This window comes from Phascolarctos cinereus, unplaced genomic scaffold (genome assembly GCF_003287225.1).
Source record: "Phascolarctos cinereus isolate Bilbo 61053 unplaced genomic scaffold, phaCin_HiC Scaffold_4;HRSCAF=312, whole genome shotgun sequence".
In the NCBI taxonomy this organism is placed as follows: domain Eukaryota; kingdom Metazoa; phylum Chordata; class Mammalia; order Diprotodontia; family Phascolarctidae; genus Phascolarctos; species Phascolarctos cinereus.
Window position 1 is genome coordinate 665,688,258 of NW_027555847.1, and position 57,021 is coordinate 665,745,278.

Genomic DNA, 57,021 nt, shown 5'->3' on the forward strand with positions numbered 1-57,021 from the left:
TTCATTTCCTAGGGTAAGAAAGTGAGGACACATGCCAGTCTCTGGAGACAGGAAACAGATACACTAAGAAAGATATTTTTCTAATCAGCAGTAAATAAAAAGATAAATAATAGGGAAGGGCTGTAAAGCAGAACATTCTCAGATGATAAAACATAAGAAAAGAGGTGGAGGGAGCTTTTGTACCTTGAGAAGACAAACTACAAAACTCCCATAAATCTGTAACAAGCCCTTAAAGTGGATAGGGCATTGGACTTGGAGACAGTATGACTTAGGTTCACATATCACCTCAGGTGTTTCCTAGCTGTGTGACCCTGAACAAGTCATTTAACTTGTTCCTTAGTTTCCTCATATGTAGAATAATATGGTTAGACTTGATGACCTCTGGAGTCCCTTCTGGCTCTAAATCTATAATCTTAAAATTAGCCAAACTCCTAAGAAATCCATGTACACTTGCTACTTTCATTTTCTTTCACAGTTTACAACCATTTGCAGTCTGGTTTCTGATTTTGTTATTCAACTGAAATTGTTCTTTCTAAAGTTACCAATGATCTCTTAATTGATAGACTGGATATTTTTTCCTCAATCCTCAACCTCTACTTTATTTAATGATTAACTACTTTCTCTTTCTGGATACTCCTTTCTCTAAGTTGTCATGACACTATTTTCTCTTCTTCCTTCTACTTGCTCCCTCTAGTTTTCTTTGCCCGGTTGCCATCTATATCATGCTCACTAGCTTTGTTTCTCAAGGTTCCGCCCTGAACCTTCTTCTCCGGTGATTTCATCTGTTCCCATGAATTTAATTATATTTATATAGTTTCTTGCCTGAGCTTCAGTCCCATATCACCAACTGCTTATTGAAACATCACAAACAGAATGGCCTCTAGGCATCTCAAACTTAACATGCCCAAAACAGAACTCTATCTCTCCCCTTCAGAACTTTCCTATTTTTGTATTCTTCCAGTCTCCCAGGCTCATAATCTCACTGGCATCCTCAACTCCTCAGTCTCTCTAGACCCATGTTTCCAATCAGTTGCAAATCTTGCCACTTTTGCCTCTGCCTCTCTTCTTTATTTTCCATTCTTGCTACCCACATAGCTACCATTTCAATTAAGACTGAAATCACTTCTCACAATAGCTCTTACTTTGTCTCCTTATTCATTGCTCCTCCTCACAGCTGTCTAAGTGGTTTTCCCTAAGTGTTGGTCCTGACCATGTCACTACCCTACTCAACAAACTCTTTTGCTTCCTTATTGCCTCTAGGGTCATGGCCCCAACTTGTCTTTCCAGCTCCCTTATACATTGTTCCTCTTCCCAAGCCCAGCCAAATTGGCCTTCTTTTCCTCTGTTCTCGGGGGAACTTCCCTTTCTGAGCCTTTGCAGTGGTTATTCCCTCCCATTCCTGGAATTCACTCCCTCCTCATCTCTACCTCATAAAATCCCCCTCTTCCTTCCAGACAAAGCTCAAGGACCACCCCCATCCCAACTGTTCAGTGCCCTCCCTAACTACTTTGTATTTATTTTATATATTTATTCTGTCTATATGTGTAAATATACACACACATATACGTACATATTGTTTTTTCCCACAGAGTATAAGCTCCTAAGAGTAGGAATTACTTCTTTTCGGATTTGTACCCTGTGAGCCTAGCACAGCCCCTGGCATCCAGGGCACTCAAACGTTTTTTAGATGATCATTTGGGCGCTGTGCTCCACAGCCCACAGACTCTAGCCAGGTAGACTTAACCCTACATGGATTCCCTCTTGAGGCACAATTCCTTCCACAGGACTGAAAAGGCATCTTTTGTCCAAGTCCTAGTGATGAGGAGGCAGTGCCATACGGCGCAAAGGACCCTGGACTCCTATAGGATTCAGGAGCCCTGGGGGCTGGACCTGCCCCTCAACAAACGAATGGCTTGGTTCCACCTCTGCTCTATGAAGAATGTCTCATATGCTGGCCAGGATAAATACTAGGGGATGAAGCGACCCCAGGGCAGAGATGGGTTTTCCGACTCCAAGAGGGAATTCCCTTTAGAACTGAGACTAGCTGAGGCACTCGGGTGACTTTCGGGTAAATGAGAGGACTGCACTCCATTGCCTTGGAGGCCTCTTCCAGCGGGCAGCCTCTGACACCAAGGAGCCACCGCCTTCACGGTCCTTCCTTCTTCTCTCCCTCAGCTCCCCCACCCCTCAGTCTTTCTGGGTTCACCCTCAGCGGCCCCAAGTCGTTCCACAAGGGAGCTCAGTGTTGGACTCGGCCTTGCCCTCTCTCTCTCTCCTCGTGGACCCTCAAGCCCTCTCGTCCCCTACACCTCCCTCGCTGCCCAAGCCTAACAGCACCCCCAGCAGCTGCCCGCCTCCTCCAGCCGGGCGCCCCACAGCTGTCCCCGCGAGCTCGCGCAGTGAAGCTGGGCGGAGGAGAGAGGGAGGGAGGAGCGGAGCTCCTTGGCCCCCGGCGCGCAGATCTCGCGAGATTCTGGGGCGGGCTCCTTTCCTCCGCCCCTTCCCTCCGCCTCCTCCCCTCCCCCCCCAGCTGTAGCGTCAGCCTAGCTCGTCCCAGCCCCGGCCCCGGCCCAAGCGCCTTCGAGCGGCGGCTCCGGCTCCAGCTCTGGCGGCGGCTCCAGCTGGTCCTGGCCTCCGGTCCCAGTTTCCCGTGCCGGTCCGGTCTCTGCAGTCTCCGTGCGGCCCCTGCTCCCGCCGGCAGCCGCCCTCCCCGCTCTGTCCCGCAGGCCGCTGCCCCAACGCCGGGCTCGCCTAGGCCGAAGGTCCCCGCGGGGCCGGGGCCGGAGCCGGAGCCGGAGCCGGGCGGGTTCGGGCCGGAGCTGGGGGCGCCTCCTCCCCTATGGGCCCCGGCTAGAGGCGCTGCAGCCGCGCCATCCCTGCCCCCGCCCCCGGCGCTCCGGGAAGCCCCGATGCTGGCCAAGAGGAAGCCGGTGCTGCCGGCGCTCAACATCACCCCGACCATCGCCGAGGGCCCGTCCCCGACCAGCGAGGGCGCGTCCGAGTGAGTGCCCGGGCCGGGCGGGGCCGCGGGGGGGGGGCGGCTGGAGAGCGGGGTCGGCCCATCCCCTCCCTTTCCAGGAGAAGCCGCTGCGGCCCGCGGGAAGCTGCCCGGCCAGATTCGAACCCTGCTCTTGGCCCACTTCAGAGTCGTGCACCCTCCACCTGGAATGGGATGGCGGGGCGGTCCTGGGAAGGGACAGACAGCGAGGAGCGCAGCTGGGAGAGGGAATGTGTGTTAAGTGGTCCTAAGGGGAGTAGGGAGTCAGCTCCACAAGCAAAGTGGCAAGCATTTATTATGTGCTTACTACTTCCTGAGGAGGGTGGCCTGAGAAGGGGGAAAGAATAGAGAGGGAGGGGTCCTGAAGGGGGCTGAAGTGGTTCTGGTGGGAAAAGGGAAGGATAAACCTATAGGGCAACTTGGGGAAGAGGGGAAGGGGAGGTGGTGGTGAGTTTAGAGGTGGAGGACAGACCTCAGGTCATGTGATCCAATCCCCCCCATTTTACAGATGAGGAAACCGAGGTCCAGAAAGGGCCAGTGACTTACTCAAGGTCACCAGGTAGTAGTGACACAGTTGGGATTTGAACCTAAGTACTTCCAGACTTCAAATCAAGACCTCTTTCTCTGGTATCATGTAATCCAAGCACCTTCCTCCCCATTTTTCAGTTTTATAAATGGGGAAACTGAGGCTCAGGGAGGTTATGACTATGGCCAAGGTCACATCACAAGTAGTAAATAGTAGATCTTGGATTTGAACCCAGGTCTTCTGACTCCAAATCAAGGAATCTTTCCAATAGACTACTTTGCATAGAGGGGAAGGTGTACAGGGCTTGGGCAGAGAGGTGAGAAGAATTAAAGGAAAACAGATCTTACCGGAAAAAATGAAAAGAAAGGTAAGGGAGAGGTAGGTTGGGTAAGGAAGAGAGAACTCGAGTGGGAGATCTGAAGATGGAGTAGCACTTTTTGAAGGTAGATGAAATCTGGGGACTCTGAAGGGAGACAAAAACAAAGGAAGATGTTTGAACAGTGAGTGGCAGATAATTATGGAATGTGTGTAGGGAGGGCTGCTCCTCAGACTCCTCATGATGAATTTGCAGCTCCAGGGAAAGTCACCAGGCTGGGCTACCTCCCAGGCAGTGAGCAGTCAAGCCCTTCTAGTTCAGGTAATTTTGGAGCTGGAGGATTCAGGCAGGTTTATGGTTTGGCCTGTGTGAATGAATGGGGTGTAGTGTGCAAAAGAGGAGGCTCGACTGGGGCCACTTTCAAAATGCCTGTCCTTTTTTATAAACCTAGCCACTTTGGACTTAGCAAGGACAAAAGAGAGCATGCAGGGATATCATGAATTATTTGAGTTTTGTTATTATTACTTTATGGCAGAGATCCATTTGCTTCTGGTGTTTAATGTGAATGATATTCTTACCTTGCTATTGGGAATATTGAGAAGAAGGCTTCTCTACACAATTTCTTCCCTGGTCTTGGCCCTCTCTTATATTCTTTCCAAGTTTTAAACTAGAGAGGGGAATTATAGTATAGTAGAAATAACACTAGACTTAAAGCCTGAAGATCTGAATTAAAAACTTGGTCCACCACATATTAGTAGTATGATATTGGCAAGTCACTTACTGCTTTGAGCCCATTTCTTCGTCTGTAAAATGGGAATAATCTTATTTGTACTACCTGTTTTGCAGGGTTGTTCTAAAGGTCAAGTGAGAGAAAATAGTTAAAATGCTTTGCAAACCTTAAAACTGCTAGAGAAATGTCATCTATTATTATTAGTAGTAGTGGTAAGCCCTTGGAATCCCAAGGCTTTTTATAGCCCCTGGTGGCGCCTTTAGACAAGGAATGGAATGATTTACACTTTCAGACGACTGACCAGTCTCTTTTCCTGTCTGCCTTCTTTCCAACATCCTCTGTGTGTAGGGCGAACCTGGCAGATCTGCAGAAAAAATTAGAAGAGCTAGAACTTGATGAGCAGCAGAAGAAGCGGCTGGAAGCTTTCCTCACCCAGAAGGCAAAGGTGGGGGAGCTGAAGGATGATGACTTTGAGAGGATCTCCGAGCTGGGAGCTGGCAATGGCGGGGTGGTCACCAAAGTACAGCATAGACCTTCAGGGCTCATCATGGCCCGAAAGGTAAGCAGGCTGCTAGCCTCTGCAGCTAGGGAGAACCCAGAGCCCAGAGAAGCCTCTCCTGTGTGTGTCCTTTGGAGATACAGTTGCTGTAGTGTGATTTACTGATGTTCAGAGATTTTCTTTTATCCTTTGGTGCCAGGCAGTAGCATCTGATTCCGTTGCTGGAAATGAGCACCTTCTTGGTGATGACAGTTAGAAACTGGCTATACAGACTTCCTTGCTTTGTGTCAATTTCCACATCTTCAGTACTCACCAGTTTTGTGCCCCTTGGTCTCCTTTCTTTGAGCCCAAGTTTTCTCATCTGTAAAATGAGGATAATCATACTTGTACTGTCTACATCATGAGTTTGTTCTAAGGAAAGCATGTTGTAAAAACATAGAACACTATGGACACATACACTGTTACTCTTACCTTCCCTTTGAATCTTGGCCCTTGACTTTGCCTAAGTCTTAGGGCCTAAGATATTAGAGGACCATGGGAAGCCATCAGTTAATCAGTGCACTCTTTTTTGGCTGACTTTTGACCAGACATGGACAACTTGTTGAGAGTGAAATGGTGGGATGGGGTTGCCTTCATAATGATGGACCACTTGTTCCATCACAGTACCTATAAGAGTATAGGAATTATCTGTTCTTCAGCAAAGGAGGAAGGGAATCTGATCAAATTCGTTTTTTTTATAATTAGGTTTTTATTTTTAAATATCTGCTGTATCTCTCTCTTATCTCCCTTTCTCCTCCATTGAGAGGACAAGAAAAACAAAATCCCTATTATAAACATTTATAGTCAAGTAAAACACATTGTCATTGATCATGTGCAAAAAACTAAGTGTTCCACTCTGCCCTCCGTTTCTATTACCTCTCAGAAGGTGGGCAGCATGTTTCATCTCTAATCCTCTAGAATGTGATTGCTCATTGTGTTGATCAGAGTTCCCAAGTCTTTCCGAGTTGTTTGTCTTTCCGTAATGTTTTTATCGTATAAATTGTTCTGATTCTGCTCACCTCACTCTTCATCAGTTCATACGAGTCTTTCCAGATTTCTCTGAAGCCATCCCCTTCATTATTTCTCACAGTACAAGAGTACTCTATCATGTACCATAATTGGTTCAGTTATTCCCAGATTGATGGGCACCCCCTCAGTTTCCAATTCTTTGCTACCACAAAAAGAACTGCTATAAATATTTTTGTCCACGTGGGCTCAAATCCTTTTTTAAAAAGCTATTTAAAAGTTTGGACTTAACATTCATCTCACAGCAGAGGATTGTGTAGGGCCTGTAGACCTGAAACTTTGAGCTCTGCTGGGGGATAGATTAGTTGAGTTTATTGGGCTGCTGGAGCCCAGATACACCAGACCACTTTTCCAGAGCCATTGAACCTTGATGGTAAAATATCTGTCATCTTTTAGAACCTTGCTTAACATTGTTTGATGTCCTTTCCTCCTACTCTATAATGTAACCTCTTCAGAACCTGTTATAAATAATACCTCACGTTTAAATAGTACCTTAAGGCTTACAAGTACTTAGTAGTCTTTGGGAAATTTGGGGGAAATGATTTTTTTTTCAGAGTGACTTTTAATTACATCAATTCTAGTGACTTTATTCTAAGTTGTGCATGGTGTGGAGATTGCCCGAGCTTTGTGGGAAAACTGTACGTTTTTGATCAGAGAAGTCCACCTCCCTAAAATTGTTGCTCTATAAGTATCAAATTGCTTTATTTGAAATCTGATTATTCCCTGCCTAAGTGGATTTTTACTGATCCAAGCATTAGCTTTTCAGAGTCTTGTCCATACTGGAAATAACATGGATTCTTTTGCAGATATTTATCCTTTTCTCCTGAGTTACTGTTCCCTCTCCTGATGGAGCATAGTACTTTTGGCTGCATGCATTCTATTTTTGTTCTCACTGCAGGCAGTCTTCTCAAAGCCAGAAGTAACATTTCAAGCCTTTGGCTTGCTTTAGACTAGAGCACAGACAAGAAAATGGCTAGAATGTGATTGAGGAGGAAAAAGTGAAGGGTTAAAGATAGGGAGCTTGTCTCTTGGGGAAGTTTAAGGATCTTTGACATCGAGGGATCTAAAAAGGCTCTCCAGAATTGTTTTAGGTTATTGAAGGACAGCTCAGGATTCGATTAAACTTGAGAACACTGATTAGAAGAAATTTATCTTCAACTTTATTTGAGCATTGAATCCTCTTACCATGGTAGGTATAATTTACTTCAACCATTTAAAACCGGGAGGAAGACCCTAGAGGAGGTCATATGTTTGGGTCTCTTACTAGAGCTTGAAGCCCAGTTCTCTGCTTGATTTCAGTTTAACTCTTCTCAACCCTTCCTCTCCCTCATCCACAGTTTTTAAGCTTTTATTTAGTATTTTATTTTTCTACAGTTACATGTAAAAACAATTCTTAACATTAGTTTTTAAAACTTTGAGTTCCAAATTCTCTCCCTTCCTCCTTCCCCACCCCACCACCATTGAGAAGGCAAACAGTTCCATATAGGTTATACGTGTATAGTCATGCAAAATATTCATAATAGAGTGAAAGAAAACATAGACAAGGAAAAAAAAACTCGAGAAAAATAAAGTAAGGGAAAAAAGAATGCTTCAATCTGTATTCAGACACCAACCATTCTTTCTCTGGGGATTGGTAACACTTTTCATCATAAGTCCTTCAGAGTTGTCTTGGATCATTGTATTGCTGAGAATAGCTAGGTCATTCACAGCTGATCATCTTACAGGGTTGCTGTTACTTTGTACATAGTACATTTCACTTTGCATCAGCTCATGCAAGTCTTTCCAGGTTTTTCTGAGAGCATCCTGCTCATGATTTCTCATAGTACAATAGTATTCCATCATAATCATATACCACCGTTTGTTCAGCCATTCCCCAATTGATAGGCGTCCCTTCTACTTGTAATTCTTTACCCCCAGAAAAGAGCTGCTATAAATATTTTTGTATGTATAGGTCCTTTTTCTTTTTGTTTTTTATCTTTCTCTCTTTTTTTTTTTGACTAGGCAGTTAGGGTTAAGCAAGTGCCAAGTGTCTGAAACCAGATTTGAATTCATGTCCTCCTGACTCCAAGGCTGGAGCTCTATTCACTGTGCTACCTAGCTGCCCCTTTTATCTCTTTTGGGATACAGACCTAGTAGTGATATTTCGAGGTCAAAGGGTATGCATGGTTTTATAGCCCTTTGGGCATAGTTCCAAATTGCTCTACAGAATGGCTGAATCATTTCACAACTCCACCAACAGTGCATTAAAGTCTCATTTTCCCCATGTACCCTCCAACATTTGTCATTTACCTTTTCTGTACTGTGAGCCAATCTAATAGGTATGAGGTAATACCTCAGAATTATTTTAATTTGCATTTCTCCAATCAATAGTGAGTTAGAACTTTTTTTTTCATATGGCTGTAGATAGCTTTGATTATTTCATCTTAAAACTGATTGTATCTTTTGATCATTTATTGATTGAGGAATGGCTCTTATTTTTATAAATTTGACTCAGTCCTCTATATGTTTGAGAAATGAGGCCTTTGTCAGGGAAACTTGCTTCAAATTTTTTTTCACAGTCATTATTGCTATTTCCCTCTGACCTATTTCCCCCCCATTCTATTCTCTCTCCCTTCACCCTGTGCCTCCTCAAAAGTGTTTTGCTTCTGACTACCCCCTCCCCCAATGTATCACCACCCTGCCCCCCCCTTCTTTTATCCCCTTCTCCTCCTACTTTCCTGTAGGGTAAGGTAGATTTCTATACTCAATTGAGTGTGTATGTTATTCCCTCTTTGAGCCAATTCTGATGAGAGTAAGGTTCACTCACTCCCCCTCACCTCCCCCCTCTTTCCCTCCACTACAAAAGCTTTTCTTGCCTCTTTTATTTGAGATAATTTACTCCATTCTACTTCTCCCTTTCTCTTTCTCCCAGTACATTCCTTTCTCACCCCTTAATTTTACTTTTTAGATGTCATCCCTTCATATTCAACTCACCCTGTGCCCTCTGTCTCTATATATGCTTGCTTTTTTTTTTTTGCTAGGCAGTGGGGTTAAGTGACTTGCTTAGGGTCACGCAGCTAGTAAATGTTATGTGTCTGAGGCCGGATTTGAACTCAGGTCCTCCTGAATCCAGGGCCGGTGCTCTATCCACTGTGCCACCTAGCTGCCCCTATATATGCTCTTTCTAACTACCCTAATAATGAGAAAGGTCTTATGAGTTACAAATATCATCTTCCCATGTAGGCTTCTCTCACCCTGGTGCAACAGACCTTTTCCTGCCAACTTTCCAAGTTGCCTTGGGCTGAGAATTTGTTTCACTCGTCTTTTTGTGGGTTCTGCTGCTCTAGAATTTGTTTAGAGCCATTTCTTTAAAGGTATTTGGAGGATTTAGGAGAGAGCCCAGGCGAGTCCCTGCCTTTACTCCACCATCTTGGCTCTGCCCTCACCCACATTTTAAAGGTGGTAAAAATGAAGCATAAACAAGTGACTTGTCTATGTTCATACAGACGGTTAGTGGCAAGGCCTTGACTTGATCTCGGGCCTCCGGATCGTTGTTTTCCTGTTTTCTTGCTGTCCTGAAGTACCTTGTGGGGAAGCGAATGCAGTGTCTTTAGCACCATTTGGCTTGTGCAGCTTGTTTCCTTGTGTTGTGTTAAAAACTCAGGTTCTGTTGATGAACTGCAGAGTGGCCATGTTTGGATTGAAAAGGATTTGAAGGGGGATGGTGTTGTCTTTCCTACAGTAACTAGGCCTAGATTCCAGGTGGAATGCATGAGGGCTGCTAAAGAAAACTCCATGGGTTTTCTTTCATCTCAGTTTCTGAATTACCTCCGAAGACCTGGTCACAAGTATCTTTAGTCACAAATCTTGTGCAGACCAGCTTCATCCGTTTTCAGCATGTTGTCTCCTTTGCTCTTGGGGCAGAAGCAGGCAATCTGTGCTTGGGAGTGGCATAAAGCTGATGGTCTTCCCCTTTTTTTGTGTCATGGACTCTTTTGGCAGTCCGGCAAGAATGTGGACTCCTCAGAATCTTATGTTTAAATGTATAAAATCCATAGGAATACAGTTATCAAAAAAAAAATTTTTAAAGAAAGTTTGGACCCCAGGTTAAGCATTACTTCTCTAAGGTAGTGGCAAAGAATCTATAAACATATAAGATAACGAATGTCATTACTATCATGAAGTAGTTTACTTTTTAAATGGCTTCTTCGCTTGAGTGTGGTGTCTGGTTTCTTTGTTCTTCCCAGGTCCTTACGTCTTTGAGTTTGGACTTTTTCCTGGTCACATAGTGAGTTAGAACCAGGACGAGAACACAGATCATCAGACTTTTTTTTCCACTGCAGTGTATTGCTTCTTTTGTCCTTGGATAAGTCCCTTAGCCTCTTTGGGTCCAGTCCCTCCTGTGTTGAATGTTTATGGGCATTTTGCATTATACACGGCTTAGATAAATGGAATATTTTAAAATTGGACAAAAAATATTTTTTATCTGAAAGGTATTTTTGAGGCCAGCTTGAGGAAGGCGAGATTAAGCAGCCTTTCTCTGGCCATACTGGGAGTTGGCAGAACCAGGCCGAGAGCCCAGATCGCCAGACTGGGAGTCTGCTGCTGCAGTGTGCTGCCTCTCCTGTCCTCTGTTGTCCTGTTGGTCATTTGGTGAGGATGTGCACTGTTTGATGTCGTGCCCATGTTCTGTGGAAGGAAGCACTGGAATCCTGTCATTCACCCCCTTTTCTCTCCCCAGAATAAAATGTAAAGACTTCTGTTGGCCCTTCATAGCCCTTCACGTTATCTCCCAGATCAGACATTCTACTGGACAATAATTCTGATTGTTAGTTTTTCCTTATATTAAACTTAAATGACCACAACCTACCTTTCCAGCCTTATTCTGTGTATCGTTCCCTCTCCTCTACACAAGCTGTGGAGCCGAGCTGTTTATCCCTTGTGCTTGGAACAACACATTTCCTCCTCATCTTCACCTCTCAGAGTACCTCACTTACAAGCATGAAACCCTTTTGGAGACTCCCTCCCAAGCTGCTTGTACCTTCTCTTGTATTTATTTTGCATATACTTAGATATACCTGTTGTCTTTCCCAAATGAATGTAATAATAATAATAGCTAGCATTTTTATAGCACTTTAAGATTTGTAAAACACTTTACAAAATTAACTCATTTTATTTTCACAACCATCCTGGGAGCTGAGTGCTATTATTATTCCCATTTTTCAGCTGGGGAAACTGAGGCAGGTGGCAGTTAAGTGATTTCTTCATTGTTACACAGCTGGTAAGTATATGAGGCTAGATTTGAACTCAAGTCTTTCAGGCTCTAGGTCCAATGCTCTGTCCATTGCACTCCCGAGCTGCCACAAAATCTCCTTTAAAGCAGGTATATTTCCTTTTTTGATCTTGCTGTCCTGGCACATGGCAACAGAGCTGGTGCTTCCTAAATGCTTGTTTCTTGGGAAATATCATCACACTCTAGGGAATGTTGAATGTGAGATATTCAGAGAAACATGTACTGATGCAGTGCATGATGCAGAGTAGAGTATCCTCAAGCAGAAATAAAACAAAACAATAAACATTGACTACAGTAATGTTCATTAAAGTAATAGGAAATGGCACCCAAACTCCAAGAATAGATAGCAGAGCAAGTCTCCCCCCTCTCAGATTTAGAGGACTCGAGGACAGAATGTTGCATACCCTGTAATGGTCACATTGTCAGTTTGACTTTGCTCAACAGTTTTCCTTTGTTACAAAGAAAGGGTTCGATGGGGCAGGGGTGAGGCATATTAGGAAATGACTGGCGTTTGGGTTTTTTTTTAAGGCATCAGTAAAACAGATGTCTAAAATACTCCTCCCATCCAGGTAACTTGCTTTCTTACCTTCCCCTTGATTCATTCACTGATTCATCTGTGACTTCTGTCTCCTTTGTTCAAACGAGGGTTTGAACCAATCAAATAATTTTCTCTCCCTGGCTCCCACTTTCCTTTTCTGTAAAAATAAGAGAAACGAACTAGATGACATCCAAGGTACCTCCAGTTCTACATCTGTGAGCCTGTGATCTCTAATGCATCTCTAGTGCAAGTGTGAGGACCCCTTTTTAATGCCAAGGAATGGTAGATTTACTATGTATCTGTTGATTAGGAAAATACTGATTACAAAAACCCCTGTGATTTCAGTGACATTTTAAATTAATATATAGTATATTCATCACAATAACATTTACACACATTTGAAAAGCAGTAGCATATGTGAACATGAAACTTTTATGCAGTCCACGGAAGGTGTGTTGTTATATTTACGGATTTGGGAATACTTTACAAAAACTCTGCAATCCACAAATTGGGAACTATTAGTTTAGTGTATACCATCTCTGTTTTGCTGGGCACAGGTGTCACTGGGACTAGACTTGAGTTGGGGTGAGGAAGCTGGTTGAATTTGGCAAAAATTATGGGTCAGGTGGACACAAAGGGTCAGATAAACGAGCAAAAGGTCTGGAAGGGTCAGATGAATAGTGTGGGTGCAAGTAGGCAGATATTAGGCCTTTAACATATAAAAAGCTGGAAGGAGCCTCAGGGGTTATCTAAAGCAGAGATCTTCCATGCCTCCAAAGAATAAAGCCTTCCCACTGCTTGTTCCTGGTTCTGCCATCATTAGCCAAATGGACTAAGTCCAGTCCTTTCCTGACAGTCCTTCAGATACCTGAAGACAAAAGTTATGTACCCCAGGTCTTCTCTGGTCTCCTCAGTTCCCTCTCCTGATCCTCAGATGATGCCTTTCTGAGGGCCCCCCAGGTTCCCTCCCTATTCCCCCATCCCTCCCCTTACTTCCCTCTGTGCCCTAGCTTGATAGTAGCACTGCTAAAGCTTTGTCCAAATTAAGGCCAAAGAGAAGGCCCATAAGGTCACAGAATCTCAGCATTGGGAGGGACCTCAGAGGCTGTCTAGACCAGCATGTATCGAATAAGTATCCTCTCTGCAACATGCCTGGCGTCAGAGACCTCCGGCCCTTGCTTAAAGATGGAAGACAAACCACTAGCTCCCAAGTCAGCCCATTCTAGTTGACAATAATTCCAGTGGTCGGCCTTTCCTTATATCAAACATAAATTTACAATTTTGTGATACCTACCTGTTGCTCCTACTTTTGCCCTTTGGGACCAAGCTGAACAAGTCTAATCCCTCTTCCACAGGGCAGCCTTCAAAGACAACAGCAGCTATGGTATCCCCTCAGAGTCTTTTCTTCTGTGAGACAGACATCCCTAGTTCTTTCAGCAATCTTCATGTGTCCAGATTTCAGGACTTCACTGTTGTGGTTGCCTTCATCCAGATGCTCTGCAGCTTATCAGTGTCTTTCCTAAAATGGAGTGCATACAAGTGAACACAATGGTACGGATGTTGTCTGACCAGGACAGAATTCTGAAGGACCATTGCCTGCCTAGTCCTAGACACTGACTCTTTTAATTCTGCCCCCAAATTGCAAAACCCTAAGATCCAAAATTCATATAGTCAGCAAAAGCAACACCCGTTTGCAACATCCTGAGGCCATAGGTGGTGGTTTTAATAATAATAACTAGCATTTATATAGCGCTTACTTTGTGCCAGACACTTTGCTAAGCTTTTTATGACTGTCATCTTATTTATCCTTACAGCCCTGGAAGGTAGGTGCTTTTATTATCCCCATTTTACAGTTGAGGAAACCGAGGCAAACAAAGATTAAATGATATGTCCAGGGTCACGTGGTGAGTAAGTGTCCGAGACCAAATTTGATTCAGGTTTTCCTGACTCCCTTGGCATTCTGTCTGTGTGAAACCCCCTGTTTGATGAAGGATCAGAGGTGATAGAATTACTGGGACATTCTGATGCCATCACCTTCTCTTCTCTGTCCTTCTAACTTGTCTTTACCTAGCCTGACCCCTGAAAAGGTGTTGGTATTCCATAAGACATGCTGCAAAATAAAGGTAGAGAAGAGCCTGGTAGATAGGAGCAGTAAGTGTGCTAAAGTTGAAGTGGTTCATCAGCATTACTTGGATTCTAGGGTAGGGATTTTGCCTACTTTCTATATGCTTGATGAGTATAATTCACTGAATTAAATTCTTGTCACTTTGCAGTTGATTCACCTAGAGATCAAACCAGCAATCCGGAACCAGATTATCCGTGAACTCCAAGTCCTACATGAATGCAACTCTCCATACATCGTGGGTTTCTATGGTGCCTTTTATAGCGACGGAGAGATCAGCATCTGCATGGAGCACATGGTGAGTCCAGCCCTGGGAAGGCGAGTGGAAATCCTTAATGAGGATGTCAGTGGCTTGTGGAAAAGCCATTGTTTAATGTAAGTTAGGAGAGGTGCTTCTGCCTGCTCTCTGATCTAAGAACTCCTTGGTTAATTTGGAAAATATAAAGTTAGGCAGAGATGTCAAAAGCAGAAGTGGTCAGAACTAAAGCCCTTAGGAGGAAATGCTGAAACACCACTCTCCCTACCACCCCCCACACCCAACAGCCTGTCTTACTCTGCATCTGCCACTAAGGACAGCTGTGGAAGGCCTCTGGGGCTTGACTGGCGTGATGATATTAGCTCACATTTCTTGAGCGCTTTATAATTTATGAAGCTTTTTATTCCCATCAACCTTTGTGGGGGCGGTGGTATTGTAGATAATATGATCCTGGTTTTACAGGGGAAGAGACTGAGGGTCAGAGAGGGTAAATACTTGCTTCATTATCACATAGCTTGTAAGTATTAGAGATGGAACCCAGAGCAGATTTCTGACTCCAAATCCAGCTTTGGTTAAGTTTAAGAGTTATGTACACTAATGTAACATTGTCTTTTTTATGGTATTGGGGTAAGAAAGGCAGCGTGGTATTTCCTAAACTTATTTAGCTGTAAGACGCTTTTGGGCTTGAACTGTGTTGGCAGAACCAATAAATAATTGTCTCACTTCCTCGTCTTCCCAAAGTCTGAATATACGGTGCAGGCCCTGGATGAAGCAGAGGTTGGAAATTTGGGGGCAGAATGGAAAAATTAAGCCTGTCTTCCTATACTGAAAACTTGCTTGAATGTGAGAAGTATTTTTGATAGAAAGTAGTATGGCCTGGTAGAAAGAACAGGGGGTTTGGAGGCAGAGCAGGGCTTGGGTTCCAGTGCCAGGCTTTGCTCTTGATTGCTTTTGGCCCTGGGCAAGTCACTTAACTTCTGCAAAATAAGAAACCTGGGCAAGGTGATGCCAAAGGCCTCTTCCAGGTCTAAAGCAGATAATTTCCCATTTAGAATTTTAAAGGGTTTGAAATCTGTGGCCCCAGATGCCCTCACCCAGTCCTAATCCATGTTGTATGCAAGACCGGTTCTATAGAACCAAGAGAGCAAAACAGATGCAAAACAGGAGTCAGGAGATGGGCTCAGCTCAGCAGTAGCTGTGTCACCTTGGGCAAGTCACTTCCTCCTTCTGGGTCTCAGCTTCCTGCTCTGTGGAAGGTAGGACAGAACTAAATGTTTTTGGGTCTCTTCTAATTACCAAATTCTTTGAAGTAATTTGAATACATGTGTTATAAAGCATTCATGGTATGTCATGCTTGTAATTCTTGTGAATTAGGGCCCCCCCCCTTCTGTTTGTCTTTTTAAGTACTGATAAAGCATTTGCTTTTAAATAGTGCTTAATGCTTTGACAGGTTTGGTTCCTGGTAACGGCCTCCTCTTTCCCAGGCAACATTGTCACACAATGTGGAAGTGACTGTTTTGTGGGAGATAGTTGTTCCAGGGGTGCTCTGACCATTTTGGTGCTTTTTACCTATTGTCATTAGGCTCAAGCTTGCTTAGCCCTAAAAACTCTCATTATTAGCCCCTGAAACATTTGCTCTTCACTACCTTCTTTGCTAATGACAATGTTTACAGTAGAAAATTCCTAGACAACTTACTTACAGGAATCATATTTTTTACCTTTGCATTCTATCACTGATTCCTGCCCCCTTGTTGTCTGCTTTTGGAATATGGTATGGGAGAATTGATCTTCCTTCTCTCCCACTTTTCCCATGGCCCTGCTTAACTGGGCTGGACCGGGAATGAGTCATTTCAGGGCTGGTGTATAGATAAGATCTCCAGAAAAGGTTAGTGGGCAAAGTGACCTCAGTGTCCAGGGCTGCTGCTCACCATTATTAATGGTAATGATAGGAGCTGACACATAGAGCACTTCACTTCCCTATTGACAAAGTGCCTTACCTACTGTACATCATTTAAGACTCAGAACCCTAAGAAATAAGTTTTATTTTTCCCATTGTACAGATGAGAAAACTGAAGCTCATGTACGGGAAGCACTTCACCTGAGGTCACGTGATCAGATTTGTTCCCTACACTAACCTTAAGAACCAAAAACATTTAGTTCTGTCCTGCCTTCCACAGAGCAGGAAGCTGAGACCCAGAAGGAGGAAGTGACTTGCCCAAGGTGACACAGCTACTGCTGAGCTGAGCCCATCTCCTGACTCCTGTTTTGCATCTGTTTTGCTTTCTTGGTTCTATAGAACCGGTCTTGCATACAACATGGATTAGGACTGGGTGAGGGCATCTGGGGCCACAGATTTCAAACCCTTTAAAATTCTAAGTAATGCAAACATTGTTTTCCCCAATTCACAGTTATGGACGTTGAATATTAGAGAAATGGAGCATGGCTAGTAAATGGGGATTCTGGGGCTTGGCCTACTTCTCCTGGCCTCTTTCCACCTCTCATGTCGCCTCCCTTGGGTGTCAGTGGGACCCACCAGCAGTCCTTACTCAAGGACCTAGCTGCCTAGTGTGAGAAGCTAGCCAGGAGTGCAAGTAGAGCCTTTGGATGGGGCCTGGGTGGTTTCACAAGCCTCTTGGTACAGTCTTTTTCACCCTTAGAGGAAATAGGACTTAAAAACAATACATAACTGTCTGCCTTACTCAAACCAGCCTTCCCTGAACACCTCCATACCTCTAGCTCTAGGTTTTGTTCGAGTTGGTTGTATTTCGGTTTTTTCATCCATACCCACGCCTAGATATATTTCCTTGCCATTCTTGACAGCTTTTTTTTTTTAAGGCAGTTGGGGTTAAGTGACTTGCCCAGGGTCACACAGCTAGTAAGTGTCAAGTGTTTGGTCTGAGCCCGGATTTGAACTCAGGTCCTCCTGACTTCAGGGCTGGTGTTCTATCCACTGAGCCACCTAGCTGCCCCCTTGACAGCTTTTAACATCAAAAGAGAGATGTCATTTGTAAGTGTGGAATATAGCTCTTTGAGGGTTTCCGTGATTTTTGCTTAACATAGTGCCCAACACAGAGTAGGCACTAGTTGATAAAGGCCTGTAGTCTGGCTGACTGTTTTCCTGAAGTCTCAAAGTGTGGTTGTTACTATTTTTAGGTGATCCCCTCTCATAGATTTTCCCGTTGTAGATGTCTTAGAGGAGCTTAATACAGGAGACTTAGACATTTTTTTCTGAACCTTTGATTTCATTGATGTGGGAAACTCCCTCTACAGATGCAAATCAGTACATCTGTAACCAAGTTTTAGAGAATTGTATAGGGCATTGAGAATGTTCATTGCGTTGCCTGGGGTTATAAAGTTGGTGTGTGTCAGAAGCAAGACTTGAACCCAGGTTTTTTGAACCCTTAGGTTGGTTTTGTATGGACTATACCATGCTGCCTCTCCAGAGTAAGAAAACCCCTCGTTAATATAACAGTTTATAATTTACAAAGCACTTTCCTCACTACCTAGGGAAGGTAGATACAGAATGAAGTAGGTAATCTGAAGAATTATCTCCCTTTTGTAAGCAAGGAAATTGAGGTTATGAGCAGTGTTAGGTTTCTAACTACTTTGTATTTATTCTATGTATACTTATTTATGTATTTTTTTTGTCACTCTACAAATACTTCCCCCAGACATATATTGAGGTGAACTGACTTGTCCAAGGTCACACATCTGGTAAATATCAGAGGTGAATAATAGAGCCAGGTCTCCCGACTCCAGGTTACTGCTTTTTCTGCTACACTGTGCTGTCTAGCTAAGTCCTGACTTTGCCACTGACCTTGGGCATCTTAGCACTTTTTTGAAGCCTTTGTGAAATGCCAGTATGTTCTCTTTGGCCTTTGGTTTATTTTTTTCCTGCAAAATGAAGGAATTGGACTCAATGATCCCTGTGGTTCCTTCCAGCTTTACCATTTTGTGATTCTATAATGAGGAGAAAATTGCTGTACGGGTGGGAGCTAGAGATCATGGAAGTTGTAAGTTTTTAATAAACAAAATGTCCAGTTCTCTGATGGACATGATGTTGACCTGGATTTCTCGTGGAATGGAAATAGCCCGTGCACTAGGGATGATGGGAAAGTTTCCCATGAAGGTACCTGTGAGGGGAGGCAGTGCAGCAGAGTGCCGAGAACCTGAGCCAAATGACCAGCAGCCTCGGTCCCCATAGGGGCTCATTTATTAGCTTCCTAACCTCGCCAGGCCACTTCGCTGCTACTTCTGAGACGGTTTTCTTTTCTCCCAGTTGGAAATAATACGACTTGCCCTACCCATAGGGGTGGTGAGGATCAGTGGAGATGATACACGTCAGCATAGTTTGGAAAGTATTTCTGTACTGGGCAGATGCAAGGTGGTGGGCACGTGAGACATGCAGTTGCTTTATCATAACAATAGAAACAGTGCTTGGGTTCTCTAGTGTCTGTCTTTGGCAAAGCTCCAAGCAGTTACCCACCAGGCCTCATCTGCCCTTACGCTCCTTAACGATCTGCGATTTTGTTAGTCTTTAAGTTGGAAGGTACTGTGTAGATCATCCGGTTCAGTTCCCAGTTGTGGTTATTCTGTTACTGATAGAGCCATCTCCAGTGACTCAGTAGCTGGTTCTTGTGAAGTGCTGTGATGGAAATCGTTGTCAATTGGCAGCCAGTCCTCTGGTGATGAGCATCCCTTCCCTTTCTCGAGGCTGGTCTAATGTGAAGGCAAGATAGTATGTCCATTTTACAAGGGAGAAAACGAAATACAGAAGGGAATGTGTCTCTGTGCATAGAGCTAGGAAGGTGTCGTCAGGAAGAGATCCTGACCTTTGAGACAGCAGTTTCCTTTGGTGTGCGTTCTGTGAGGCTAAACCTCCTCCAGAAACATTCTCCTTAGTTCCCTTTTCCTCAGACCCCCAGCTTTTATGTGAGGCATTGATTAAAGAGCACTAAATTCAGGGTCATATCTGCGTTAATGGTCCAGCTTTGCCACTGACTGTGTGACAGCGATAATAAATACAGATCACAAGAACTTTAAGGTTTGCAAAGTACTTTACTCCCAACAGCTGAGTGTGGTAGGTACTACAAATATGGTTAACTCCATTTTGCAGATGAAGAAACTGACATTTCAGAAAGATTAAGTAACTTGCAGTCACACTGCTAGTAAGTTCATTGTAGGGATTTCAACCTGGACAGTTAGAGAAAGGATGAGAAGGCCTCTTGGAAATCCTGTGAAGCATGGCTTTCTTCCTCCAAGTCTAGGGCCCTTTCTGCTTTGCAGCATTGCCTCTCCAGTACATTTCATTGGGTTTATGGTCACATCGGCATAGGTGCTCATCATCTATACACACACACACACACACACACACACACACACACACACACACACACACACACACACACACACACTCTCTCTCTCTCTCTCTCTCCTCCCTCTCTTTCTCTCTCCCCTTCTCTCTCCCCCTCTCTCTCTCCCTCTCTCTCTCTCCCTCTCTCCCCCCCTCCCTCTCTCCCCCCCCTCCCTCTCTCCCTCTCTCTCTCTCCTCCCTCTCTCTCTCCCTCTTTCCCTCTCTCTCTCCCCCCCTCCCCCTCCCCTCTCTCTCTCTCTCACTCTCTCTCTTTTCTGTAGTTCCTCCAGAGAGGATCTACCCCTTCAGGTCCTTTTAGTGTTTTGTGTGTACTAGAATCCATATATTTATCCCTTACTTTAGTTCTGTGACTGGATGCCTCCTTTTTTGGTCTTTCATAGGGTAATGATAATACCCACCATTTATATAGCACTAGGTGTCATGCTCTGTGCCAAAACCCTTTATGGTTGTTTTATTTGATCCTCATCACAGCCCTGGCAGGTAGGTGCTATTATTATTCTCATTTTACTGAGACAAACACAGGTTAAGTGATTTGTGCAGGGTCACACAGCTAGTAAGTGTCTAAGGCCACATTTGAATCTCCTTGACTCCAGTGTTCTGTCCACTTGCTGTGCCACTCAGGATGATAGATACAGAACTGAAAGAGACCCCCAAGGCCATTTACTTTAGTCTTCGAGATTTATTGATGAGGAAACTGAGGCCTAATGAGGTCGAGTGACTTAACCAAGGTCATATAGGTAGGGTCTAAAATGGTATTTGAACTCAAGTCCTCTGACTGCAGAGCTTTCTGTGATGTTGTAGTACTTAATATATATTTGTTGAATTGACTTTTAATTCACCATGGGCAAGTCATTCAATTTGTCTAATCTAACATTGTCATCTGTAAAATGATGATAATGACACCTGCATTCCCTGTCTTACAAAAATTCTTTTGGGCAACATGTGTAGAATGGCAAGGAACAGTGAGGAAGTTAGTGCTACTGCCGCCACCGCCGCCACCACCACCACCACCACCACCACCACCACCACCACCACCACCACCACCTCTGCCTCAGTATACAGAAGGCTGTTGGAGCTAGATGCATTCCTCCTACCAACTTTTCCTAAAGATTTGGGGGAGGGGCTGTTGGCCTTCCTCTTGCTATGTTTACACCTGTTCTCATTCCAAGCCTGGCAGTCAGCAGCTAGTTTTCCACATTGCCCATATAGGACAGAGGCCAGTTTTTTCTGTTGCACTACTTGTCTGTCTTAACATCTTCTAGTTGAGCTAACTACAGTGTCAGAGCTCTCCAAATGAGCAGAATTCCCTGCCAGGTGCTAAAGCGCTAGAGGAACATGAACTAAAATAAATGATGCCCAGGCCCAGGGAAGAACAAAGCTTCTCTGCTGGCATTGGTTTCTTCCCTTTCATGGTGCAAACGTGTTTGTGTACATAGAGATCTTACAAGGGTGACAGACTAAAGGGGCCCTTCAGTTTGCTGGTGTGTTTGGCCGTGAGTTGTTCATATTTCCTATAGAGGAAGTGGAATAACACCTTGCAGTGAACCGGGGAAATGCTTAATTTTTATGCTTGCCACCAGGGTGTTCCCTTGGGAAATTAAGGTTCAGTGTTGCCAAGCCAAAAGGGAAAAACACTGTAGCTACTTCGTGGCTGTCTTGACAGGGACTTTTCTCTTTTCTTTTGGGGATTTAGGATGGAGGCTCTCTGGATCAAGTATTGAAAGAGGCCAAGAGAATTCCTGAAGAAATCTTGGGGAAAGTTAGCATTGCGGTAAGTGTTTTCCTTTTCTGGGTTTTTGCAAATGGAATCTGACCTTTTAGGTTTTAGGCATTCCTGATTCCTGGAGGGGTTGTTAGGTGTTTAAACGCTGTGTTTATATTCTTTATGTTCCTCTCCGTTAGTAGCGTTTACTCTTTTTTGTCTTTTTTTTTTTTTAATTAGGCAATTGGGGTTAAGTGACTTGCCCAGGGTCACACAGCTAGTAAGTGTCAAGTGTTTGGTCTGAGCTGGGATTTGAACTCAGGTCCTCCTGACTTCAGGGCTGGTGCTCTATCCACTGTGCCACCTAGCTGCCCCAGTAGCATTCACTCTTAAATAACAATGATTTGCATTGAATACCTATTCTCGATTTCATTCTTTCCATCTGGCAAAAATCAAAAGGCAACTTGAATCTTTCGTATATATTTGTGTGATAGAAGAGTAAGATCGTTCGTCGGATTTGGCATGTGGAGATCTGGATTCTGGCTCTGTCAGTGACTAGGTCTGGGGCAAGTCATTGATCTTTTTGACCCTCGGTGTCCACATCTGCAAAACAAAGGTATTGAAGTAGATTGCTTTTAAGGTCTCTACTAGCTTTCTGATTTGTTGTTTAAAACACTAGATGGTACCTGTAGGAAACCATTGCTGCCGTCCTCTACCATAGCAGGGAGTGCTTGAACTTTTTGTGGTAAAAAGCTACCCTTGACACTCTGTGATTGATGGAACAGGACGCACTATATCAGGGAAGTATTTATGTGGAGACATTGGAGTGTTTGGTGACAGGGAATCCTACAGGGAATCCTACGGGCAAGCCAGAGAAGAAAAGGCATGCTGGCAGCTTGTAGTATTTCAAGTTCAGAGGCTTCTTATTCCTTTTCCCCAGCCTGTCTCTTCCCCACCCCCATCACCAGAAAAGCCTTTTATAGGATCCAACAGAGATGAAAGACAGCTCAGGCTTTATTCCCTTCCATGCAGGATTTTAGAATACATGGTCCTTGTTAGACTAATCTAGTGATTAGGGGGAAAAATTCCACCAAACCTGTTAATCCTTTCAGAACTCAGTAGCATGTTGTACCCTCTCTCATTTTCTGAATACCATCATTTTGCTAAGCATAATGTTAAAGCTAACCCAGTAGGTAATGCTCTTCAGTAATATCACTTTTTTCATCTTGATTGATTTGAATAACAAAGGGACCAGTGAGGATTCTTGGCTGCTTTTATAATGATCCTTCAAGTTCAAGTATTTACTGACTACCTTCTATGTGCACTTTGGGAAAAACAGATAACTGTGACACAGTTACTGCCTTCAAAGAGCTTGAAACTAGCACACTTACATGGTGGGGTAATGGCATTTTCTAATTAGGAAATTGTTGGTTCACAAGGCTCTGTCTGTAGAGCACACCTTAAAGGTAACCTTTGGTTATTCCACCTCTCACCCAATATTATATACTCCATGGGGAGAATTTGGGCAAAGTGCCTGAGGGGGGTGAGAGGAGGTGATAGAGAGGATACAGAATTGAACAGATCATAAAAGGCAGACATAGTCTCAGGGAGAAGACAATCATGCCATCAGGCTTTCCCTGCATGGATGATCTTACTTTGCTGTTATTTTGAGTGGTTTCGGTACCAACGTTTGGCCCGAACTGGCAACTTCCAGGGCTGCTTGGTCCCTGTAGACATGTCATTTTGACCTCATCAGGTCTCTCCTGCACTGTATCACCTGGGTGAAAGGTACTGTTATGGTGAGTGCTGGCTGAAGAGAGTTAGGCTGTTCCTGTTACTGGGCCACCCCATCCCAGAGTCCACCTGGAGAAGATTACTAGCATGTTGGGCCTGGGCAAAGTCCTCCCTAATGGAGACAATGTCCTGCTTCCACAGGCCCAGAGGCCTGTGCGTTCATCTCTGGGGCCTCCTGCACCAGAGGAGAGGCAGGAGGTAACATCATGGAAAGAGCACTGGGGTTAGAGTTAGAAGACCTGGCTTTAGATCCTGGCTCTGCGGCTTACGATTGATTGTGTTACCTCATGCAGAGCACTCCTCATCTGTAAAAGGAGGGGCTGCCCTAGGTTAGCTTGAAGGGCTCTTCCAGCTCTAACTTGAGCGATGGGGTCGGTAGAGATGTGTGACAGAGGAGGGAGAAGTCTGGTTTGGGATTTAGGAAGATTTGGGTTCAGGACCGCCCCAGAGAGCTCTAAGACTGTAAATTGCGGATGAGTTGCCTTTTTGCATAATGGAGAGAGTTTCCACATTAAGACTGCCATACACCAATGAAATCCCAGGTCTGTACCTCTCCCTTTCTCCCTCCTCAAAACAAAAAGGGCAGCAATCTAATTTACCAGGCCTAAGAGCACTAGAGTTGCACAAAGTGAACATGTGGTTTGGATACATCTATCGAGAGGAAAATCCTCTGCTCTTCTTAAGTCTGCCCTTCCCTCTGTGTTTCATAGGTTCTTCGGGGTTTGGCTTATCTAAGAGAGAAACACCAGATTATGCACAGAGGTAAGAAGGAAATGAAGCAGCCCTCTCTGGAACTTATCCTCAGGCTCCATTTGGCAGCTGCTCTCAGATGCTGTTGCTAATATGATATCTTTGTCTTGATTCACTTTTAGATGTGAAACCTTCTAATATTTTGGTCAACACTCGGGGAGAGATCAAGCTCTGTGACTTCGGAGTGAGTGGGCAACTCATCGACTCTATGGCAAATTCCTTTGTAGGAACCCGATCCTACATGTCTGTAAGTTTATTTTGATTGATACTTGCAGCAAATAGTTGTATTAAACACCTGTCTGTGCCAGACCCTGTATTTATTGCTAGAAAAGCTAAAAGATTCAGATAAGCTGTAGTCCATGACCCCACGGAGCTTACAGTCTATTATGAAATAGTCAGACGCAGGGCTATAGATTTAGAGAGATCAGACACAAACACAAATTAACTATGAAACATAAACAAAAGGGTTCAAGGGAGAGAAAGTTGTTACTGATGGAAGATCAGGGATGAGTTAATGGAGGAAATGGCATTTGAATTGGGCTTAATGATAGCTCATGTTTACACAACACTAGGAAATTAATCAGGGCAAGGAGAAGACATTGTAAGCATTAGGAATGTCATGAGCAAAAGTGTGGAAGGAAAAAGTGCAAGTTGTATGTTGGTGACAGTGAGTAGTCTGGCTTGTCTGGAGCATAGATTGAGCCAAACTTGAATGCTAAGCAAAGAAATTTACTCAGTGGGCAGTAAGGGAGCAGTGAAGTAGCTTTACCAGGTAGGAATAAGTATTAATTCAGCCTTAATAGAAATCTTCCTAATTTGATCCTTTCTACCTTCTTTTTTGTTGAATACTTTTGGACAAAACATATTAATTATGTTTCTTCCAGCTTTCTTGTAATTCCTTTTCCTTGAGTTTCTGTTCTTTTCCACTGTAATTCTGAATTTTTTTCTCCTCCTCTAATATTTTCATTCAACTTTAAATGCCTCCTTAGTCTTCTGTTTATAAAGATCAAATTGAGACTGGCAGTTGTGATTGTTGACTTCTCTGTCTTTGCTACAAGGTAAACTAGTTTGGTGATCCGGGCCTTTACAAGTGGATTTCTTGCTAATTTTAGCAATCTTCTTCTTTACCATTTAACATAGAACCACTTTGATGAATTGTTCAAAGACAGTCGAGCTACAAGATCTACTCTATGAGAAATCTGTGAGACAAGCAGCATAACCTCCTTATGCCCTACCCAGGGGGTGTCTTATGTCTTACATAATAAACTTTCAAGACCTCACTACTATTCTTTCATTTCATTTCAATTAAATATGTAGTGTTCAGAGCACTCTACTAGGCATTAGGAAATCCACAGATGAGTAAGACACAATCCCTGTCAACATGGAGATGACTGTCCTGTATGGGTGTATATTCTACATGCACCAATACCTGTCCTGCTGAATGGAACGTGATAGTCCAGTTTGGCCGGAACTGGGATCAGGGGAGGACCAAGGAGGGAACAATCACTTCTGCCCCAGGAGTATCAGGGGCATTTGAGCTGGGTTCTTCTTGAAGGATAGGTAGGATGTCATTTAGTGGTTTGGGTAGCGGGCAAGGAGATGGCATTGTAGGCTTAGGCAAAGTCACAGAGCATCGAGAGGGCAGGATGCGTTTCAGGAATAATGAACAGTACAGTTTGGTTTAAGTGTCATGTACTTAAGGGGAAAGGGCAGAGTTGAACCTGGAAAAGTAAGGAACTCTACCCCCTAAAGTACCCAGCAATCTTTACCCTGTCTTATCCTGTTGTATTTTATACGTAGTGAATTTTCCAGGGTGTATAAGTTCTGGAGGGGGAAGAAGCAGGGAGCATGCTTTTCTTTGAATCTGTCATCCCTGAGAATATAAAGGATTCTAAGCCATAGATGGGGCTCTAATTGACAGGGAATTGAAATTTGTCTATCCCAATGTGCATGAAAGTAACTCTACCCCTGAGAATTAATTAACCCACAGGTAGTGGGGAAATTAAGGAGTTTGGGAGTGAGGGGAGGAAGAATTGCTTTGTTGCCTTCACTTTGGTCTTTAATATTAGAAGATGGGCTTGTGGTTTGGAACAGGGTTGATGCTAATTTTTCTGCTTATGTGATATTAAAGAGATTGAACAATGTTATAAAATACCAGAGTTTTCATCAGGAAAAAAAGAACCTGTCTTGCCACCTGATGGTTTCCAGCTCCATTTTCTCTCCACTGAGGCATTTTGTCTTTTTCTCAACTAACAGCCGGAGCGGTTACAAGGCACCCACTACTCAGTCCAGTCAGATATCTGGAGCATGGGCCTGTCCCTAGTAGAGCTGTCCATTGGACGGTATCCGATTCCCCCACCAGACTCCAAGGAACTAGAAGCGATATTTGGTCGGCCCATGGTCGAAGGGGCAGAGGGAGAACCTCACAGCATCTCGCCACGGCCACGACCCCCAGGACGCCCCATCAGTGGTATGGTCTGGGCCTTTAACCTTGGAAGGGTAGTGGAAAATCTGGGGAATATCTCATTCAGGCAGTCAGCATTCAGTAACTATGATATTAAAAGCAGTCTGCCCACTGAAGGGGTAAAATGAGTGAATTAATGTGGTCCTTGCCCTTGTATCTATTGCAGGGAAAAGACACACAAAGAAGTAACTGTAATTCACCTTATATCAATGCATTACAAAGGTACAAACACAGTCTATCAGGTCCAGTGAGGAAGTGCCTTTATTCATGGGAGTGGGGAGGTGGGGGTCAATAAAGGCTTCATGAAGGAAGTGGTATGAGATGGGCTTTCCAAGATGAATAGCACTTCATCCTCTCCAAGAAGTAGAGGGAGAAATCTCAGGAGCAGTGTGGAGAGCACAGAGCAGTTAGGGGTCAGGTATAGTTACTAGGTCGACTGCAGTGTAGAACATAGGGAGTGCGTGGCTTGATTAGTTCAGGTGGTCCAAGTTTGTGGAAAGACTTGAGGGCCAGGCAGAAGAGTTTGAACTTTATTTGGTAAGCAATAGAACCTGCTTGGAAGAATGAATTGAAAAAAAAAAAAGAATGAATTGAAGCAGGGAGACAGCAGAAATGGGAAGACATAGAATAGGATTATAGGTCTAGTGCTTAAAGGGATCTGAGAAGCCATAGAGTCCCACCTTCTTGTTTTGGAGTAGCAGAGAGGTTAAATAACTTGTCCAGTGCCATGCAGCTCTAAGTGTCTGAGGCAGGGTTTGAACTCAGGTCTTCCTGACTCCAAGAACAGTGCTCTACCCTACTACATGTAGAATCTATACGTGCAGGATCCCAAGGCAGTGGCATTGGGTGGCAGAGTTGTCACAGAGGTGGAATTGGAGTTGATTGACAGGATTTGGTTGATTGAATATGGGAGGGGAGGGGAAAAGTCACAACTTTAAGTCAGAGCATGGAGCCAGTTTAGATATTAAGATTAGTTTGAGGTGCCACTAGTTGGAGGTAGACATTTGAAACTCAATGAAGAGGTCTTGTGTCCTGGACCCCACTGTGGTAGCATTGACAGTTTTCTGTTTCTGCATAGCATTTGGTTTAATAGTTGAGAGATAGATGCAGCAATAGAGATCAGCTTTCAGGACTCTGGGTAGCTTACCCCCTCGTTAGACAGGAAAAGCAGTGGTAGCTTCCCCCAGCAGGAACTTTCGGCTTGAGATGAGATTTCTTGGGAAGTTAAGAGACAGCTGAATCATTCCCAACCCAGTGGTACTTTGTCTGACTGTATCTTTTGGCACCAATTTAGTTACCCTTGCTGGAGGGACCAGAAAGCTGTCTTTTCAGCCAGGTCATTTTTAAATAGCCCCCAAAACGAAAGGTGGCTAGGAGAATGGGTAGCAGTCCATGAGGTGTAGAAACTCATGTTTCTGTAGCATCTTAAGATTTACCAGGCGCTTTCCTCACAATGATCCTATAAGAATAGCAAATTGTGTCAGGCAGGCGGTATGCATGAAAACACTGAGGTGATGATAAAGGCAGACTTGTTCAGGGGCCACACAGCCAGTACATGGAAGATGAGACTGATTTTCTTGTGAGACTTGGGAAGTCATCTTAACCGATTTGTTTTTATGCTGTATTTGAACCAAAAGGGCTTTTGGAAGTAGAATTAAAGTGGTAAGGATGTTTAGTGCTGTAGAGGCCATAGGGAAAGGGCCAGTTGAAAATATACCAAAGCAGACTTGACTTGGGTTTATATCGTGTCTCTACCACTTTTTAGCTATGTGACTTCATTTATGAGCCCACGTTTTAATTTCAGTCATTCATCAAGCAGTTATTAAACACTTTATGTTCCAGGCCCTAGGAACATGAAGAAGTGCAAAAAACCTACAGTCTCTGCACAGTCAACTGTAAAATACTTATAATGTTAATTGTGTTGTTGGTCTCAGTCTTCTTGTGAAAATGGAGTCAGAAAACGTTTCTAAAGCCCATTGTCAACTTTAAAACACTACGGAAATGTGAGCTACTCTGTGGAATAAAGGGGATTAGAACACAGCCCTAGGACATGACTGGAAAGTGTGGTTTTTACATAGGAGTTTGATCACCTAAAGGGATGGGCTTCAAGTCTAGATTTTTCTCAGTGTCAATGTCAGCTTCCTCAGAAAACTCAAGATATTGTTAATCCATTTGGGGCTTTATGTTCCCAACAGTCTTTTCCCTCCAGTTTAACGTTTGCTTCTTCCTCAGTCATTTATCCCAGTCCCCAGTTCCTTTTTTTTTTCTTTCCTTTTTTTGGTGAGGCAATTGGAGTTAAGTGACTTGCCCAGAGTCACACAGCTGGGAAGTATTATGTGTCAGAGGCCGGATTTGAACTCAGGTTCTCCTGACTCCAGGGCCAGTGCTCTATCCACTGCACCACCTAACTGCCCCTCCAGCCCCTAATTCTAAATGGATTTTGTTCATGTTAAGAGTCCCAGCTTTGCTTAGAGGCACCATGTCTGCCACCCACTGACTCCCTGCCTAGGTCCCACTACAAGCCATTGACCCTTAGACTCCAGTGGCCTTCCCCACTGAGCTTCTGTGACCAGTTCAGAGCAGGAGGGAGAAAAGCAAGAGCTGTTCTCCCTGTGGAGTGTCAGGTTTTGTTGGTAGTGTTGAGCATGACAACTTCTGATGAACCCTGCTGGATTTTGGCAACACCAAGGGTCAATTGCCTTGACCACCGAGCAGTTTGTTGCCCCCACTTGCAGTCAGCACCCCTTCCCAGTGTGCTAGAAGGAAAGGGCTTGTCACAAGAATTTTCTTGGTCTGTAGTCAGTAGGACACTTCCTTAAAGTGTGTGTGTGTGTGTGTGTGTGTGTGTGTGTGTGTGTGTGTATACACATTTATACAAATACACAGAGTGTTGAAGTAGAAAGAGCACTAAATTTAGAGACCTAGATTTGAGTCTCAGCTCTACTGTGTAACCTTGGGCAAGTCCCTTCTCTTCTCTGGACTTCACTTTCTTCAACTGTAAAATGAAGAGTCTGGACCAGAATGAAACTGCAGCGGTGTCAGAACCAGCTAAAGAGCCAAAGGATCTTTCCTATTTAGATCAGTTTGAGCTAACAGTGGGTGGAGAGTAAAGCTTGTTATGTGTTTAGCACAGGCCTGTCTTTGGTACCAAAATTGGGTGTGAACAGCTATAACCTTTTCTCTGTTTATAGGGCTTCATTGTTTTGGTCCTTTCTGCCCATCTCACAAGCAACGGTTTATCTCCTCTGCAGGTCATGGGATGGACAGTCGGCCTGCCATGGCCATCTTTGAGCTATTGGACTATATTGTTAACGAGGTTTGTACGCTCGCTGAAATTTCCTTCCTTCATCTGAATCAAATTCGTCTTGCTAGTGTCTAGTCTATTGCCCAAATAAACAGTGAATTAACCTATATTTTAATGCAGTTTTATTGAGACAGAAAATAATTTTGTATTCTTTACTACTAAACTGGCATGAAGCTTTTCAGAGAAGGGCATATTTATAAGCCTCAGGTAAGAATTTCCCTAGTAGTTTATTTTCTGGGTCACATTTCTAGAAATGATGTGCCATCTGATTTTATATCATAGAATTTAGAACTGGAAGGTCCCAATCCAACTGAATCTTAGGAACCCAACCTCCTTTATAGATCATTCCAAAGTAGCAGCTTATCTGAACATCTGGGAATCCAGTGTACGTGAACTTCTCAATAATTGCTTTTTCCCTAGAAGGATGGTCCTCGGGGAAAGAGGGCCTGAAAGTGAAGTGATTCACCTTCAGTAAATCATTGAAAGAGCTAAGAATAGATAGACCCCTCTTCTTTCCTTGACCAGTGGAACACTTCCTGTTCTGTTTTGTGATGGGTGGATCTTTGCTTTGATTAGACGAGAATGGCACGTGATGCTGGTTGTGTCCCAGGACCCTTGTGTCCTTAGGTATCTCTCCTGTGGCCACTTAGGGCCATGGGCAAGAAGAGTCAGTGATAGTACTGGTCTGTAGCACTGGGCTTGGCTTGAGGTTGGTTATACAAAGTGAGAAGCAGGGAGGACAGTTTAAGGAGCAGATGACAACTGAGTTGGGTGGGGCTGCCATGACATATCTTTTCCTGCCTCTGGCAGTGGCACCAAGAGCCAAGAGTGCACCCCTCAGGTCCACTGCCGCCTCCATGGTTCTGGGACCAGTCCTCCCTTTGCTAAACTTGGGAGTCGGAGAGATGTAGGTAAATGAGAGTAGGAGACTAATCTGTAGGTTGAACCATAATGCTGCCTTCTCCATTTGCTTCCCACACCAGATGTTGACCTTATGCTATTGGAGCTTTTACTTGTGCCACTTTTAACCCCAACACTTTGTCCACCTAGCCAGGCATTCTGGGAGTCCCCCATTATTAACATGTATTGGCCCTTTTTTCCATCCAGACACATGGCATTCCTGTGATCAAAAGACTTATGTAATATTCCAAGGAGAGAAATCTTATAAAGCTCTAGTGAGATGGTTTGTGGCCCTTTTAAAACAATTAGAAAATTATAAAGCAATGTACAAATATTGTTATTACTAAACTTTTCACTAAAGGAAGAGACTGGCATAGATTACATGCTCAGTGGGTGCGACCCTCCCTTTGGGAGGCTGTTGCAAGAGGAGAGCAGTTACCTAAACCATGAAGGAAGGATGGTGGCCTCTTTCCTCATAGTGAATGGCTCAAGGGTGGGAACCAAAGGAAGCTGCCTGAAGATTCAAGTTCAAGTGTGGTTCACTGTACATTCTGTGCACCTCAGTGCCACTCATCTCTCCTTTTCCAGAATATTGCTAAAATTTTACTGTGACTGATGCACACTGATCCGTTTTCTTCCCTAGCCTCCACCTAAGTTGCCGAATGGTGTTTTCACACAAGATTTCCAGGAGTTTGTAAATAAATGGTAAGTTCCACAAATCCATTTCATCAGCATGGTTTCCTTGTTAGGGCTAGGTGCCAGTTTGTTAGCCTGTCAGGCAGGCATCCTGTCTGTCCCCTGAGATCTGCCCACGATTCTTACCATTGACCGAGAGAGGGCAGTTGCTTCTGATTCTGGGATGGCTCTTTTACTTCCAGACAGCTCTAAACCTGCTAGCCAAGAGTCCTGTTGGGAGTTAGGGATTTGATAAGATGCCTAGGTCTCTCTTCTCCCAGTTGCTTGAGGTCACAATCATTTAACACTTTAACCAGAGCTTGAAGACCTAGGGAGTTCATGCTTTTAGTCCAGAGCCATCATCTGTACCTTAGAAATAACTGGTTTTATTTCAAAAAGTTAGTGCAGTCTGAAAGACCTAAATGACAATTGAACTTATCCCCAAAGACCTATAATCTAGCATGTGCTAAAGAGGACCCTTCTAAGGTTTCTTAGACAGCAAGATTCTTGGTCCTTTTTCAGTCTTAGAGAATAACTAGCATTATTAAGTCCAGCTTAAAATTGTTGACTTGACCATAGTAATTTGGGGGGGGGGCAGTTTCCTTCTGGGAAAATACCTTTGCGGATCAAGGAGTGATCATAATGATTCACTATTCAGTCAGAAGAAAGGGTTGACTTTATTTTTTAATGCAGCCCTCTAAATATTTAGACTCTTATAAACTTATCCTCACTTTGAGAACTCTGCATAGTTTAACAGCAAAAATCATTACATAATCTGAGCAGTTGGGCCAGTAGCCCTTTGCCAGGCATCTCATAGTTCGAATTTCAGCCACTTTCATTTGTTCTGTTATTCTGAAAAGGTGGGTAAAGACAAATTAATGTGGTTATTTTCAGCTAAGCAAGTTTGAGCATAAAATTTTTACAATTAGGCAAGTTCTTATTTACCATTGTTTTGTCCTTTCTTTGAGCAGCTATTTGGAGTCTGTAGTCAGTTCTGCTTTTAGGGTAGAGCTTTCATTTTGTAACTGTGATACCCCATTTTGAGAAGAGAGTTATCATTAAAAATGTAGCTGAGATTGTTAACTAAAGTTCCTGTCAGGACACAGGGTGGGAATTTCCCTCCCTTTTCCCCTCCCTCTCCCCCGTTCCGGGATCACTTCCTGTTTTCAGACCCTAGCCCTTCCCTGCCTTCAGGGGGTCCTGCCCTCCAAACCCTGGTAACATGCTGGGGCCCCTCACCCAAACGGCAGCTCTGCACGGCTGCTGCAGAACAGGTTTTGTTCTTCGAGGTCAGGTTTCCTGATACACTAAATTCTAGGATAACACAGCTAAGTGAAAGTAGGTTTGGAAAGAATAACTGACCGGTCTTTTTTTTCCCTCTCTCTCAATTTCTCTCCTTTATAAAATACCAGCTTAATTAAAAACCCAGCCGAGAGGGCAGATCTGAAGATGCTGATGGTAGGTATCTGATTCATGTTGGGGAGCAGGAATGGCAACCTTCAGTGCTTTAGGATCATAGTTCTTAATGGGCATAGAGTCTCCCCATTCGGTTCTTCCCACTCTCCTGGGGTGTTTCTTTTCCCTGAGCTGAAGAGATCCAAGAGAAGTCAGGTGTACCCTGTGACAGAGGCTTTTTATTGCGCAGAAGCAGAAGGCCCAGTCAGGCTCTTCACCTTTTTTCTAATCTCCAAACCAGGTATAATTCAGGCCAATTCCTTAGGATGTGAGTCTAAAACCAAGGCCTGGCTTTGAGAGTGTCCTTGTTCTGAAGGATGACTCCTGGATTAGTTGAGGAATTCACTGTATCTGTGTTCTTTTGACCTGGAGTAATCAAACTGTTGGTCAGTGATATGACTTTGATTACTGGCTGGATTTCTGAATGTATGTTTAAATGGACATAGTTTGTGAGCATTTCTCAAGGGAAACAGTTCTCATTAAGAGCCAGCTGAGGGTTGTTCAAGAACAGGTCATGACAAACCAACTTCCAGAAGATCTGCTGATCCAGTCAGCAGTAGATGGGAGCGGTGAAGAGGCAGACTCAGACCCAGTGTTAAGGACGGCGTAAAAAGTTAATAGCTGTCCAAAAGTTGATGCATCTCAGGGGTCGCTGGTTTCCTTGTCACTGGAGAGCTTCAAGGTGAGGCTGAAATTAGAGAGGAGATTCCTCTTCTGGCATGGATTGGACAAGCCGCCCTCTGAGGTGTGACTTAAGATCTCACAGCTAGGAAGGGCCCTGAGCCTGAATTTTCAGACTCTAAGCCATTCATCTTTTCGCTTTACCTCAGTTTCTCCCCTTAAGCATTTTATAAAGTCAGGTTATCACAGGCATGCTTAGGGAGGTAAATATGTTCTTTGCCTTCCTTTTCCCTTTTTGTCTCCCCCTACAGAGGAGTCAGCTGAGGTCCAGTTAGTAGAATCAGCATGCCCAGGCATTGGCATTCTCTGAAGGCCCTGTCCCTTTGATTAACCTTGGTGCTTATGGTCTTGGTAACCATCTTCCCTCGATAGAACCTCTGTAGTATGAAGGTACCTGCTAATCTGGCCCCTCCATGTTTAGCACCCATATTCCCATCAGCCTGGGAAGCTAGTCCTCGTGGTGTTTGTGACACGAGCACCAGGTGGCTCCCCTCTGCACCACCAAGTCCAGCTTCTTTTTATTTCTGTTCTTTGCCAAATCCTGCCCCTTTTATAGCTTAATATAGTGGAAAGAACACAGTTGAGTCAAGGGACGAAGGTGCCAGTCCCACTAAGTTTGGCTGTAGACATTCTGAGGCAAGTCATTGATCCTTAGTGTTTCCATCTATGAAATGAAAGGAAAGATGTAGATTTTTTTTCAGTTTATTTTTTTTCCTCTTTAGACTTCTCTTTGTTGGTGGTATCGAAGATGGAGGGTTAGAGGAGACCCTCAGTGCCCTAGTTGATTTTCTTAAGACTTAAATGACCAATGAATTTTTAATCTGTGTCAGGTGAGGCTGTTTCTACTCCAGGAATTCCTTACGCTGATGAAATAATCAGTCTGACAAAGAAAGAAACAGAGAGACAGTCTTAGTTTGACCCCTTTGGGCCAAAGGCTTGTTAGATTTATTAATGTCTTTCATTTGTTCTTTCAGAATCACACTTTTATCAAGCGGTCAGAAGTGGAAGAAGTGGATTTTGCAGGCTGGTTATGTAAAACTCTGAGGTTAAACCAGCCCAGTACTCCCACACGCACTGCCATGTGAGGGTGAAGCAGGCTGTCCCGTGTCCGTCGTCTGTCTCCCTGTCCATCACTGTTTTCTGCCCTTTGGGCTAAAGACAATCTCCTCCCCAGTTCCTTCTTCCCTCCCCACTCCCACCCCACCCCCATCCTCCATCTCTCCCTTCCCCACTTGGACCCTGACCTGGACAACACCATCGCAGGAAATGTCTGTCGCCCCTTATGAACAAGCCAAAACCAGCTTGCTTTGTTTTGTTAATTCTCCTGCACACCTACTCCAGTCCAGTGCAGCTCTTTCTCTGATATTTGGGAATTGTGGTGCTCCTGTTGTTCACTTAGGGTTCTTTAAAAAGGAAAAAAAGAGGCAGGGGGACCAAACTGTGTACGTCATGCTTGTCCTCCTCCATTGGGTGTTTGTCCTTCCTTTGAATCCCCAGGTTGAGGGGCTTACAGAAGCCCAGCCCTAGAAGTAGTCTACAGATCACTGAGTAGGAGAGCCAAGCTGAAGGAGGAGGGAGGGTGGAACTCAGAGGTCAGTGTAGCTTCTTTGAAAAGGGACAAGTGACATTGTAAATCGCAGGTGTTAGCTTGTTGAGCAGGCCAAAGAAAAGGCATTGCCTGTTGGTTTTTAGTGGTCACCCGGCCCTGTGTTTCTGTACTACCCTATGGTGGTTTTGATCATGTTAGAAGGTATCAGAATCAATGAAAATTATTTGAGTTAGAGATATAGCAAAACCCTGTTTCCTCCTCTCCCCTTAGATCCTCTCTCCTCATTCAGGATGTGGCAGAAAGGTCTTTCCAGAAGATTGCCACCAACTTAAGCAGGTTGATAGTAGAGGGCTGCTTCACTCTGCTTCTGATCCTTTAGGGAAAGAAGATTTGACTTGGTCTCCCCTTGGATGAGTTTATATCCAGCTTCCTAGAGAGGAAATGTCAGAGTGATTTTAAAAACCTAACCTCTATAGTAAATAAAAATGCATCCAGGTTTTTAGCAGGTGTTCAGGAGCAGGTCTGGCTCCTTGACCTTTTCCAGCCCACCCTGACCCTGCTTCTCTTGCACAGCACTCACAAGGACCTCAAATCATTCACATTCAGCCAGATGGAATTTAGATCTGCTGTAACTTGGGACCCAGCATGCCCTTCTTTACCCAGGCAAGACTGGTTTTATCTGGTCGTAGTTAACCCTTTAAAAATCATACTTTGAGTGTCAGAAATGTGATGCCCAGCCTCCCTGATGTAGTGAAAGGCAGAGTACTGAATGAACAAGAGATGCCGCCAGCCTTCCCTCGATGGCAGACCAACTTCTTCAGTGCTAAGTCACCACTGAGGCAGCTTGTTTGGGAGCAGTGGACCGTGAGGGACGTTTTCTGGGTTCTGATTCTTCCCTGAAGGTGCTGAGGTCTGAGAGCTTTGTTCCCTTCATTTTCTTCCTGCCATAAGCCAAGGTTAATCTGCCTGTGTACCAGTTGCATGCAAGTAGCTTTAAAAGAATGATACTTGTCATGACCCAGGTGATCAGCATTTGTGTGAAGAAAGAAAAGTGAAGAATAATATTCCCAAGAATCCCTCTCCCTTTTTTTTAAGTGGTTGGAAATCATTCTGTATGGTAGTTAAAGGAACTTTGGAACTGAAAGAGAAAGACTGGGTAAGGAGGAGATCTCAGTGGAAAAACAGGGAGCTCTAAATGGGTGAATTTTGCAAAGAAACATTGAAATGTGATGTAAGAAAAAACTGTTAAACAGAGCTGGCCAAAAGTAGAATGGACTGCCTCAGGACGTAATGAGTTACTCATCCCTGAAGATCTTCAACCAAAGGCTGCACAGCTCTCTGTTACATATGTTGTGGAGGGGATTCTTTTCAGTTATGAGTTGGACCAGATAACACCGGAGGTCTCCTGCGATCCTGTAATTCTACAGTTTTGGCCCTGTGGGTTAGAGCTCAGTGCTTTACTAGTCCCTCTATGTAACCCCTGATCCTAGAGAGTAGACTCGTGGAGTGATGGCAGGCTTTAAGTCACTAAGCACATTGACTATGCCTATATACTTTTTGGGGTCTCCTCAGAAAACCAGCTTGACATCCCCCTCTGACACATTCCCAAGTTCTCTCCCCTGCCCCCCCCCAGTAAACAAAGGAGAGGCTACTTTTATTCTTAATCTGATTTTGACAAATAACTAGAACATTATTCTGATTTTTGTCCTTCGGGGACTGAAGTATATACAGTGTTTCAGGTTTGAAAAACAAACCTCTCCCATGTTCTCAAGCTGCTGTTGTATAGGTAACCAGGCTCCCTTAGGAACATCCCTCAGAGGGGAGGCCTGATGTGTAGGACTGGTCTATGCATTATTAACACATGCTTGAGTTTCTTAGCCATGTCTTCTTTTAAGGCCATTGAGCTTTTCTCCTGAACAGAAGGGTCAGGAATTAGGGTTAGGAACTAGGTGAGCTTGGGGCCTGAATACTGGCCTGTCTGGGCTTTCGAGGAGAAGCAGTATGATATAGTGGCAAGAGGGCCAAGGGGCAGCTAGGTGGCACAATGAATAAAGCACAGGCCCTGGAGTCAGGAGGACCGGAGTTTAAATCTCTGGACACTTAACTAGTGTGATCTTGGGCAAGTCGCTTAACCCCAATTGCTTCGCCCCCAAATGGAATGGAATTGATAAATCTGAATTCAGGCCCACCATTGTGAACTGAAGTTATTCTAAGTCCTATGAAGTTCTCTGGGAGGGAAGTGAGACTGTGCATTCATTCCGTAGGCTCTGGATGAATAACAGCTCAAGCATCTACATCTGACCCTGTGCTGTTGGTTAGGTCGTCCTGCTTTCCTGCTTGTGCTTAGAATTCGAGTAGCGTAAGTGGCTGAACCTCCCCCACCGTGCGATCTACTGGAGCAAATTTCATTCTGGAGAGGAGGGGGTGGCCTGAGGGCTCAGATTCAGTTTTTTCAGTCAGTTTGGGTCTGATTTAAAACCTGAAGTACTGATTTGGACGGGCAAGAACTGTGAGTTGTCACTAGAGCCTTGGGGGAGAAGGGGCTCAGGGACACCAATTGGATACCAGAGACTTGTAGCGTGCAGTGAGGTGTGTATTTCATGGCAGCAGAATGATTATTACTCTTCTATTCCCTTCCCTTGTGGTGCCTCAGTTTCCTCATCTGTAAAATGGGGATAATAATACTTGCACTACCTACCTCACAGGGTTGTTGTGGGGAAAGTGCTTTGTAAAGCTTAAAGCACTATAGAAATGTGAGTTATTATTCCTGCCCCATCCCCTCAAAAAAAAGATCCCCCAACTTTATTGTCCTGTAGCCTGCAACTCCTAATTCTGTTAGATCTGTCAGAAAGGGAGGGGCTTTTAGTGGGGACTAATTGCTACTGGCACGTGGCTGTCTTGAGGTCCAAGAAGAGGCGTGGACTGTCCATTAAAAGGTTGGCAAAGTGTGTTAACTTAACAAAGGGGTACCCTTTTTTGCCTTCTCATCCGCATCATGCTGCTGATTTTGTGGTTCATATATGCTGGTGTGTGTGGTTTGTTTTTTAAGAAAATTATAATGGATTGTGCTTTTATTTTGTTTATTTAGTTTGCAATGATTCTAGCCCAGAGAACCTTTAACTTTGCCCAGGAATTTTAGGTAGACTGCAGTGCTAACTCAAGTCTTGGTAGAAGCTGGAAGACCTACGGTCTCTCCCACAGATCTGAATTCATTCCGGTTTCTTTTCTGCTCTTGAATGAGCTTACCTTTGCCCTCTCGTGAGAGCTTCTACCTTTCCCAGACCCGAAGGACAGCGTTGTAGCTTTCTCTGAATTAAAGGCCCTGAGGAGATTCCACCCCAGGCACTCCAATCTGATGGACCTTTTAACCAGGAATTGAATGTTAAAACTGGTTAGTTTGGGGGAGGGGAAGAGGAAAGTGAGCTGTTAATCCCCCTAATTTGAGGATTCTTGACTTTAGACTTTTCTGGGCTTAGAGATTGACTATCTTGTACAGACATGGGGTGGGGAGAGGTTTTTCTAAAATATGAATGAATCTGTGCAATTGTGTGATTGAAATGACTACTGGCGTCTAGGGTTGTTATGGGTCTAGACATACCTGGGAATTCTGAAACTCACAACTAGTCGTGAGGATTTTATTTTTAAAATTAGGTCGGGAACTCCAGTTCCATCCCACCCCCTAAATTGTTGGGATTTTTGTGCTGGGTTTTGAAGGGGAAGGAGAAAGTGTATCAAACATTTTGTTGGTGCAAATTTTTTTTTAACTCAATATTTTCATCATGAATAAATGGCACTTTACATGATCAGATGTGGTTTCCTTTGAAGTCCCAAATGGATGGATGGGGTTTGGCAAGTGTCTGCCCTAGTCTCATTTAAAATACAATTTCCTTGGTTTAAACCCTGGCAGAGGCTCAATGTAATGCCCAAACTGAAATGTCCCCATTTCAACTGTTTTTCCTTCCTTATTAATGTTGCTTGTACCCGTGAACTGTGAAAGAATTACATGGTTTAATGAAGACATCACGAACTTCAGCTTTCTCCCAACCAATTAACAGCAGCCTGTCAAGTTAGCTTGAGGGGGTCAGTAACTGGCGAGTTCGATTCCAGAAACGTGAACAAGTGACATCTTGTACTTTGCTGTTACAGGAGGAAGCCCAATATAGTAGAAAACATCTAGACTTGTACTCGGAAAAGCCGCACTTTCAAGTTCTACCTTTTAAAGAAAATCAGAATTACTGTCCTTGGTTGTGGTCCCATCAAGCCTCTCATCCTCAGTTTTTTCGTTTGTAAGAGGGGCGGCTTCCAGCTCTTAACATTTGTATTCCTAGAGCTCAGCTCCTTTTGAATTGAAGTGACAATAGCCCTCTGAAGTTTCCATCCCTGTGAGGGAGGGAGTGTATTCTTATTTTGTATATGAGGTGAAGTGACTCGGCCAGCATCCTGCAATTAGTAAATAGAACAGGGATGGGAGTCCAGGTTGTTTGTTTGTTTTCACTTAAATCCGGGGTTTTTGCACTGTAGTAAATTCCCTGCTTTGGATATTAATATCTAAGATGATCATAGACTTTAGAGCTGGAAGGGATTTGGAAGTCATTTAGTTCAATCTCCTGGCAACAGTTGAGGAAACAGGCCTAGGAGGGGGAGGAAACCCACCGGGTTACACAGGCAGTGAATGAATGGCAGAGACCTAGGTCCTCAGACTCCAAAGTTGCGGCTCTTTACACTTTACTACCTACTTTGCCTGCCTCTCTGGCTGGATTCTCTTTTCTGAGTTGGCTGAACATAAGATTGTCATGAAAACTAGGGTGGGGCCGGGGGAAAAAAAAGGTCAGCAAGAGCGGGGGGATGTTTTGAGGTTTTTAGATAGAAATCTGTTTCGGTGCATTGTCATCACAGCGTGGAAGCTGCTTGAAGCTGCCCTTTCCCCTACAAAGAAAAGGTAGCCAGGGACAGTCAGTGACTGAGGGGTCCCAGCTGGGTAAGTAACTGCCCTTTAGAAGAACAAGGTCCCTGTATCCAGGAGGTAGCCAGTGCCACTGGGGCCACCTAGATGGTGGCACAGGGTGAAGCATGTGAGTGTCAAGAGCATGGGAGAACCTGGACTGGAAATGGAGCTGGAAGGGACCCTAGAAATCTCCACCCCTAACATTTTACAGATGGGGAAATTGAGGCAGGGGGGAACTCATCTGCCCACAGTTATAGTCACTGCTGTTCAGCTACAAGTTCTTATTTGTTTTATTTCCTGACTCCTAGTCCCTTGCACCAAGATGATTTCTGTAGAAAATCCTGACCCAGGGAATAGATAATTCTGTTATTTTCAAAAAGAAAGGTTGGGGAGAAGGCCTGGGGTTGGCGGGGAGGAAAGGGGAGAGTCAAGAAGGAGGGGGGGAGGGGGAGTGGTGGAGAGAGGAAGAGGGGGAGGGAGAGAGCTCAGAGAAAGGAGGAAGAAGAGAGCAGAGACTGGTATCCTGAGGGGGAAAGAGAGCGTTCCTGCCTTTGGGTAAATTGTTAAGGACCTTCAGACAGGTGACTTGCTCAAGGGCTTCAGCCAGAATTCTAAGGAAACTGAGTAGGGTGTGCTCTGTAGACGCCCCACCAAATGCCTGAATTGTAGACGGGGATGTGAGTAGTAGTCATGGGCCCAAGTTTAATCAAGTTCCTGGGAAAGAAGTGGTAGTCTTTCCCAGAAGCCTGGCTAGTGGAGTGGGGAGGGGGAGGGCCCAGGAGGAAGGGAGCTTAACTGCTGCGTGGGTCAAAGTGAAACTAACCCGCCCCACAATCGAGGCCTCAAGGCCCTTCCAGGGAGAGGCCAATTCAGTGTCGTTAGATGTTTGAACATGGGATCAGAAGCTTCAGAACTAGAGAAAACATTACCAGTCGCCTAATCCAGCCTCAGGACTAAGCCAGAGAATGCCAGGGCTGCTAGGGAACTGAGAAATTGGTGTTTTGCCCCTCCTACCGACGAGCTAAGGTTCAGCAGAGAAATGACTTGTTCAAGGACACACGGGCAACCCAGGGCTCATCACTTTTGTTTACATGGCCCAAGGTGGCATTTGTGTTTGGCAACAGCATGCATTCAGCAAAACCCTAGGCCTTTGCTGGCATGACCTTGCAGTAAGCTAAGGCTCCTAGAGGAGGAAACGTCACTGGTTTCTTAGGGGACTAGGAGAGTGACATTGGGGGTGGGCTGTGTTTGATTTAAAGGTTGATGGATACTTAACTGGAGCAGCAGGCCAGGTGGGTGGAAGGTGCTGCTAGGGCAAAGCTTCCAGTTCTGTAACTGTAATCCCCAGGGCAGCAGGGTTGGGCCTAGGGGAAGGAGGGGCTGGGGAAGCAGGGGGCAGAGGGAGGGGCCCTAGGCCCAACAGACCAGAGTCCCCAGGGCGGGGGACTGACTTCCAGATCAAACAAGCAGCAGCCGTGTATTTCTGTAGCATTTTGCAGTTTAGACCTGGAAGAACCTTGGAGATCACCCCCTTCATTTTACATTTTACAACTACAAAAACAGGCCTAGGGAGAAGTGGCTTGTCCAAGGTAACACAGCTAGTAAATAGGGAAGATGGCAGTAGAACCCAGGTTCTTTGACCCCAAGTCCAATGTGCTGTCTCATGGAATGTGAGAGCTGAAAGACACTCAGTGAAACTGAATGTAGAACACCAGAATTAGGAGAGAGTCCTTAGACCACAGAATGTTTGAGGTGGGGAGGACATTATCCTTATTTTACAGATGGAGAAAGTGAGGTCCAGAGAGATAAAGTGATTTGCCTAAGACTACAGGGAAATTATGGAGGCAGCTTGATGGCTCAGTGGTTAGAGCACTGGGCCTGGAGTCAGAAAGACTTGAGTTTAAATCTGGCCGCAGCTATGCAGTAGCTGTATGACCCTGGACAAGTCACTTAACCTTTATTGCCTTAATCCACTGGAGAAAGAAATGGGAAACCACTTCAGTCTCTTTACCAGGAAAACCCCATACAGTTACCAAGAGTCAGACATGACTGAACCAAACAACAGCAACATTGAGAAATGAAGGCATTTCCCTACTGTCCAGAGGCTAGGTGATAAAAAGTCCGGCCTTCTGGGCTGCTGGAGAAGTGCAGACAGTTCAAAATAACAACTGGTTCAGAAGTCATTTCTCCTTGGTTTGGGAGTGTGTTGTCCTTTCTTTGGTCAAATTACCTTCTTAATTGTGTTTTCAGTCTCTCAACAAATAGTAATAATAATAGCTAGCACTTATGTAGCACTTAAAATGTTTTAGATCTCTATGTATTATCTTGTTTTGATATGTACAAATGTTTCTTATACCTGCACTCATTTCTGTTTAACTTCCCTTGACCTGTAACCAGGTACCCTGAAAAAATGAGCTGAGATCCTGGGAAACGGTGGTACTCTGAGGTCATAGAGCAAAGAGATTAATTTAGCATTAAACCAAAACTTTAGAGTGACTCACCGTAAGAGATAGTGGCAGAAAGAAAGAAGTAAATAAGCTTTTATTAAGGACCTATTATCTACCAGCTGTGTGACCCGGGGCAGGTCACTTCACCCTGTTTGCCTCAGTTTCCTCATTTGTAAAATGAGCTGGAGAAGGAACTGGCAAACCACTCCAGTATCTTTGCCAAGAAAACCCTAAATGACGTCACAGAGATTCAGACACAACCAAAAAGACTAAACAACAAAAATGTGCCATTTGCTATGCTAAGTGTTTAATAGTTTTCTCATTTGGTCTTCACAACAACTCTTCAGGGTAGGTGCTATTATAATCCCCATTTCATAGGTAAAGAAACTGAGGCAGAGACAGAGGTGAACACAGCTAGTGTGTTTGAGGGCAGATGTGAACTTAGTTCTTCCTCACTCCAGGCCCAGCACACTATCCAATGTGTCACCTAGCTGCCTCCAGTGGCATCTGGCCTAGGGGGTCAGGAAGTCTGGGAAACCTAATTCTGCTACTTGTTGGCTCTGTGACCTTGGGCAAACGCCATCTGCCTTTTCAGATGTCTTCTGCCACTGTCTCTACATTCATCTCTTTCTCTCCCCCCCATCTCTCTCTCTCTCTCTCTCTCTCTCTCTCTCTCTCTCTCTCTCTCTCTCTCTCTCTCTCTCTCTCTCCCTCTCTCCCTCTCTCTCCCTCCCCCCCGTCTCCATGTCTCTCTCTCCCCTTTCTCTCCATCTCTCTGTCTCTCTCCTCTCTCTCTCCCTCTCCTCTCTCTCTCTTCTCTGTCTCTGTCCCTCTCTCTGTCTCTCCATCTCTCTCTCTCTCCCCCCTCTTTCCCTCCCTCCCTCTCTCCTCTCTCTCTCTCTGATGTAGCCCTCCTCGATGAGGGAAACTCCTTACATGCACAGGTAATGCCACCATTCTACTCACCCAGGCTCTATACTTGGTGCCATCTTTCATTTCTTACTCTCTTACCTGCCCTATCCAATCAGTTGCCAAGGCCTGTCAGTTCTACCTTTGTAACATCTCTTCTACACTCCCCCTTCTCCTCTGGCATCGCCACCACTCTTGTGCAAGCCGTCCCTGCCTCATACCTAGACTACGGCACTAGCCGGCCAGTGTATATTTTCCAGCTTCATTCAGCCACCAAACTGTTTTTCCTAAATCAAAGGTCCAACCATGTCACTCCCCTTCTCAATAAATTCCATGGCTCTCTATGACCTTAGGATCAAATATAAAATTCTCAATTGTCATTTGATGCCCTTTGTAATCTGCTACCTCTTACCTTCCCAGTCTTCTTCCAACTTCCGCCTTCCCTGCCCCCTTCCCACGTACAATGGTAATCTAGTGATACTGGCTCCTTGCTCTTTCTCACACGAGACACTCCATCTCCTGACTCCGGACGTGTTCTCTAACTGTCCATCATGCCTGGCATGCTCTGCCTCCTCATTTCCATCTCTTGGCTTCCCAGTCTTCTTTCAAGTCCCAGATAAAAACCCATCTTCTACAAGGAGCCTTTCCTGATCCTCCTTGATTCAAGTGCCTTTATTCTGTTGATTTTTTCCAATTTATCCTGTACTCATTTGTTTGTGAACTCCTTGAAAATTATTTTTCACCCTTCTTTGTATCCCCAGTGCTTAGCATAGTGCCTGGCACATAGTAGGTGCTTAATACATGCTTATTAAAGACTGACTTCCCCTCTCCTGTCCCAGTTTCCTTATTTTTTATGATGAGGGGGTAGAACTAGACAGAGGGGACCATAAGAAATCATCATCCAAGCCAGTTCTCCAGTGTGCCCATGTTCTGTAAGTATCCTGGAGTCTTTGCGCTGCTATTCTAATTTCATCACCAAGCATCTCTGATAATTAAGGAGGAAAGAGCTGTCATCCCCATCTTATGGAAAGGGAACGAAGGCACAGAAAGAAACACTTCTTTAAGTTCAACACATGTTCAGGGATAAATCTGAGATTAAAATGCTGAAGACATGTTTGTTGATTCAAACTTAATATTTTAGACATGTCAATGAATCAGCAGCCCCATGAATGTGGGTACTCCAGAAATACTTTTCCATCTGATGGAATTCTGGTCAGTAAGCACCTACTATTTGCCAGGCAGTGTGCTAAGGGTTGGGGGTACAAAAAAAGACAAAGAACAGCCCCTGCCCTTTAGGAGCTTACCATCTAATGAGGAAAACAAGATGCAAATAACTGGATACAAAGATGCATGGAAGAGTAGATCAAGGGGTTTTAACCATTTTGTCTTATAGATCCCTCTGTCAGCCTTGTGAAACCTATGCACCCTTTCTCAGTATCATGTTTTTAAATGCACAAAATACATAGGATTACAAAGGAAATCCATTATATTAAAATAGTTACCAAACTTCTTTCTTTTGTTTTGGGAGGGGGGGGGTGTGTGTATGTATGTGTGACAGTGGGGTTAAGTGACTAGCCTGGGGTTACACAGCTAGTAAATGTTAAATGTCTGAGGCTGGATTTGAACTCGGGTCCTCCTGACTCCAGGGCTAGTGCTCTATCCACTAGATACCTATTTGCCCACAGTTACCAAGTTAAAAAATAATAATAAACAAGTTCACAGATTCTAGATTAAGAACTCCTGCAGTAGATGAAGGTCATTTGAAATGTGAAGGAATTAGCTGCTAGGGTCTCTGTAATTCAATAAATCCTTCATAGAGGAGATACCCAACACCCTGCCTCTCAGGCAAGTCAGTATATATATGCTGATAGTCCGAGTCAATAGACTTCCTGCCTCTCCAAATGAAGGTCGCCATTTGGACAATAGTCATTCTTCACCTGCTCTGGTTCAATCATCCACACTAAAAAAAAATGATCTTTTTCTTTTTAAAAATTATTTAATTTTTTAAATGAACAATTTATCTTTTCTCCCTTCTACCACCCCAAATGAAGAACAAAAAGAAACAAAATCCTTTTCAACAAATATCCATGGTCAAGCAAAACAAATTCCCACATTGGCCAAGTCCAAAAGTTTATTTCTTATTCTGTACATAGTCTATAGCCTCTCTGTCCGGAAGTGACATGTTTCCTCATGAGTCCTCTGGAACTGTGATTGGTCATTTTCTTGATCAGAGTTCTTAAATCTTTCAAAGTTGTTTGTCTTTATAATGTTGGTTTTATATAAATTGTTCTCTTGGTTCTGTTCACTTCACTCTGCATCAGTTCATAAAAGTCTTCCAAAGTTTCTCTGAAACTGTCCCCTTCGTTCATTCTTTTCATCCCTTCAGTTTTATTTGGTGTGCATCTTTATTTTTTAAAATGTGTTTCAGGAAGAATAAAACTCAAAAGACCTTAAACATAAGCAGATAAATCAACAGGAAAAATACCAACAACAGAAAAATACTAAGATACAGTCTCCAGATCTAGTAAATGAGTTCAGGTATCTATGATTGTAGGGTTTTATTTTCTTATTCAATCTGTCACACTTTTTATTTGTATTAGATCCTTTAATTCATGTACATTTAAAAGTATGAGTTAGGTTTATATTTTCCTCTGTTTCTAATATTGGGTTTTTTTTCACGTTATGATTTTCCCCCCTCTTCTGCTGTAAATACAGTGTTATGTTCCTTCAATTACTTTAATCCCTTTTTAAGGTGGCCCTGTTCTCACTGGCTTTCTTCCCTTCACCCTTGATCCCCTCTCCTCTCCTCTTATTTGTTACCTTTTCCCTTTAGGGTTTTAATTATGAGTTCCTTTTTTTTCTCTTACTTTTATCTTATTACATAATTCTTTCCCCTCCTTTTTTTTCCACTTAATTGATCAAGTAGATTCTCCCTTTGTCTCCCACCCCTTCAACTAGTCTTGTTCATTAGTTTTTTAAATGTCATTTTTTTACACTTCTTTCCAAAAAAGATTCTTCTCACTTTCATTATCCATACTCTCTGTCTATTCTAGACCCTTATTCATGATCCCTATAATTATCTGGTCTCTTTCTTTTTTCCTCTGTTCCTCACACAATCAAAGCATCCAAGGTTTCTGTTCTAAGTTCTCCCCTCTAGGCAGTTTTTGACACTGCCTTGTAAGAGCTTGACCCATAGATTTTCCTTTTTCCACTATGCATCATACCCAGAACAATTTCAATTACTGCAGGTGTCAGAGAGGATACTGCCCCATGGTAAGACGCTGTCCCCCACCACACCCTTGATTATGCAGCCCACCACTGATTTATGCCTTTTTCTGGTTACTTTTTCCCCCTACATTTCCTCAAAATCTCTGGGTTCATGCTCTACCACTTTCCCAAATGTTAGTTGCCCTCCGGGTTCTAACTGCCCCCCCCCTTCTGAGGTGGAACAAGTAGACTTTTCAAACACCAAATTCCCCAGGTCAGACCCAGCATAAGGTCCCCAGCTCCCTTCACGCACCATTTCTCATCACCCATAGGAACATTCATCAATGCTAACTCCCTCCCAACACCAAAACAAGGCCTTCTTCCTTTCCTCCCTTTTCAATCTTTGCCTTTCCTCCTCACCCACTCCCATGCAGATTCTTCTCTTTCTGAGGCCGCAGAGATCACCTTCCCCTTATTGCTAATCTTTGATTTGACCCTTGTGTATCACACGCTCTTCTCTTTCGCCTTGATCCCTCTTCCCCTTTCACGTACCTTCCCATGTTGTAATGTAATCCCACAAACAAAACAAAACCTACTGATTTACCTGTAGGCAAGGTGTCGCCAGGTTCTGTTCATAATGGCCCCCTGACCACTGCTTCCCTGTTATCTCTGCCAGATTTTCTCCTTCATTTCTGTTTTTGTACCTTTAGAAAGAAATCTCTCATTGGTCCCTCTGTTTTTGCTCTGTTGCTGTCCTTGCCTGCTGCATTTATTGTCTCCTCCAGCATTTCTGTTGTTCGGGTTGTTCAAAAAGCAAATAATCTCTTCAGTTCTGTGTTTACTTTCTAAAAATGTTTTAATGTCCTCTTTATTATTGAATGTTCACCTTTTTCGTGTGAGATTAAAGTTCTAATTTGCAAGGAGGTCACCTGGGCTGCATCCATTGCTGTTTGGAACACATTCCACTCCCTCCTACATTTTCTAGTAGGTACGGAATAGACTTGTGATATTTGAACGTCCTTTCCTTTGTATCTGAAGTTCATTCTCCTGATCGATTGCACAACTTACTGTTTCTGTATTGAATTGTTAATTTTAACCACCATGTGTCTTTTAATTTGAAGCCTTGAGTTGTTTTGGGCTTTTTGTTTGTTTGTTTTTCTGGAAACAATCTAGGAATTCTTTCATTTGGTATTTTATTTTCTATATTTAGAAGTTCTGGGAAGTTCTCTTCTAGTATTTTCTTCATTATGGTCTTAAGTTTTTTTTTTTTGTCCTGTTGTGTTCTTCTGGGAGATCTATCATCCTGGGATTGTCTTTATGCATCCTATCTTCAAGATCAATATGTTTTGCTTGCATAGTGGACATATGTCTTTTAATGTTATTGGGGTTTTTATTTCTTTTCTTCTAGATTGTCCTTCATTTCTCATTTGCATTCTCAATCTATTGTTATCACTGTTGTTTCTTTGATGTGGCTTGCCATTACAGACAGATTCCAGTTTTTCTATTCTGCCTGTTATTTTTGTTACAAATGCTGCTCTCATAATTCTAATTTCTTTTTTGAACCACTCAGGGATACTGTACTGTGGTTCCATGTTCTCTTCAAATTCCACAGGATCCTCTTCAAGCATTGCATCATTTTCTTTTTTCTTTTCTTTCTATCTTTTTTTTCCCCCAGTATTTATTCATTTACTCATTTACTAGATCCAGAGGCCATATGATAGTATTTTTCTCTTATTAGTATTTTTGTTGTTGTTGTTGATTAATCTGTTTATGTTCAAGGTCTTTGAGTTTTATTTTTCTAGAGATCTTTGACAATTTCAGTCATTTAAAATTTTTCCTTATTTTCTTCTATTGCTCATGTTCTGACTCCTTCCCCTCTTATTGTGGTTTCCTTAGGGGCTGGATCTCAAAGTGTCTCAGCTTCCTGCCATGCTGAGCAATTCACAGTTCACCAACTTAGATCTCTGCCCCAGTTGACTTCGGGGCGGTCAGAACTGGCCCCAGCTAGATTCTGTCGTCTCTCCCCTCAGGTTTAGTGGCGCGCTGCACAGCCCCTGCCCGTTGTCTTGTCCCGGTGTTCTGTTCCACTCCCTCTCTTCCTCAGTTATTTGATCTGGCACTGGCAGTTTGGAGCACTGCAGCATTGGTGCTACGTGATTGTTCATCCTGACACTGGCTCTACTAGTTTTCCAGGTTGTCGCCTCAGCTCTGGCTCTGTTGATTGCATTGGGTCGTCTGTTCTGTCAGCAGAAGTTCAGCACTGGTGCTACAGGGTTGCTCCTGAGGGGCTTGGCTGTTGTGGCCATAGACATTGGGAAGAGGGATTGGGGACTGAGGTGGTGGTGGGGGGGGTTATTGTAAGACTGTGTCATGTCTTTGGATCTGCTAGTGTAGCCTTATGACCAATATGGTGGGAGGTGGGAGAAGAGTGCTGAGTGAAGTCAGGGTCAATGAGTGTGTCAGTTCATGGTTTTGTTTTGCTTTTTACCTTTTTTGGATTCTGGGTGTCCTAGACCATGGAAACAGCTAAAGTTGCTTTAGTTTTTACACAAAATTTGTTTTGGAGAGGCTTGAGGGGTCTCAGGGATAAGAGAAAATGTCTAGTCCTCCATCTTGTTGCTCATATAGTCAGTCAATCAATAAACATTTATAAAGTACCTACTGTGTAGTAGGCACTATGCTAAGTGCTGAGTATGCAAAAAGAGGCAAAATATAGTTCCTGCCCTCAAGGAGCTTGTGACCTAGAAGCCCTCTTCTTAACAGTATATATATACATTATGTTCTCACAGTATAATAGTATTCCATTATATTCTTATACTATAATTTGTTTAATCATTTCCCAATTGATGGGCACCCCCTTAGTTTCCAGTTCTTTGCCATCACAAAAAGAATGGATATAAATATTCTTCTACATATGGGTCATTTCTTTCACTTTTGAAGATTAAGTTTTAATTTATATCTTCTGTTTCTTGTATCATCATATTTGTCCCCAGTATCCTTTCCCCTCCCCAGCCCAGAAAGCCATCCTATATAACAAATATTTTTAAGAAGAAAAAAATAATCACTACAACTGACTGATGCATTGAAAAAGTCTGAAAACATATGCAATGTGTAATACCTGTGAATTTCCAGCCTCCACAAAGATTTAGGCTACCTCCTCAGGTCTCTTCAAGTCATTTTGCTACATTCATGTTTGATTTTTTTGGTATGTGGTTATTATTTTCTTGTCTTATATTGTTTTCTTGGCTCTGCTAATTTCAGTCTGCATCAGTTCATATAGATCCTTTTACGCTTCTTTATATTCATCATATATATATATACATATATATATATATATATATATATACTTTTCTTACAGCTCAATAATATTTCATTACATTCATGTGCTACAATTTGTTTGGCTATTCCCCAATCCATGGGCATCTACTTGGTTTTCAATTCTTTGCTATCACAAAAAATGCTACTATAAATATTTTAGTGTATATGGAAACTTTCTTCTTGTTGTTATCTTCCTTGGGTTATAAGCCCAGTAGTGGTGTCTTTAGTTTAAAGGGTATGGACATCTTGGTCATTTTATCTGCATAATTTCAAGTTGCTTTCCAAAATGGTTGTATCATTCATAGCTCCACCAACAATGTATTGGTCTGCCTATCCTTCCACAATCCCTCCAACATTAAGCATTACCATTTTCTGTCATCTTTGCAAATTTATAGGGTGTAAGATGAAAGCTTAGGGTTGTTTTGATTTACAGTTCTTTTATTATTAGTGATTTGGAGCATTCCTTCATGTGGTTATGAATACTTTGTAATTCTTCTTTTGAGAACTGTTTATTCATATCCTTTGACATGTGTGTCATTTTCAAAAACAATCTTTCAAATTTCTGTGAATTTTGCTGAAGAAACCCTGTACCATTAAGCACTTGATTTGTTCCTTTCAACAAACCTTGGATGTAGCCTTGAAAGTATTACAATCCACATTTTACAGATGAGGCAACAGATTCAGAGAAAAGTGACTTGCTCATGGTCACGTAGGTAAAAAAGGGTAGAGCTGGGATTCACAAATCTTCTGACCCCAAGTCCAATGTTTTATTCCACTCTACTTCTAAAAACCAGAGTTGTCTGATTCCCAACCCATTGTTTGTTATATAAGCCTTGGGTAGTTTAGTTCTAAAAGGATGTCAGGTTTTGAGATAGCAAAGTTAATCAATTAGGGTTTGTAGAGCACTTACTCTGTACAGAGTAACAGGCATTATTAGAGGCTATGAGAAAAAATTATTCAAAGTTCACTCTTACGGAGCCTTCAGTAGCTTAAAAAGTGAATTCAGGCATCACAAAGAGGTTTATCCCCATTTTACAGATAAGGAAACTAAGGCACAGGAAGAGTTTCTGATTTTTATTTTTTTACTTAATGTCTGGGCTAGGCTGTTGGATTGAATCTAATAAAGTAAAATCTAGTAGGGATGAATATAAAATCTTACACCTAGGTTCAAGAAATTACTTTGCACATACAAAGTAGAGGAGACACAGGGAGCTAGCAGTTTGTCTGAAAAAGACAAGGAGATTTTAGTGAACTGCAAATTCAGAATGAGTCAGTATTGATACAGCAACCCAAAAAATGATAATGAGATTTTACAGTAGGCACTATTAAAAGAAGTATGGTATCTAAGACTAAGGTGATAGTTCTGATTCCCTCTGCCCTGGTCAGACCACATGATGGCTGTGTGACCCTAAGCAAGTCACTTACCCTCAGTTTTCTCAACTGTATGAGGGGGATTAATAAAAACACCTACTTCCTAGGATTGTTACGAGGATCAATTGAGATTATAATATTTGTAAAGTACTTAGCACAGTGTTTGGCACGCAGAAAGTGCTTAATGAATGCTTGTTTCCTCCTTCGAGGAGCTTGCATGTCTGCCGCTGAGTACTCTCTGCTCCGGGCTTACACATTCCTAGTTCCTGCCTTCAGTCCTCATATGACATGATCTTGAGACCCTTCACCATCCCAGTTGCCCTCCCTGGGAGCCTTCTGGTTTATTAACGTCCATTCTAACACGTGGCACGCAGAACAACACAGTACTCTTGATGTGGTGTGACCACATCAGAAGACAGCCTTCACTGGGACCAGTGTAGAAAATTCTGTGACATATGGAAAATATCAACATGCCTGAGACATATGTAAAACATGTAAAATTAGCACGTGAAGAACATCTTTGTTTTTATTTTTTAAATATTAACTTGTTTGGTCTGAATCTGATTTCATCTATGTAGGGAAATCCTGGTGTGGAAATTCCCTCCCCTAATGTAGATCAGAAGACCTCAGTAACTTATAACTATAAAGAGTTTTCTGGGGTGCCAAGAAGTTAAGCAGTTTACGTGTGTCCAAGCAGTGTGCACATTGCTAAGATATGTCAGAGGCACAACTTGATTCCAATTTCAGGGCTAGCTCTGTATTGTAGTATACCACCTCTCTGAAATCATTGCCTAGATTAGCCATACTTTCAACCTTTAGAAACAACTTGATGTAAACTATGATAAAAAACTGAAGAAAACTGATTTATCCCTAGGCCTTACTTGTCCCATCTGAAAAATGAAGGACAAGGAATTCCTGACCCTTGATTAATGCACATGAAGCCTTCCTAATTTTCCCATCAGTAACCATCTTTCCCTCCTCTGACCTCACACAGTACTTTGTGTTTTGCTAATGCTCTTTTGTCTAATTGGGTTGTTATCTGTAAATGTCATATTCCCTCAGTAGTTTATGAGCTGCATGACGGCAAAGGATGGGTCTTATCTAAACGTATTTTCCTCAGCACCAAACGCCCTAAGTAGCTTAGTCAAGGTGGTGTGGGACTGGGGAAAGAGCCCTGGGTCTTCTGCATTAAGTTAGGGCTGAGTCCCAACTTGTCAGCTATGTGACTTGAGCAAGTCACAGCTTCCCTGACTTCTCTGTAAGATGGTGAGGATAATATTTTGTACTAACCACCTAAGGGGGCTGGGGTGAAGAAAGCTACTTGTAACTCATAAGGTTTGACCTAAAGATGACTGAATGATCTCTAAGGCCCCTTCCAGTTCTGACCTCTAAAGAAGCTTCTTCCTTCCCCTTCACCCCCCACCCCAAATCAGCATTAGGACAATACATAGGACAATTCAGTAGAGTGATTCACAGTGAGGAGTAAGTGATCTTACCTGAATCTTCACGGCATCTCGAAAGGCGGTCTCCTGATAATGATAACTCACATTTCTGCATGACTTCAAAGCACTTTCCTCGTGACTGTGTGAAGCAAATTGTCCAGGTGCCACCATCATCTCAAATAGTTTCAGAGAGGTGAAGTGGTCTATCCATGATCACACAGCAAATAAGAGAGCTAGGGTTCAAACCTAGGGCTTTTGACTCCAAACCTGGAACTCTCTCCATTATATCCTGTGGCCATTTCAAAAATTATGAAAAAAACCTCCCCCAAGACCACTCCAAATACCTGTTGAATTGAATTGAATTGAAAATATTCTCAGATGTCATTCACCTACCTCATGTGTACCCATGCCCTCCAGAACATAGAGCACAGAATATTAGAACTAGAAGGAACCTTGGAATGTAAAATCCTGAGTGACAAAGCTGGGAGGGCCCTTAGAACACAGAGTGTCAGAGCTGAGAGGGCCTTTAGAACACTGAATGTCAGAGCTGAGAGGGCCATTAGGACATAGAATGTCAGAGCTAGGAGAGACGTTAGAACCAGAATATCAGTGCTAGAAAGTACCTAGAACATAAAATATTAGAGCTAGAAGGGCCCATAGAACCTCATTTTGTCAATCGCTTTCAGGAAAATTAGCCCAGAGAAAGCTGACTTACTCTTGTTTTTGAGGAAGGGGGATCATATTAGGGCTTTTTGCTGACCAAAGCAGCTAATATCTTGTTTTAGTTCATAAGTAAAAGGTGAAGGAAAGGGTTGGAGAGAGGCAGGGAAAGCAGAGGAAGATGCACAGTAGTTGGGGAGATGGGGAGGGAAGAAGGAAGAAGATATTAGGGGGATGATGGAGCTTTTCTTAGGGAAAGCAGTATGGATCAAGCTGTTGCTGCTGTTCTGGACACAGACACACACAGAGATACACACGCACACAGACACACAGATACACATACACACACACACCCTCCTTCCTTCCTGAAAGTGAAACTAGCATGATAGCAAAATGAAACTAAAGCTGAGGATGGCCTCCTGGCCAAGCCCAGGGCTGAATATGACCAGCCCACGTGGCGGCTGCTGGAGGCAGGCAAGAAAGGAGGAAGAGAGAAGCTGGCTTTTTCTTCATGGTCACTCACAATGGTGATACATTCTATAGCTGGCTCAGTTGAGTCCTGACACTCAATAGACTTTCCTTCTGGACCCCAGGCCTCTCCTTTCAGACTTCTCTTTGAAAGTATGAACCTCAGTTCTGGCATAGCTCCAGGAGAAACTGGGACATGTGCCACAGAGAACTATATTATAGGTTCTGCCCCTAACTTTTGAAAGTGGTGTGGGTCATGGACTATTAGACATATTAGTCAGGAGACCTGAATTCAGATCTCAAGCCTGACACTCAACTAGCTATGGAACTGGGAGGGAGCAAGTCATTTAATATCTCTGAACCTCAGTCTCCTCATCTGTAAAATGGAGATAAAAATATCCATATCACCTATGTCTAAGGGTTGTGGTGGTGCTGCTCCAATGAGAAGATGTATGTAAAATACTTGGTAAACCTTAAAACACTATGTAAATGCCAGCTGTTATTTTTATCCTCATTATTCTCATTCTCATCTTATATTCAATGGAGTTCAGATAGGAATGTTCCAGGGACAGGTCAGTAGCCTATTATTGTTCTTTTATATTTGAAGTTCAGTGGCCTATGGAACAGGGGGATGAAATGAATGCTTTTTGTAATGGAATAAAAACATTGGGATACAGGTTTCAAGTAAGTTTGCTTACTTAGAGCATCTTTGGGATAATCTACTAAGAGCAGACAGGACAACACAGGTGCTATGGACTTCATCTCCTGGTCCCAGGTGGCTTTGCTGCCTTCTGCCAGATTTCTATGTTTTGGGGAGCTTTTCATTCCACCCAGCTTGGAGGTTATGAGTATTTATATGGCAACATCTTATGGAAGACAGACCCTGCAAGGTCTAGAGAAGCTGAAGCCTCCCACATGAAGTCTCACCTAATTTCCCTCTCTCTACCGATAAATCACAGTTCATATAACACCGTTTTACTTCTCTCTTATACATTTAACTATAATATAGGTAAATTACAGGCAGCCTGAATAGTGAGTAGGGAGTTGGCCTCAGGGTCATGAAGATCTGCGTTCAAGCTGGGACTCTTCTCTAGCTTGGCTGTGGGACCTCTTACTGCCCCAAGGCAATTTTCTAAGTCTAGAAAGTAGAGAGAAAGTGCTGGTATTTATTGGGAGAGAAAGTTCCTCACCAAGAGCCCCCTGCACTGCTGGAATCATGAGTCAGGTAAAAAACAAAACAAAACAAAACAAAATAACTAACCAAGCAACCCAACGACAAAATTACGTGATATTGGCCCCTATATCTTTCCCCTTACTAAATTCCATGAGAAAAGACGCCATGCCCAACTCACAGAATCACAGGATTTATGAGTTAGAAGCCGCCTTGTTACCCTACCCATTAATGAAGGAATCCCCACAATAACACTCTGGACGAGTGGGGGTCCACACTCTGCTTGAAGATCTTCAAGGAGGGAAACTCACAGTCTTTCCAGGAAAGCCATGCTACTTTTGGACAGCTCCCATCCTTAGGAATTGGCCCCTTGTTCCTCGTCCTGCTTTCTGGGGCAGAACAGAACAAGTTGAATCCCTCCTTCTTATGTTCAGTAGAATGTAGGCTCTTTGAGGAAGAGATTACTTTATTTTTGTCTTTTATCCCAAGAGCCTGGCACAGTGCCCTCTTTGTACATAGTAGGTACTTGATTTGACTCTAAACTCTGAATATTCAGTGCCCAATAGTGTACTATAACAAAGGTTTGTTGAATTTAATTAGAGATTAGCTGGGGAAACAGGTGGCTCAAGGTCACCTAGGGGAGTGGGAGGATTTAGAGGAGATGGGAGTATGGTGTGGCATCAATATTCTGATCCTTTCCATCTTCCCCTTTCCATTGAGGACAGAAGAGAAGATTGAAAAATAATAATAATAATAATTTCGATGATGATAGCTAGTACATATAGAGAACCTTAAGGTTTATAAAGTACTTCACATATTATTTCATATGATCCTCACATCAACCCTCTGAGGTATTATTATCTCCATTTTACAGATGAAGAAACTGAGTATGAGTGAGTTTTAAGTGACTTGCCCAGGGACATACAGCTAGTAAGGGAACTCGGCTTGTCCTGCCTCCAGGTCCAGCCCTCTATCCACTGTGCCTGCCCTGCATCTGCCCCTATAGCATGAAGGATTGAAATTGGATCTAAGTAAGTTCTTTGGTGCTACATCAGGCTGTGGGCTGTCAACGCTACAAGATTATAGGTCAAGACCAGTATAGCTGAGGCAGAAGCTGTGATTGGCGTGCAGGAACAGACTGAAAAAGTAGCAAATCCCTGGAAGTCAAAGGTTGGGGTGGGATCCAGGCTCAGTGGCCACCATGCAGTCATGAGCTAGGGTTGTGCATGGCCATCCAAGGCCAGGCTGAGCCAGAACTGGGTAAGTGGCCAGGAGGCATACTCGAGGACAGTAAGGAGACACTGAGACATAGTTCCTCATTGGGAAGTCTTTTACACTATTCTTATCAAGCTTTGGTAACTTGCCACACTAAAAAGATTCTGACATCTAGAGATGTGGGTGGCAGGAGCCAGAAAGATCAGTTAAGGGAATGGAAAGAGACCTGTTCCGCTATAAGGAACCTGAACTTAATGGTTCAGTGTAATCTTGCCTGCATAGGGGGAGGCTGGGCTTAATGTGCTTTCCAAGTGCCTTACAACAGAGAGGTAGAAAGCTGGAGCTGGAAGAGAACTTTGAGATCATCAGATCATAAATTTAGAACTGGGAGGGACCTGAGAGGTGATAAAGTCCAACCTTTCATTTTATAGATGGAGAAACTGAGGTGGGAAAAGAGAAAGGGATTTGCTCAAGTCTTACAGTAAGTCGGTGGAAGAGGCAAGGTCTAGATCTCAGCAGCCTGCCTCCTGGACCTGGGCTTCTTTCACGACATGAGTTAAATCAGGTCTGGAGCAAACTTTGCACCTTCTCAAGCACCCATCACTGTCTCTTGGGATTTGGGGGCCACCCCAGGAAAGAAAGAAAAGAAGAAAGGGAGGAGAGAGGAAAGAAAGGAGAAAGGAAGGAAGGAAGAGATGAAGGAAAAGAAAAAGAGGGAAGAAGGAAAGAAAGGAAAAAATAAGAGAGGGAGAGAGGTAGGGGGGAAGTAAAGGAGGAAAGAAGAGACAAGGATTGTAAGTAAAAACTGAGACAATATTCCTCATTGGAAAACTTTTTACACTATTCCTATCAAGCGTTGGTAACTTGCCACACTAGACAGATGCTGACATCTTGAGAT

The 57,021-nt window shown here is 43.5% G+C and overlaps 1 protein-coding gene across 1 annotated transcript; it reads left to right on the plus strand.

Moving 5' to 3' along the window:
* The first annotated feature begins 2,518 nt into the window (after positions 1–2,518).
* MAP2K2 (mitogen-activated protein kinase kinase 2) lies at positions 2,519–38,773 on the plus strand. Its single transcript, XM_020971325.2, has 11 exons — positions 2,519–3,001; positions 4,919–5,129; positions 14,218–14,364; positions 21,390–21,467; positions 23,903–23,954; positions 24,065–24,189; positions 26,199–26,412; positions 29,658–29,722; positions 31,254–31,315; positions 32,698–32,743; positions 34,396–38,773. Exons 1-11 carry the CDS (start codon positions 2,910–2,912, stop codon positions 34,504–34,506), a joined length of 1,203 nt encoding a protein of 400 aa, XP_020826984.1. The 5' UTR covers positions 2,519–2,909; the 3' UTR covers positions 34,507–38,773.
* Positions 38,774–57,021: the final 18,248 nt, after the last annotated feature.

Bases quoted from the DNA above. Each gene is read 5' to 3' on its own strand.
- MAP2K2 (XM_020971325.2), top strand. From the start codon at position 2,910: ATGCTGGCCAAGAGGAAGCCGGTGCTGCCGGCGCTCAACATCACCCCG. The intron at 29,723-31,253 runs GTTTGTACGCTC...TTTCTTCCCTAG, and splicing joins TGGACTATATTGTTAACGAG to CCTCCACCTAAGTTGCCGAA. The intron at 31,316-32,697 runs GTAAGTTCCACA...ATAAAATACCAG, and splicing joins CAGGAGTTTGTAAATAAATG to CTTAATTAAAAACCCAGCCG.